This window comes from Anopheles marshallii, chromosome 2, assembly GCF_943734725.1.
Source record: "Anopheles marshallii chromosome 2, idAnoMarsDA_429_01, whole genome shotgun sequence".
Taxonomy (NCBI): domain Eukaryota; kingdom Metazoa; phylum Arthropoda; class Insecta; order Diptera; family Culicidae; genus Anopheles; species Anopheles marshallii.
In genome coordinates this window covers 76,715,976-76,782,615 of record NC_071326.1, presented here as the reverse complement: position 1 = coordinate 76,782,615, position 66,640 = coordinate 76,715,976, and the positions used below count along the sequence as shown (strand labels likewise).

The following is a 66,640-nucleotide window of genomic DNA, read 5'->3' as shown; positions in this document are numbered from 1 at the left end:
ATTTTGATTATACTAAACTATAGATCAATTTCAACATTCCATTCAAGGTGTTTTTCCTCGAGTAAAAGGGCTCAATTATCTACACAAACCCAAGTATTCGAAATATTTCGCTCGAACAGCTGAGGTCCCACATTTGTCGTACGATTTTGATCGATTTTTCTAAAAGTTTATGTTAAAAATAGTCATACCAGCGGAAGAACATGTAAAGGAACTGATTAAAAATGAACACGCAACTTACCCCATAAACCAGTCCACCGTGTCGCGCAGATATTCTGGAAGTCGCTCCAGTTTGACGGCTTTTCCGGGTTGACCGGGGCAGCAACGACGACGAACACGACGATGGGGCGATGACGCACGTTCACAGCGTTTTCAGGCTTACCGGATGTTGTCCGGATATGTGGGCAACCCGACGTCCGGGGGAGGGAATTGCTTTTCTCTGTCCCGCACAACGATACGCCGGCACCGCTAGGCGTAGTAATTTTATGCCTTTGGGAACTTTTAATTCTTCTTCGGGTGTGAAAACTTCGCAAGATTACGTTCAAGGTGCTTCCTTGGTAGAACTATTATTTCTTTAAGATAAGCAAGTAAAAGAGTTAAATTTTCTTTCTTCTTTCCTACAGCAAACACCACTTTACGCTGAAACGCTTACAGCACGGATTTCTTATCGACCCCACACATATCACACGCATCACACGTAGCAGCACAACACAGCGGGTACGCAACAACACCTTTCAACACAAGAACCGAAGTACCCACCGCTCACTTCTCACGCACCGTTCTCACTTATGAGCCAAGATAACCCACGGAAAGGGGTCCGTGTGCAGATTTTCCCGTCTCACACCAGTAGCAGAATGCGTGAGGCAGCTGCTGAGTGCTTTTATGTAACGCGATCGAGCAATCCAAGAACGTTGTCGCTCATCTCACCCAGGTTTGCTCACGGTTTTCTACGGATTGCTCGTGAAATTCTGGTTTAATCACAACGGGACAGAGACGAACTTTTCACACCGGAACACAGAATCTCGCGCACTTTTTTGCATTCGGAAAACGAACCGCTTTTGAATGCAGAAACAGCGATGGTCAGCCTTGATGCTGCTGCTGTTGACCGTCACACCTTGTCACCTGCCAGTGGTACACTCATCTCACTGGTCTCTTGCTGGCGCTAGCAAACGAACACAGAGTACACGGTTTTTTGAGTAGTGGTCTAAAAGTATAAAAATAAAAAAGTTATGAAATACTACAGATGTAGACAGTTTTGTTTCTTTTTTCTACACCGCGAAAAATCATTTCGTTACCGGAGTCGTACACGGTACGGTAATGCTAGAAATGAAGGAAAAACGGACCAAGCAATCAGTTGTCCGGTCAGCTGTACAGCAAGTGTATGCAGTAGACGGGGTTTTACAAAAGGGTCACCCTCAACTGTCGGTGAATTTAACGCAATATTCGAATGGGTATTTCAGACATGCCATCGGGGAAGCATATTTAACTGGATGGGACTACTGGGTGGAAGTAGAAAGTATCTAGCGCGTGAGAATGAGAGAGCAGGGATTGCGGTTCGAAAATAGAGCTACCGTGAGATTGTTACGGTCTAAGCAGGAGAACTCTTGTAGCAAAACCCGACCTACTTCGATCTAGGTTTGTTTGTTGTGTGAAAATATAATGAAAGGATTTTCGATGAGGCAATACAAAAAAAAAAACTGGACCTGATGCTTTTGTCGCTATTTGTATGCTCCACACTAAAAGCTTGAGGTTACATTTACGCACTGTGATGTGATACATTTACTGTATCACATCTTACGACGTAGACAACAAAGAATAACGACGGTGGTTTTGTTTGAACTGAAGAGGAGATTAAAGGTATAAAAAACCTCACTGAAGAGTGTGATGGGATATGTAAGTGATATCAATTTCGCTCTCCCATGCCATGATACATCTACTACGCATTTGAGTTTGGTTGTGCTTACTGTTAACTTATCGTAAGGTGTATGCGATGAGCCTGACACTGTACAGCACCTTACACTCAATCTGTCTTGTTTACGTCTATTCCACGCAAAAGATTCGTACTGTTCTTTGCACTTCTACACATAATCACTAGGTAACTTTTCCTCTTCGTAGCATGTACGAAACGAAACTATAAACTTGAATTTTGAGCATCTCATCCAAGTACGGGCTTAATGGTTCAAAAACGGCACCACAAGGGGCAACAGTGAACTTACACAACACAACAAATTTTTCACTCTCGCTTCGGGACAGACTGTCACATTCAGGACGGTTACCTATGCACACTATTGTCAAACAAAAAAAAATAAGAAAACCCCTCAATATACTATCTCCTGATCTGCTGTTTTCTGCTCTGAGCTTCCTACGATTGAGGAAAATCGTTCTCTTGTGCTCTCTATCTCTCTCTCTCTCTGTGATCTGGTAAAACATTAATGTTTTGCTCGGAATTCTATGCTGCTCGACGAGTGAAGGTTTTCGCTCTCGCAAAATTAGGATATGTTGTCCTTGTTCGAGTGTTGGTGTGTTTGTGTATCCTTCTTGTTTGGAAAATTGACGATGACTTTTCCAACTCGCTTTGACAGTTCTTCCCCTATACTGCGGCGGGTGGAAAAAACTGACCTTTTCCAAAACCGGAAGAACTAAGCGCACTAAAACATTAAAAACAATTCGTTAGTTTGAGGTTTCAGTTGAATGCATTTGGGACATTTAAACAGCATCTCTATTATCTTACCTATTTTGGAGATAACATCATTTAAAAAATAAAAAACAGTTCATCGTTTGTTCCACTAACAGGATATCTTTTGGTGTTGTTCGAGGGTACATTTTGTTGTTCATAAATCATAAATTTTCCTTTTCTTCATGGTGGAAGACAAGGAAACTTTCTCCTTTTCTACGACGGCGCGCAAACAAATCTTCTCGTTTGTTTCCAACAGGAGATTCTGACACTTTTCCGAACCATCGTACATCTCGTTCGCTCCAAGCGGAAGAACTGTCAAACGATCTAACCTCACTTTTACTCCTATTGCTCCTATACCTCCTCTGGCTTTTATCAACACCAAATGCATAACAACAAGAACAATCTGTCACAATATTGCTTCATCCTGCTTGCTCTGGAGCAGCATATACCTACTTCTCTTTCACGCAAGTACGCACGCACACACATACAATTTGTCCGCAAAACCCGGAACACAAGCGCACTTTGATCTTGGGCAAAGAAAGTGGAATGATTATGGCGGATGGTGAAATAACGAGCCTCCAGTTTTTTTTTACAAAACCTCCCCATTGCGGAAAACTCACCTACCTGCACGTGAACGTCGTACGTTGTATCGCCAAAAGGACAGTTTTCCACAGTAACAACAGTGTTATGCTGATGGAAGACAATCGACACAACGCACACACGAGTACATCAAACACGGAAGCGAAATAGCGTACTCTGCTCGCATATGAACAACACACAATTAATGTACGATTATTCTAAGCACCTTTTCTTCCTTTTTCCTGCAGTAGTCTAACCGATTTCTTCTGATTCGCAATCACCTTGGGCTATGTCTGGAAGAAGCAACAACATACGATCCCCAACAATCAATCAGCGAAAAAAGCAGGAAGGCCAGTAAATTCACTAGATTGTATAAACTGCACACACACACTCACGCACACAATAAGTGCGAAGGGGGTGGGGTAGGAGGGCACTACGGGGAAGATTGCATTAGCGCTTTTTCCATTCCGAGAACGAGAACCGCTGCTCTGCCCTTAACCTGATGCAAGGGATGAGCCCGAGTTTGTTTTAAAATGATCTTTTAAGTCTTTGATTTTCCAACTTACTTTGCCACAAACGAACTTCACTCAATGCGGTTACACTCGATCGTTTTTCGCATTTTTCCAGCGTTACGAGGATTGGAGGGTGGACCATACATTGGTGGCCAAAACCGAACCAATCATGCAAGCTTAACTTCCGTCCTTTCAGAACCGGTGATAGGAGTTGCACTTTCTTCGACAATGTTATTAACGCTCGCACACGTTTTTGTCAGGGTGGAACTTTTGCATACACGAGCACCGAGTTTTCGCTGTGAAAGGAAGAATTATTTTCCGTGCCGCCGATTCGGAATCATCTTTTCACCAGCGATAAACTTGATTATGGATGGATTGTTTGAGTGTTGGGAAGGGAGCGGAAGATGAGTGAAGCGAACAACAACATCAAGGCCACTGTGGTCGCAGTAGCGGCCATCAAGGTGGACAGCTAAATGTCATTGTTTTGAAAGAAGTCGTTCAAAATTTAGCTTCCTACAAGAAAAATACATTATTTTTCATCAGAAAACGATAGGTTGTTAATCATTAACATTAAGCACAGGAATTTACTTGATTTACATACATTTACAAGAAACATGATCGATATTGGGCTAGGTTCGTGTGCCTTCTTTGGACAATATTTGAAAATGACGTTAAATGTCACTGATCAACAAGATTTGTGAAACCGTTCAGAAATAAAACAAATTTGTTCGTGTGAAAGCATGTGTTTCAGTTATTATTTGAAGCGTTTATGTTTATAGATTGCAATATTTACTACCAGCGAGGATTCCATAAGGGTGAACACTTCTGATCGGATTGTACACCGTACGGCAAATCCTGCAAAAGTGGGTAGCGTATCGTCATCAATTTCCAAGTCATTTGAAACGCCAGGACGAACCGCGTGAGGGAGGGTTGAGAATCAATGTGACGAAAATCTGAAGATCTGACCGTTATAGAGCCCGCCTGGAGAGCAGAGTGTCAGGAGGAGTGCTGCCAACTAACTACGATTCTATCTTCTCTATAACTGCGGACTATCTTTGGCGGCATTTGTGACCACGACTTTTGGAGAAGGATCAAATGAAGCAAATCCTCTATGTGATTGAATTGGACCAAGTTTCTTGAAACGGAGGCATGGCCTGGCAATGATGCCAGGGCATCGAAAAGGCAGGGCTAAACCTCAAATAATCTTGATTACAGATTTGGGAATGATAGGCACATGTGATTTTAGTATGGCAGCTCAATTCTTCAAAATGAACATTATTTTTTTTTGGATGAATAAAGCAAGAAACCGTTCTAACTTTTGATCCTTCTCATGTGTTTGTGGAAAAAAGATTTCCACTCCCCTCATCTGAAAAGTACCCGTTTTTATCTACTCCATTGCACATACTCTCCAGCCTAGTAAGTGCCTAAACTTACTTCTAACCTAGAAAAGATACGTATCAATCGTGAAATTGTTAAAAGGGAACTAGGTGTAATTTCGGTTAGTTGATTACAATTCTTTTATTCGTTAACAGTGGATCAAATTGATTTTGTACCGATGATTAAGTAAAATTTCGTATAGCTTAAAATTATTCTCTTATCGAAAGCGTTCAGGTGCGTTTATGGGGGAAAATTAGAAAAAAGAGAGCAAAACCCGCGACCGCGATTTGATTCCAAGGTAAGAGGAGTGTATTAAAAACACATTCGATTCTAAATGTTCTATGCTTGGAACGCAAACTAATATTAAGAATATACCTTTGTACAGAATGATGTTAACCGCTGTCCGTTCGGAAGAGATCACATTTATGTGTAGGGTCCCGTGGTTGAGCCCAATTCATTCACATAACCGAATGAATTATGTGATCCATTTTGGTACCGTATCGAATCAGTTCCAGTGGAACACACATACCCACCAACGCAATTTAACCATTCTATAATTCGTTCGCTAAAATACTAGCTTCCCTCACATGTACTTGTTCCTTTCGATCGTTTAATACATCATTTAGCAAAGGCTTCGAGTTAAGCCAATGTTTAAGCGTACACATCAAGCGTGATGTCGCTCTAGCCGTAACGTTTTACGTAGCTTCCGCTCTTTTATACTTTTAAATTACACAAATATGCAACAAGGTATGTGCGCCAGGACGGACTATAGAGTTAGAATATGATGGGACAATTTTTAGCGGCTGCCTTTAGCCGTCTTGAACCACCACGCGTGTTGTTGACGATCGACATCGAATGGTTAGTTCCGATTCCCGGCGATCGCAGGGGCATTGTGGAGCAGGCGACGGGAGAATGCGAAAAGCTTACGGGAGCACCCACAGCAAAGGGCGGCGCCGAAGTTGTTGGTTCAACATTTTCTTCCGTTTCGGTGTAACTGGTGTCGGAAGGTGGCAGCAGTTTCAACGGTTCCACCATTCGATGTTGCTGCAGCCGGGTGATGCGCCGTGACTGGTGCTTCTCGGGAACCACCGACGATCGATTGGGAACGTTGTTGTCAAAGAAGTTCTAAAATAAGAAGGGAAAAGGAAACAAAATGAATCCATAACTAACATTAGACTCATCGATGTGTGTGTAATTTTATATGAACTACGAGTGCTGTTACTTCCTGTTATCTGCATGCTCAGCCAATGATCGGATTTTTAAGGATAAATTGCTTAGTGCGACGAATGGTTTAGCAGTGCCATTAAGCGGTTTTGATGGTCTAATTTATTTCTATATATTTTAATGTCTATATACTTGATTTCTTTCACCACAAATTATTTACATACAAACACATACCAACACACACAGATCGACCGAATTCCCCTTTTCATTGTAAACATACCTCAATCTTTTCGTAACACACCGATTCCTGTAGAATAGTACCATCGGCCGAGGTTACTGTCAACGATGGGGCTTTAGCCATGGATACGCTGCGCCGTTTACCCTGCGATTTTCGACGTGATCGCTGAAAAGGATTCGAAAATAAGCGTTAGCATGTTAGCTAAGATGTGGTAAACATAAACCTTCAAGTAAAAACACCTACTCGCTTCTGTGCAGCTGATCTTCCTGCCTTGGTATCGTACACCTTGATGGCTGGTATTTTCCCCGGTGCAGTTTTCGCGATTGCAAGTTTTGTTCCCGTTCGATTGATTGCCGACGTACCATTGGGAGCCGGACTGTTCAATTCCCGCAGAAGCGATCGTTTGACGTGCATGGTATTGTTCGTCGGTGTGGCCAATTTACGTTTAAGATAGTTACCAGACTTTGTTGCCGATCTCGCTAACAAAGGTGTTACCGGTGCTTTCATGGCGGAACCTCCAGCCACTAGACGCGATCGATTGCTGCCCATGATGGAGGATGATTTAATCATTATCGAATCACCGCCACGTCCTGGTGTGCGCCCGACAGATGATATTCCCAGCATTCCGTTCGCTTTTTTTCGGGCGCTCGAGATTTGATACTTGCTTTCTTCTCGCTGCTTCCACTGCTGTTCGATCATCTCCTGGACATCCGTCCCGTACACTGTAAACTTGCGCCCATGCTCTTCCTCGTATTGCTTGCAAGCCTCCAGTAGCTTTGCTTCGATCTTCGGCAGTTGGCAACTGATCCGTCGCCGTTCCTTTTCCTCCTCTAACAACTTTCCACCGCGGTTGTTGTACCGTGTCGGATCGCTCGATTTGTTCTCGAGCGCCAGCATCCGATCCCACATCTCCTGTCGCTGGTGCACCATCTGGAAGATCGGTTCGTTCTCGTTGTAGAACACCTTCAAGCTTTCCAACTCGAGCTCGTGAAGCTTCAGCGTGTCTTCGTTGTACTCCTGCGAGTGGAACGTACTGAAACGGGCCCGCTCATCGGCGGACTTCATGCAGCGTTCCCACCATTCGGTGATTTCGTGCCGGGTATTCTCAACGAATGCTTTCATATTTTCGCGCCTCAAAGTTTCACACCGATCGTGCTCGGCGAACAGCTTGTCGAAGGTGGTCTGTGTGTAGGAGGTTAGCTTTTCGAACTTTTTCACGACGGCCGGATCAGTTTCGAGACAATGCCATAATCGCTCCAGCTTACGCCGTACGTCGTCGATGTGCTGCTTGAGACTTTCGTACTGCGCTACCGTTTCCTCATGCAGCATACGCAGCCTGTGCATGTTTTCGCGCGTCGGTGGGAACTTCCGTGCATTCAGCAGCCGTTGCTGCTCATCGGACAGCGGAATCGTTTCCAGGTAGCCCATGAGTTTCTTCGTTTCACGACGCAGGACTGTAATGTCTTCCAAACGCTGCATCTTATCTGCCATTAGATGGTCCAGATACGAGCGAAATTCGGACATCTCTTGTTCCGTTGGCAGCGGATCCTTCGACAGCATTTGTGGTTCTTCACTAAGTTCTGCAAGGACAAATAAAAGAGCATTATTAACCGATTCATGGTTTAAAAGGAAAACTCCTCATACCTTCACACAACGTTTCCATCTCGAGCATATACTCATCGATAGTTTCGTGCCGTTCGTTTAGCTTCCGTCTCATCTGCTCGAGACTCGCATCGAGTGCCGTGCGTTGGTCTAGCAGAGGCCTAGTTTCAGTGCCGGGAGGCAAACAAGGGTGTTTTTCACCAAGAAGGCGCTGCAAATTTTGCGCTTCCTGCTCCAGCTGTGCTATTTCCAACACGAAGCGCTGCTTGCGCTGAAAGCTTTCTTCATACACTTCATCGAAAAATGACGTCATATGATCCGGCAACCGTTCCGTGTAATCCAAGCACAGGTTCTTGTCGAACATTTCGCTCCATAGCTGGTACATACGATTGAACCCGGCTGTACAGATTGACTGCATATGCAAATGTATCTTTTGGCTGGAAATAAAAACCGATGCAAAATGGGGTGAATGTGAACCGTTCGCGACAAATAATAGGGCACATGCATTGACTTACAATGGATCATCGTCCATGGTTGTTGATGATTCCATTACGATTTGTACGACGTTTTATTGACGGATTGTTCTATGTAAACTGTGTAAAATTTCTTTCTAGATAGCAATCCCAACCGCACTGGTTACTATGTATCGGAGATGCTTAAAACCAACTTGTTTGTTCACGAAAACCGGCACCAAGCGAAACGATAGCGAGCGACGCACACAGCTAGAAACAGACATTGGAAAAAGTACGTTACAGGAAACGTCTAATTGGCCATTTAAATTTGCTACCCCGCTCGTTTTCAGTTCAGTGGCTGTCAATAGTGACATAAGGCATTTTCGTTCAAATTGTTCAAAATTAACGGGGAAATCAAATCTGGGAAAGGATTTTAAACACATTTAAGCTGTTTTATCTTCCATGGTCAGTGACAAAAAAACACGATTTTTAGCACGAGCAGATTTCCAGTTTAATGTACTGTTCCATATGTAATGAACTTTAAACAAAATGTTTGAATTCATGGCATCTTCGAAAATGTTGTCTTTTCGTTCGACATCTGTGTAATATTTGTTTGTGAGCAATTATACTTTAATAAATACGTAACAGACACAATTTACGATTATTACAATTTTATATAAAATAAAATAAAAACAAAACCATTCAAGGACAAAATGCAATTCCAACTGACAAATGGTGAGATGTTCGACAGTGCATCGCATTTTGTTACGAAGGTGGGGAATTTGTCGGAAACCGTGCCACGACCAAGATGTATTAATTTAGAATGCGATTTTTATCGCTTTGGCTGGGAACCATTTCGGTGGACATTTGACCGACTTCGTTTACGAAATCATATGAATTGTAACTTCCAAAACAAATGAGCAGGCTCTAGGTGTTCAGTTCACCAAAAAGTTTATCCATGCTTGCTTTTCTTCTTCTTTCATCACGCAACCTGATCGCACACATCATGAACGATATTTCCTATCGAAATATTCGAACACCGCGTGAGCATTGTCAGCATGACCGTTGAGAGCCGGCAGAGCGCTAGGTCTGCAGCGTTTCTCAAGCGGGTTAAAAGTTTGAAACTAATGTTTCCAATTTGTCAAATACATTTTTCGAAAATAGAAGCAGGTTTTCTAGATTTGAAATTAAAGTTTCTTGTTTTGATTTATCATTCCATGCACGAAAAGATGCATATAACTCCAAGAAACCATTTAAAGTTTCGAGACAATGCTTTAGCACATAAAATGAGTATGAGAAACACTGGACTACCATCAAACCTACCTCCCTTCAACACCACCTGCATTGCCAAAAGAGCTATTCTGTCATATTGAGAAATGTCAATTTGCTCCGGATAACTTTACCCCCTATATTCATATACCTTGGCCACGACTGTTTATGATCTGCGCTGAACCCTATAATTTTTACGACTTTCTGCCGCGATCCCCTACTGCGCGATCATGGAGAGTAAATTAGCCAAACTGGAGTAAGTATTGCCGCTGGGTATCCGATTCCAGAACTGGCCGCGATAGATATTAACACCTGAACCTCTTACTTTCTCCGTATTATGCGGTACACCGAACAAAAACACGGTTACACCGCCTGTCTCGACGCCGCACCCCGTCACAGGCGAGACACGATAACAAACTCCCTGGAGATCGTGCACCACAAGATCCGGCTGCTGATGGAGGTGTGGAAGATGTTTTTCGACGAGATCTGCTACCTCGACTATCTGACCTCACTCCCTTCGAGCATCGAACAGTTCCTGGGGGAAATTTACTGCCTAACGATGAACTTTTGCGTCCGAAAGACGCAACAGATACGGGAACTGCAGACCAAAATGTTCGAAATGCGTCGCATACTTGGCGTAACGAACGGCACACTGGAAGATGATTGGGACCAGGGCCATATGTCACTCGACCGGAAGCTTACTCAGTTGCAGCAGCGAATAAATTCGCTGCAGCAGCAGATAGACGAACGTAAACGATTGATGAAACAATACACGCTGGAAGAGGTGCAGCTGCTTAAGGGTGTGTATCCGTTCCGGGCAGTTCTTGCGTCCCTTCTCGGATTTATCTTATATGCATTGTATTGTTTGTTGCAGATCTGGGCGAAGTCGCTCCACCACACGATCCGCTGTGTGAAAATTCGGAAACGGGTGCACTTCCGGACGCGCAAAAGATGGCCCAGTTCGCCGATTACCTCAACCGGTTGCGTACGGAAAAGGTGAAGCGTATCGCAACGCGCGACGAACTGCAAACAGACATTCGCAAGAAGGCGCAGCTGCTAGATTGGGTACCGCGGAAGGAACACCATCGGGAGCTTGTGAACGAACAGTCTTTAATTCCTTCGCTGACCCATTTGCAAGAGTTGCAACATCTGGACTATGTGTTGTCAGGGCTGCTGAAGCGTAAGCAGCAGCAAGAACAACACACTGCAAACCAACAATCAAAGAAGGCGAAAAAGCTAGAAAAGCGCAACAAGCACATCAAGCCGGAAAGTTCTACGCACTGCGCGGAAAATAGCAGTGGGACGGAACAGGAACAACAACAACAGCAGGACGAGGATGACCTATGGTCACAGGGTAATGCGATATTGGAGCGCCGAAAGGCTAGTTCGCCTCCACCAGCGCCACCTTCGTCGCCCGTCGCGGAGGTAAACGTTTCCGTAAACAGCCCATCCGGCGGTCTGTTCGAGCGGACCATCGCAGCGTACATGCGCGTGGAATCGAAAGCGGGCCGGCTGGCGACGCGGGAAAGAATCATCGAGGAAATATTCCGACGCTGTCGGGCGTATATTAACGAGTGGTGGGGCCGGTGTCTCATTCTGCCGCACGAGCGCCAACAGTGCAAGGTGCTGTACACGAACCAGCTCGACGAGAACGCGTTCGTGGCGCACATCGAACAGCAGAAGCTTCTGCAGAGCTACTACCACGAAAACGAGGCCATATTTCGGCTTATCTACCAGTGGGCGGAACAGTGGAACCGGGCAGTTCAGCTACAGCGTGAGACTGAAGAGGCGGTAGACAATCAACAAGCAGCCCAGTGTTCGGGTGCGGCCAACGCACAACCGCAGGCGCAGGAGCTGACGGACGTCAACGGGCAGCTGGCATCAATCGGGAAGCAGCTGGAGAGCAAATGTCGCGAATTCGAACAACGGTGTCAGGTGAAGTTCACCATGTATGGGATGCCGGTAATGCAGGTGCTGAAGCGATGCCAAGAGAAGCGCGAAAAGCTGATACTGCCGGATAGTTGTACGCCGCAACCAGCGCCAGTCCTGCGTACGAAGACTGCATATACCCGGCAGCAACTTTCACCCGAGATGACCCTAGAGCTCAGCTTGATGTTGCGGGATCTGTTGCGCGAGAAGCATATGGATATGATTATGAAAAGACCCAATACGGATTCGGACGATTCCAATGACGATGGCTGCAACAGCAGCGCCGATGAGTGTGAGGTGGACCAGAAACGCGACGATGAACTGTTGGAGGAAGCCTTCGCTTCCGCAACTGCGGCAGTCACTACTGTAAATTGAAGTTTCTTTTTTGCTGAAGCCGAACAATAACATCAATTTGTCTCACCTGATTCCAGAAAAACCGCATGCAGCATTCCGTCAACGGGCATCCGACATCCTGAAGGTGTGGTTAAATGAGCAACATGCCAGCTTGTCGACGTAGAATCACACATATATTAGTGCGAAGCAATGTAGTTCCACACATTACAAACTCGCAATAACCAGTGGTCGAACGCATCGGTGATCGATCGAGTGGTTTTTAGAATTAGGAAGATACGCGCGCGCGCCATCCTTGCGAAACCGAGTGCCTTTTTTGAATCATCTTCAAGCTGCCCGTTGTTTTATCGTTTCCTTTCTTTATAGTCCTCGCGCCTTTCGCTGTATTGCCACCAGACAGGGCTAGCTTGCAGCGCCGGTTTTAATATTCCCGTAATACCGACGGGATCATCTACAGGACGTTACGAAGTTAGAAGATGATGGTGATGACCCATCACCATCCAAAACGCATTTTCATTTCATTTATCCCTAGATATAAGCACGGTTACCACGACGGATTTAAAGAGAGCCTTGGCAGGAGGACAATTTTCTCGCTAGGAAATCGAATTCCCCCTACTTAGCTGCTTTATGTTTATAGGAAGCTTCCTCTCGCCAGCGGCACAGTTACAGTTATGCTAATTATAATTCCAGCCAACCATACACCACACACCCAGAACACAGCAAATCGTTAACACATTAAACCAAATAAAACAAAAAATGCCTTTTGAATGTTGTGCATACGAGCAGACACGTTTGGTAAATTTCGGTAAGAAATCGGCTTTAATCGCTTCACTTTTTCAAACTCTCCTTTATTCAACGGTTTTCAACGAGGTTTCTTGAAAACGGGAGTGGATTGTTTTGTTGTGGTCGCATTGAGTAAACAAAGTTGGAATTGCGGAGCAGTAAGAACGGGCACGGGGGGTACAGCAAAGTTATCTTACAATGTGAACAAATTCAGCTATTTTAAATCTACGCGAAAACAAATGAAGTTTGCGAGCACATGTGTGTAGTGTGTTGTGATGCGCCCAAAAACCTGCACTCGGATGGCTCCAGCCTTCAGTAGCTCTGGGAGCTTCTCAAACAATTACTTGGTAAGGCGTTTATGTTTGCCAGAAATCTAGTGCTGTGTTTAATGAACCTTGCAAAAACGAATCATTCATGTGCATCTTTCTCGAAGAGTCATTCAGATCAGGAATCGAGTCTCTAAAGATTCATGAGTCGTTCGAAAATTTGTGAATTTTCTACGATTCATGATCTACGAATCATATATAGAATAGTTACAAAAGGATGAATGAATCATGAATGAATCTTTCACGATCCTTAGATCTTTGAAGGATGCCAGAAAACACGTAGCTTTACGACGTTATGGAGTTTCGAGATTCTTGGAGAATTAATTAATATTCAGAATAGTGATTCAGAGTCATTCATTAACATTCAAGAATCTGAATCAGATTCAACCAGTACTATAGAAATCTCTCATTGATTCTTTTTCTACTATTGAATACACCTTTCATAACTATTGCCGTAGTCGCCGTACTTCTTACGATTCTGTCTCTTTGTCCTATTGTTTTAACCTAAATCTGAACAACCTGCTGGACACTTCATCAAATGATTCAGTTAGTGGAAGTCCTCAGCCCTTGAAATGGAGCTACTTCATCACCCACACATGTACCACACCACACATGTACCATGTATATGGTAAACAATTAATCACCTTCAAAGCAATACTTGCCAGCCTGAAACCAACGTGCTAATAATGTGCCTGAAACTATCCTATCGCCGTAGTTACTGTTTTGTTTTTGTTCCCAAGAAAGTTGCTGCCGTTTTGTGCAGAAGATCTGTTCTATTATGGCCACCGTTGTTTAACCTTTCTGTCGTGTACGTTTGATTTTCTCCTCCGCGTACGATCTATCCTTTGCTCGCTATGAATACGTACACTTGATTTATTTCCCGTTTTTTATCCTCTTCTTTTGGTTTTTACGCTTATGTGAGTTTGTGTTGTTGTTTTTTTTATACATATTCAATCCAACTTGTTTATAGTTTACTATTTTTTACAATCTATACTGTTGTACGCACAGTTTCAATTTCTGCGGTTGCAGTTTGATCGCTTCATTCCCCATTAGTGATCGGTTACGGCGATACATAGCTACTTTCCAAACCCATCAAAACGCACACTCTTCTTTCGCTTTTATGCACTAATGAACTTAAACATCTAAAAACTGACTTGCGTGTGGTTGACTTGCTTTTTCTTCATGCCGGGAAACAGTTTGTTTTCATATTATCGGGAGCACACACACATAACCTAACGTATCAATCTCAAGAAAGTGTAGAATAGTATTAGGTAATAGTTAACTTAACGGTGTACAATATTATTTGTTTAAAAAAAAAACAACGATACATAACGAACAAAACTACAAAATCTACGCGTGTAAACGCAACACACCTATAGCGACAAAATGCAACTTGTGCATGCAAGAATGCACATTTCGGGAAAGGTTTTTCTTTTGTTCGTTCAACACTGTTTTGAATGTTTGGTCGTGGAATAGATCAGAGCACAACAAGCTCTTTGAAATGTGTGGGATAAGATGGGTGGTCCATTTGTTGGAATTATTTGTTCATTGTTAGAGCCCTATAAATGGCGCTGGAACTACTACGAAAGAGCAATACAATATTTAATTATAATTTCCAATAAAGGAAACAAAAAGTGGAACATTGAATTGTAAACAGATTAAGAATTTTAACGAACGTCATTATCTTCTCTTACTTAACACCGGGTTCAACTTTACGCAGAACGATCTTCAACAGGCACATAATGATGATGGTTTCCGAACAAGACGATGTTAGTACTTGATGCTGACACAATCATTTCTGTCCCAATAATCCTGCACTTATTATGCACGTTCTCTCACGGTAAGAAACCGTATCATAAACGTGAAGCAATTAAACATACTTTCCGCTCTGAAAACGTTTCCATTACTGTCAGTGTAATTGTGATCTTGTGATCGTTCGTGCGGATTTGTTCTCACTGGCATCAGTGTGCTAATATCGACAGTGGATGTCCTTTGTTACTTTGTTATGGATAGCTTTACATACTAGCTCTCTTGTTCATGTCTTGTCCTTAACTGTGTTTGTATTATGTTTATTTTTTGTCTGTTTGCTGTAGTAGTTCGTTTCTTTGACTGTTCCCATTACTGTTTACTATTTCCAATTGTTCGAATTTATTGCTACATGTGTTATATTTTATCATTATCACTTGCTTTGTTCTTGTTTTCGGTGTCCGTTTTCTGTTTGCTTTTGTTCTTTGCCCGTACACTTACGGCCTTCATAGGGTGGAGAAGAAAAAAAAACGAGACACGCGCAAAAATGTGACTTGTGGAATTGTGTGTTTTTTTCTGGGTTTGTTTTGCAAATGCATAAGTTTTACAACGCTTTATCATATTGAGTCTCTCTAATAGTAACAAACACTCATACGCACGCGTGCTATGCGCAATTGCAACTGGTTGTTTAGCAATTGTACAATCAGATCAGAGAAGCGTTTTGTTTTTGTTATGTAACTTGTTAAATGGTGCTATTATTCGGCGCAAACATTGCCCCAAAATGCTAGAGCTTTAGTAGGAGGATTTGTGTAAATAGTTTTCCTTCAGTATTGCGCTTTTGCTCTCGTTTTATTGCAATCCGGGAAGTAAGTGTTCGTACTGATCTCTATCCTGTCTAGTTGTGTGCAGCACCCCTAGGGTCCGATACATTTTCACACGATTCGAAACATTCCAGAACAGAAGCTTTGAAGAGAGATACGAAACAATTGTTTTGTTTTGTGTTTTGCTTTATATAAAAATATACTCTTTCCTATATACTGATCTCTGTCTGACTGGTCTGATAGGGATTGCTTGTTGAGGTTTTTGCACTTTTCATACTGTGACGCGTGTAAACAAACCATTTAGCAAACTGGTTATTGGTTCCGTATCTTCAGGTATTGCGCACTAATATCATTATATATTGCAGTCCACTTAATCCATTCCGTGAAAATGGATTCTGACCCGATGCCACACATTGCCAAGAAACAAATTATAGTTTGTATGTGTGTGTGTGAATTAAATTCAACGCTGCCTGCCTAAAGCAACTCATAATAGGTTAGAAATACTTATTAACAAAAGAGGAAAATTTTATGTCTGTCCTTTAAAACCTCGTTGTTCGAGCGAATGTGGTTTGGAGAAAAAAGGGAATATTAATGATATTTATGTTTTGTGAGCGTCTTTTTAAACACTGTACTGATATACAGGACGATATTATTGAGTAGTTAGCTGTTTTTGCTTGTTGTTTGTCAAATATATGGATCAAATGCGTACTTAACATAAGATTAATACTTTTCGTGATACGTCACGTTTTCCCTATTCCGTGTTGTTCCGTACATTGTCCCTCCCGCCAAAAATTGTGATCTAACGTTCTAGCACGAACAACTCGATATCAAATTAACCTTTCTTATAAAAGAAAACTACACCCATCGCATGGCTTCAAACCCGTTGAGCGTTGCGCTAATGAAACGAATTTTAAAACGGAACTTTACGCCACTTTGCTCGCCACTTGTTTGCCTACTTAGTAACTTGCTTCGTGGCCCGCCAATATGTACAGATCGTGCCCAACATCACTCGTTCCTTCGCCACTGTCCGCACGGATGGTGCGGCTTTGCAACATTACCACTTTGCTGAAAATATTCAAAAGACAGAGAGTTATTAATTCTGTTATTCAGTGTGATTGATATTGAACCACGTACTTGTCACTGCCGATAAGCTCATAGATCCGGCTCGTATCGGTAATTTCCTGCGTAATCTCACCATTCCTTAGCGAGCGGCCCTGCATACCGTATTTGTGAAACGCTAATACACTATCAGTTAAACAGACTGTAAAAATGCAAAAGAGAAAGAAAAAAAAAAAAGGTTACAAAATAAATCAAGCACGTTTCGAGAAATTTCGATTAACCATTCTTACCTATGCTTTCGATTACAAAACTAAATTCCACGCGCGATATGAGCTTGCGGCTCTGCTTTGGGAAACCCTGAATGTCAACGATTTGTACGAACCGATCGTAACACACTAATATCGCATCTTTTTCAATCTACAAAAAGAAAAACGCATTAGTGGTTATAAATGTATGTACCTAGTACATAATGAACATGGCTCTACCTGATGCACTTTAATTGGTCGAAGCGTATCTCGCCGATTTATGACCGTTGCCATACCGTCCATCTCTTCGACGGTGGTATTAAACCAACTGGGAGCTGTTGGTAAAGAGAAGATAAACGTTCACATTTAAAAAAAAAAACATCAGCAGATATTGACTATTTTTGTGTTGTGCTACGTACTGCTGTTGGTATTGATCAAATCCAGCTTTAACGACTCGTTCGGTCCTTTTCTCACATTCACACACACGATCGGATATTCGAGTTCGGGTGTGATGATCATTTCGAACACGTTCGAGTTTGCACCGTAGTACTGTATATTACCGGATGGCCATTCGCATTGCTTCAGCAGCATAAACTTGTTCAACGGATCGTACCTATAACGAGTGCGAAAAGAAAGGGGGGATGTTAATGCAGGACCTATAAAGCTTTACTCCCAAACAACCAAACTTACCATTGCATCAGAAAGATCCCGGTTGCCATCGAACCGCACAGATATTTGTACCCATTGTAAGGATTGCGCGTCACGCAACACTGCATACAACCCTTCGTATCGGGGACCTTCGTCGTCAGTGCGAACTTGCGCGGTACCAACTTCTCCGGGATCTTCTTCATGTGCATTGAGAAGCGGTGCGTTTGCTTGGAATGTAGCGCCAGCAGGTCGTGCCGGTACAGCTGGGTCGTTTTGCCCGACAGGGACATCAGAATGTCCTTGATCACGTACAGCCAAACGGTACGACGCGGGTACAGCTGCTCGATCGCCGCGTCATGCAGCTCGTTGAGATTTAAATTAAAGATGCCCTCCTCGGCCCCGATCAGCAGGTGCTGATCGCGCGTTTCCGGATGTATCCATGAGGCTGTGCAGTTGATGTGCAGCGGACAGTCATTAAACACCTTCGAGAAGCAAGCGCCCATGTGTACTTTCGGCGTTGGCGGTAACCCGTTCGAAACGGGCCGGGGTGGCGTATGCCGTCGGGTGCGATGATGCCGCTTCGGGGGAATGGGCGGTGTATTGTTAAGCAGGTCCGGTTGCGATTCGGAAGCTGTGCGGTGCGGTTAAAAATCCAATTTTAGATCTACTTTGATGTGTTTTAGGCACGACATACAGCCGAAATACCTACCTGCCTCACTGGTTCCATCGCCGTCACTTAAACTACGCTGCCTGGAAGACTTGTCGATTCCCTTAAACAGTTCATTCAGCTGATCCATTGAATGTCTCTTGCTATCGCTATTACTACTACCATGTTCTTGTGGTTCACACATAGCCGTAGCTCCATTTTGCTAAAGAAGGGAATCAAAACATACAAAAAAGCAGTTGATTAAACACGGTTTTGCTCGTGAAAACATATCGGCAAAACGTACCGCATTTAGCTGCTCTAGTTTTGCGGTCAGCTGGTCCATTGCATCGTAGCTGAGCGTCGAATCGTCGCGGCCATTATTGTCATAATCCGATGCCGTCGACAGGCCCGCCGACAGATAGCTGCTGTCCGACGCAATCAGACTGTCCTCGTCGTCCAGCAGATGGTGGTGATGATTGCTGCCACCGATCGCACCACCCGGACCGTTCCCGGCACGATGCTGCTGCCCATTGCTGCCGGATAGTATGTCATCGTTTGCACACACCAGCAAAGAATTATCGTGCAGTGGTAGCGTACGCCTTGAGTTCGTAGTTGCGTTAATTTATCGAAAGGCGCAATGAAACGGAATAAAGAAAAATAAAAAAGTAAAACTTATCATTAAAACTCTTGCTAATAAACTCTTCTTTAGGGCGCACAAACATGTCAACAACTAAAAATAATGTTGAAGGGTAGAAGAATACGTATACTAAATATAGGATGACCACACCATTCGAATCGCGAGGGAAACCGCATGTTCCAGCGTCCAAACATACAACATACAACAGATGAAAGAGCAAATTTTAAAGCCACATTTTATTTAACACAAAGGAACACACTAAATTAATATACCGATTAGAAAAAGCAGCGCTTTTTAAAGCATTCCAGTTCTGCAAAAGCAATGCGCAATTTCATACGATTTTAGGAAGTAGCGGTTAATTACGAGCTAAACGGCAAAATAAGCCAAACAATTAATCTTTTGATTAGTTTTCTCTTTTATGTTGGTTCGTTATTCGTGTTGTTTTAGTTTAAGTGACGTAGGAGCTACCTTGGAAGGTGTTAAACAGGGCACCACATTGCGTCCCATAATGAGTTAGTTTCTGTTATCATACTAGTTTACCAATTACAGCGCTACGGCCAATTTTTGAAGGAATTTCAGTACGTGAACATGCCTGACGTGTGGCGGTAGGTGATAGGAAATCTGGGGAACGATCGTGAGTGTGAAAACAAAAACATTTGTCCAACAAGATGCAATCGGATAAACTGACGGTGCCTTATCCCTTTTAGAATACGTGAAATGTGTGATCGGGGAGCATGAAGGTAGTGAATGATTGAATGGTTCAGACTGTGTTGGGGTTGAGTTTCTGTGAGCGAGTGTATACGTGTGCACGGGTAAGTTACTTTACTGTAAGACAGCGTGTCTTCAAGAACGCAAGCGACTGTTTAGAGAGGGCACGCGGTTGTGCTTCATAGTGCAGAAGGCAATACATGATTTTAAACATCAGAAATGAATGATTACATAGCATTTGTACAACCTCAAAGTTCACTCGTACACCCAATGATCGCCCAAAGATTGTTTCATGGATACGATATTAACAGTTATTCAGTTTGATTCTACTTTAGTGAATTAGTTTCTAAAGCAATTACATTTGTCTCTACATCGCCATGAGTAGGATAGAACTTTAAGGCTGTAAAAGTGCTACGGTCTCATTTTAAGTTGATCTGTAAATGCTCTGTAAGATTCAAAACAAACGTATAAATTATGATAATGTTTGCCCGCCAAAAGGAAGTAAAAATGTATACACACAACAGCAGCAAGAAACGGCATTAGAATGACACAGCATAAACCATTTTCCCCGTTTCGTATTTGCTAAAGCATGATCCGAAGGGCGTTTGAGAAACCAAAGTTTGGGGAACTTTGGGAACGGGCATATTTTTGAATGAACTATACATGAGCGCTTATGCAAAGAGCTGATATTACATGATGGTGGAATGGAATAACACTCTCGGTGGGATAGAAACATTGCCTTTGCTATAGGAGCACGAGAAGGTTGTGAATGGAACAATGGTACAATATGGCGTTGCGGATGTCTGTTACCTTATCTTCAACTCCTCGTCTATATAATGCAATAGACTCCTAGAAAAAAGAAAAAAAAACATAGAAGAAAAAAAAACGCAAGACAGATATGGCACCAGTTATTGTTTTAGAATGGAATGTTCAAGAAAAAAACAGAGAGAGAGAGAGAGGGAGAGAAAGAGAAACAGACAGTATAAGATGTTTTCATAGATAGAACACGTTCGGGACATCTTACTTAAAATCGTGGCGTAGCGTGTGAAAGGACGTTCACCAGAGATACAATGAAAGGAGCGTGATTTATACGACCGTAAGCTATGTAACGCGAAGCAAATTGTTCACCGTTTGAGTACTAGTATTGGCATAAGGAGCAATTGACTGTCCTCTCCCTGACAAAAATAGTACAACGCATTAACATATTTAATCCTAGCTTAACGGCAAGGACATACATTTTACAGCTATGCATGAGGCCGTAGTGATTTGTGAAATGGCGAATTTGTTAAATTCATTCGTTGGTTTACACCCTTAACATAACATACAATGTGACGTATTTTAGCCGAAAATGTTCGAATTTTTAGAACAAAATGTGTTACACTGCATGTTTGTATGCATTTTTGTGATTGTGTGTATGTGAGTTTGTTGTTTTCCATGGTGGTAACAGTTAAAGTGCATTATCAACCGACATTAATTAATGGCGCATTCGGGCAACAGTAGTTAGAGTTTCCTTCGCTTTCCGGTTCACTGTAGGTTGTGAAGTAACGTTCCCCGGCTTTGCAATGGGATACAGCCAAACAGAATAGCATAATGCTAAGCGTAGATCGTTTTAATCAATGTGTTACTAAAGTTAAGTAGCTTTGCGGAGAACATCTAGGACTTTCTAACAGCACTCTACGAAAACTGTATGCAACATTTTAAACCCTCTTCATCGCATCACATCGATTGCTCAGGAAAGTGATAAATAAATTCCCACAATACTTACATATCACTCGGTAGTGTTTCGGGACTAGATGAACGCTCATTTTCCAACATTTCTAAAATCGTAACAAAGCGGTTATTAGTTACAATATATGAAAATATTGATTTACAGCCTATTCAAACTCACTGCAATGGTAAATAGAATTGGAGGAATGCATTCGACTCGTTATTCTCTGCGGTCCATTCGCGATGGCCTGGAAAAGCGTTAAAAGCAGAAACATAATTAATTTAACTCCCTCTATATCCATGTCCTTAAAAGCAAAACGATTCTTTACTCCTTCCTCCTCCGTATCCTGGTAGTAGTAGCTCGCGTGCGGGCTGTGATATTTTTGCAGCAGCTCCTGCGGCAACCGGATGGACATGTCCGACTGGAAGAAGGCATGCTGCAGCAACCGTTCCGCTGTCGGTCGCTTTTTGGGATTCTTCGTGAGTGCCACCTTGAGAAAGGAGTGAAAATTGGTACTCCAACGATCTTTCTCCTTCAGTGTCGGTGGTTTGAAACCGCTCTTGGACATCAGGAAGAGTGCCCGCATCGGGTGCAGATCAAACATCGGCGGCTGCAGTTCGGCTAATTCTGTGCAAAATCGATCGTGAAAACGTGATCGTGTGATTAGTGCGGTTGTCGCGCTTGGTGACTTTGTTATGCTTCCTACCGATCGCAGTAATACCACAGGCCCATATATCGCACAGATGATTGTAACCGCCTTTCCGTTCTACGGCCGCCACCTCCGGTGCCATCCAGTATGGTGTACCTAAAAAAAGAATTGAATAATCGAATCAACAATACTATTGATACTATTAACTTTTTTAGAAGCGTTATTATAACCAGACAAAATAATTTAAAATAAAACAAAATATTATACTACATCATATGATCATAAAAAAAAAATTCTTCCATACATTCCCTTTCTGCGCAATAAAAGGCCGCGAGACAAACCACCGCCACAACCAAATGTCCCTTTTATACGACTAAAGCGTTATCTTATCGTGTGCTGCCTGTAAAAAGCAAAACAAAAGATGCATCTGCTATATTTGCCTAGACTATGCTAATTCAGTATCAGTAGCCGCGATTTCGAAGCGGTTCTGCCAGGCACCTTGCTGTGCTTTATCTAACACTAGAAACAAATATACATACAGTAAAGTAAATTAAATAATGATTGAATAATTTAACGCAATGCTTCCACAAACCCATATCGCTATCGGTGCTCTCATCCGCACACATACTAATGTAGCCACCCACACGTCCGCTTTTCCAAACGCCGGGGGCAAATGGTGGTAAATGTAGTGTGTCCATTCGATTAAAAATCGTTTCAACACCCTCGCGCTCGCATACCCGAAAGCCAAGTGACTCAAACCGATCCGACCCGCGCCGAACGAAGATCGCATCACATCCGTCACGCGTCGCGAATCATTTTTGTTGCCTTGAGGGGCACACCACCAATTGCAAAACAACACGGCGCATAACGTGACGAATGCACTTGAACGTCCATAAAAAGTCGGGCCACTTTCGCAGAAACAAATAGTAAATTCGAAGCATCTTTACTAACGCTACTGGATCAGCTGTTTGAGAATCTATTGCTGAAACAAATGCTGTCCCTTATGTCTTACATAAAGCCTTCGCTTGTTTTCCGCATACAGCATTATCGCGTGGTATGTTAATTGATAAACGAGCCTTTTGCTATCTAATGGCCATTATAGCGTAGCAGTAATTGGCTACGGAAGAGTCGTACCACTAGATAGTGCATATCACGGGTTCAGGAAATGGAATGCACACAAATGAAGCTTCGTGCAACGTGCAAAACACCTGAACGGGGCAGGATATGTTTTCAACTCCTTTAGCTTCCTTCTACTCGACACCTGCAGCAGGGAAACGAAATTACTCCATTTCGTGCAGCCCTAATGCGAACGCTGGGGGGTAAGCAACATCCCGAAAGCGTTATACGTTTGATATTGCGTGCTGGAAACGGTTGAAATCAACCGTGGCAAAGGAGGAAAACACAACAAATAAAAAAAAAGAACCTCTGGCTGCATCAGGTGCAAAAACCACGCAAAGACCTACAATTGCGGAAAGTGAAAAGTTTACGCGGGTGTACGATCACAGCCACACGCACACAGCTCGCGCGATCGATTACACTTTCGATCTCTCGATCGGCGAAACGTAACGGCAAGATTGTAAGCCGATGCCGGAAGCATCGGTATCACCTTCCAACTCTCCCCCGACCTCGGCTCTTACCGATGAAACTCCGACGCTTGTTGATGGTGGCCGTGATCTGGGCGCTCACACCAAAATCGGCCAACTTGACATCGCCCCGCTCGGTAAGCAGAATGTTCGCGCCCTTAATGTCCCGGTGAATTTTCCCCATCGAATGGAGATAGGAAAGACCGCGGAGCGTTTCCCGGCACATGTACGCGATCTGCAGCTCGGTCAGCGGACCGGTCACCTGGTAGATGTCCTGTAGGCTACCCCCGCCGCAGTACTCCATGCAGATCCAGAGCTTGTCGTGGCGCATGTACGAGCCATAGTACGAGATGATGTTCGAGTGCCGGCAGTCGCGCATCATCAGTATCTCCTGCTGGATGATCTGGATGTCATCGCCCGGCTCGAGCTTGATGACTTTGATCGCAGCGAGATCGTTCGACTGCAGCTTCTTGGCCTGAAAATAGCGAAAGTGGTGCGGCAAAAGACAAAAGAAGATTTCTGATGAGTGGATGAATCTTGGCAGCTTCGCATAAAGGAAGGCATGTAGTTATAATAGACTGGAGGGCACCGGGAACGAGGAATGTTCGAGCAAGACAGAAAGGGAGCGGGAGTGTGCTCGGGAGCTGGGAATAATTGAACACTTTCGCTCTTGGGTCCCGGTACACGGTACAGAGTGTGATCTAAAATTATCATCAACAACGGAATTGAGAACAACTCTAATGCCCAGAGTCCCAGCAATGCGCGCACACACACGCACACCCATTATGGTCGGGCCGATGGAATGTTGGCTGTAAGTTATTGCGCTTCCCCGCCTGTACGCACCTTGTACACATCGCCGTACGTCCCAGAACCGATCTTGTGGATCAGCTCGTACTCGTCCTCCGGATTGCGGCGGGAGATAGCCGAACTCAGTATGGGGGTTGGATGCGACATTCTGCCAGCATTTTCCACCTGGCCTGCTCCGTAGCGGATACCGGATGCGTACGCGTAACCGAACACTTTTGCGCTTTCTTCACCCAAACACGCGACACCACACTCCCTTGCGGCCTTTGTTCCCTTTCGAGAACCAACCTCCTGCTGGAGAAGAATCTGGCTAGCGTATCACACTACGCACACACACACACACACACACACACACACACAGCGACACAAAAACGAAACCACAAACAACGCAGTACAATTCCCGAAGGATGATTACGATGGGCAGCTAGAATGCCGTCGCCAACACTTCTTGGCCGATTCTTAATTGCTGACCAGCAACAATGGGCAATCCCAGCAACTGCTGCTAAAGATTCCACACCAAAATTTTCGTTGTTTTTCTCCTACGAGCTATATCTGACACAATTCTTTATCTGGGCCCACCCCGCAAGTGTAGCAAAACACTGACTGCTCCAGCTGCGTTCGGTATGCAACCGATACGGTGGACGGGTTTGTCTGGCCGTGTGGTACACCGAACAGGAAACAATAGGTATCAACGACAACCCTCCCCCACACGCACACACGCACACGTACACGTATCGAAGGACTTAGGACAACAATCTTGCTTTTTTGCTCTCGCTCGTCGTCCCGTTGAGTTTCGTTGCTGGGCCCAACAATAAAACGTCTGTGTTTTGACAGGCTAACTATCAGGTGCGTAGTACACCCCAGCAGTGGTGATAGGTATCGTTCGATCGAATGTGGTTGCTGGCTTTGTTACTCCAGTGCGGATTGGTGCTATGACGTAAAAAAGTCAGATACAATACTCGATATAGTGTGGAATGGACTGCGCAAAGTGTTGACATATTGGCTAAACACAAAGGGTGCTGTATAGGCCAAAATTAAATTGTGCTGCAACGTAGAGCGTATTGCGATTTCATAATCTTAATTTGTATGTAAAATGGAGTTGTTTTAAATTTTTTTTAAAGAAATGTGAAGTAGTTGATTCAGACAAGAGTGACTGAAATGACGATCTAATATTGTTGCCTGCAACATTGTTTCTGAGGCAGTGTTCTATGAATGTTGCTGGAAACAAGTGGAATTTGATTTCTAATTCGGCCAAAATCACCCAAATTTTGGTCGTTTTTGCTGGCGTTGGTCACAAAAACAAATTGAACCGAATTTGGTAGGCAACAAATGTTTTGGCAGCAAACGTTAGCCAGTAAAACGTTGCGAGCAGCAACCTTATAGAGCTCTACCTGATGAAGCTTCGGATGTTGCTTTTGTTTGTTGAGTACTGCAGTAATGCAGGGGTGGTAATACATTCATTCTCTTTGTTCAAATTTGATACATTCACAAGCTTTTATTCCAAGATGTTCATAAAATTAACAAGAAATAGCTGAAAAACAAACCGGTTCTGTTCAATAGCTTTAAGAGAACTAGTGTGCATGCATTTTCTGTTACATTTGCGTGGACAATATTATTGTTTACTTGTTTTATGTTTTACAGCTTCTTTGCAACTCAGAGCACCCTCTCAGCAACACGTAGCCGATTTCGGTTGAATCAAAAAGGAACTCCCGGCCATCTCGGTCGATTGTCTATTTTCACACGAATTGATTCCAATTGAGTGCGAAACACGTTCTTCATTACCATGATTCTTTCAAGGTACTGCGGATTATTGAAATGATATTGGAATTGGAGCGATTGGTTTAGTGAAACAATAAATTATTTATTCGTTTTCACAAAATATACGTAACTCGCGCTACTGCACGCCTGATTACTCCTAATATGTATCGCACGAAAAACAGGATTATTACACTATCATATTACGGGATCCGAAGCGCCATCAAGCCATTTCGCACAGCACAGGTGCAGTTAGAACCGTCAGCTTCCAGTGTGCCAAGATGGAGTTCCCGCACATATCGCCAAACGTTTTCGTGCCAGATTACTGTTGGAATCGTGGGTAAGCGAGGGACGGGCCGGAGAAAGTGGTCGCGACGTATCGGATACGGAATAGGGAAACGTTGATTTTCAGTCGATGAAGATTTAGGGAGGATGATTATTCCTTCTATTCGCAGGATAATTGATGTGTGAACGGGAAAAGGGAACGCAAACACACACACACATACACGTAACACCACCAGCTTATGATCCGACGATGATGTTGTTGATCGGGATATGTATCAGTTTCACGAAGAAACCAATGAATCCCATAATGCAGAATCCGATGGCTGTGGCGATGGCAATCTTCTGGAACTCCCGGCGGTCGGGCTTGGTGCAGCGTTTAATCAATCGAATCGAGTCTTTGGCGAACGAGCGGCCGGGTTCGTAGAATTTTGTCAATTGATCCATTTCGTCACTGTAGAAGAAGCCAATTAGTTTAGGTTTTTTACTCTTTGCAACACTTTCACCGTGCGATTGACCTACCTTTAGCGGAACTGTAGATGTTTTCTTTAATAACACACGATCTAGCGTAAGCAGAATTCAAAGACGCAATGAAATACGAGCGTACGCGTTGTGGCTTTCTTGCCTGAAGTTTGTGTTCTTTTTTCTCTATGTGTCCGCTTTTGATTCCACGTCGGATGCCAAGTGCGAAAAGCACAGACAACGTCACCATCGGTTGCACGCTGGTAGGACCATATGGACATATGCAATGACAGTCTTAACAATCGATTTTTGAAGTTCGTTGTTCAGTTATGTGAAAGCAAGTCGGTTTATGTGTCCAAATTATGCTGCTATCATTTGTAAATTGCACTTGAAAGGTTTTTAATTGTCGATAGAGATTTTGCAAGTATTATTTCAAACGAAACACAACGAATGAACAACAGAAATGAGCCACACATGAAGAAATCGACCACTGTCATTTAAGCTGCTGGATCCGTAACGCATGAGACATCAGGCCATGTCAAAAAATAACGCCACGGCAATTGCAAAAAGGAAAACAAATCTGATTTTTTAATTATTACAAGTTTGTTTTTTTTTTATGATCTAACAATATTTTATGTTCTTTTCGCTTATCGAAGGAATTTTAAATGTATGCTAATTGCGCATTGCGTAACAATTTTTCGAGCTGATAGTAAAAAAGGTTCTTATGAAAGCTGTGGATCAAAACACAAGTAAACGCAGCACTGATGGGAACCGCAAACCAAAGCACTGCAAAGATGAAAACAAACTTTGTGCCCAGGGTGAATCAGGTTAGTATTCTTTTAAACCATTAAAACCATTATTCTGCTCATGGTGTTACTTTTTCAGCTCGACTCCATACAGCTCGACAATGAGATAACAAACCTTCTGCGGCAGCAGATACAAAACGTTCTGCAGGTCCTACCGGTAGGAAAACAGCTCGTGGGTTTACCCATGATTGGGCAATTGTTAAATTATGTTCCTTGCATTTACAGCCCGGTTTATTAAGCCACCTGCAGCCGGAGATCAATTTTGTGTTAAATTCGGCACTGTGGAACTATTCGATTCGCACTTCATACGCTACCTTTGGACAGCAGATGCTCTCAATTACCTACGAGAAGGATCAACTACCGGTGGAAAAGTTAGCATTCCATTACTTTCTAACTACAGCCTTACCATACGCCAAAGAAATCTGCCAGTATCGTTTAACCAGCTGGTCACGGCTGCAAAAGCTGGTACAACTGGCAGAGAATGCTCTGGTTCTGTTTAATCTGGTGAACTTTTTTAAATTTCTACGATCGGGTACAAGACCCTCGCTGGTGGACTGTCTGTTGCGTATCAACCATCGGTCGTTGGATGGAGCAAAGCGTAGGAATATCGGTTACTCGTATATGACGCGCGAGTTGGTTTGGGCTGGCTTTATGGAGCTGCTCGGATTCACCATTCCCTTCGTAAACTATCATGCATTGAAGCGAAAAATTAGAAATTTGTTACGGCTCGAAACGGCACATCGGCAAGACGAACGGGTTGAACTGAACACGGAGACAAAATGTGCGTACTGCAATGAACGAGTAATTCTTCCACATCACATGGGCTGCAGGCATGTGTTTTGTTACCTGTGCTTAAAGGGTAACCAGCTAGCTGATGCTGGATTCCAGTGCAATGTGTGTGATTATCGAAGTGACACATTTAGGAAGGTTGTAGTTTTGTAAGGAGAATGTTACATTTATTCACACGGTTATGGGTTATTATCGGATGATTATGAGAAGGTTGCGATGCAAATGAGTGATGAGCAACAGATTGCTCAATGGAACATACCTACGTAATGTGCTGTAGAATGCCTTGCCGAATTAACTGTTCACACTGTAGCTTCGGTAGATAGTGCTGACTGTTTTTCTTGAGCAGTACAATCTCTCCATTTTCCAGCTCAAACTTCCCGTAATCGGTCAAACAACGAACCTCGATATAGAGCGATTTCGGTGGTTTAATGTCGTTCGTCAGATTCAGCCCGTACCCATCGTGGATGGAGGCCATATATTCGGCGAGTATTTTCGAGTATTTGTTGAACCACACCGATTCCGGTTCGTTGATGCAGGCCTTAATTTCCGGCGGCAAAATCGGGCCCACGTGCCATCGGAGACGCTTCAAACGGAACAAACGGTTCGCAAGGTACGCCAGCGCACATCGTTTCTGCCGTTTTATCAGATTGTGCCGGTACATAACGAGGGGCAGAAATTTCCGATCACCTGTTTGATTGAACGTTGTACTGTGTGGTGCAGGAAGAATTGAATGTAAGGATGAGACAGCGAATTAGTTTATGCTATCGGTAGAACAATTAAACAAACATCTTACGCATGCAAATAGTTCTCTTGGTATATCTTTGTTATGTCCTCCAGTACTGACCGCACGCCATCGTCCTGGAAAATGGCAAAGAAAAGGGCAATTTGAATCCGATCGTAACTCACTTTGCACAGGTGTTTACACACGTTAAATGGTGGTATGGGATCGGTCGAACGTTCGTACTCTTTTAATAATTCAAACCCTTTATCGGTCGACATTACTTCGGTGCTGGTTATTATAACTGAAAGTGAGAAAATAAAAAAAAACACACAAATTGGCGGCAAAATGTCTGTTGTGACAGCAAAATACGACCGGCACCGATGAAATACACTGCAACATCTAAACCACTAAAAAGGTCATAAATTGAGCCATAATTTGCCGTAAATACCAAATGTTGCTAAAGAAACACACAAAATATAGCAATGTTAAAGGAATATATTTAAATTAGAATATTACTCAAAAAGCGAATTTTCTTTTGCAGTTGCACAATTGAAGAGCAGAAAGTGGCGTAATGTAGGGATGCACATCCGAACACGATTTTGACAGTTTGCATAATGTAAACAATAACAAATCAGCAGCTGAGTCACGTTTTCACGGTCCTGCTGAACGTTTATCCATTAATGCTGTGTTCGTTACATTTAATCCCGGGAAATTTCCGTGCCTCGGTTCCATATCGTTTGGTGACTCATGCCAAAACAGTTATTATATATTAAAGACATTCCGTCGTAGTAGGATCGTGCATTGATGACTAGCGAAGGGGAAATTCGGTCCATTCTTAGCCGTGCATTGGATGCCGATGAGGCGGGCAAGAAAGATGAAGCCATTGATCTTTATGGACAGGCGGTTGAGAAGATACTCCGGCTGGAGGATCGCGAAAAGCGTGATAAGTTGAATAAATACGCAAAACAGGCACTGGAGCGAGCGGAGGAATTGAAAGGAATCAAGTACACCGGACAGGTGGTACCACAGCCTTCCGTGGGTCATACACCGACAGTACTGCAGCCAGTGCGAAGTAGCGCAGGTTTAGGTATGATCAAATGAACACAAATTATTTGTTCTAAATAAAGCAAAATATCATTTTTCAATTACACAGCTAGTCCTTCGCGTGCCGGCCCCGTGTTGGAGATCAGTGGAAACCGGCATGCCTACACGAGCGAGGAGAAAAAGGTGCTCGAGCATACCTCGCACATTAACGCGAAAGTTTACGTACCCTTCATGGATATCGATCTGCTGGAGAAGTTTCACTTTCCGATGCCATTCACCGATAAGGACGGTTTGCTGGAGCTGGCCCCGAAGCAGAAGCGTGACCTTGTGAACTGGGTGCGCGTCAGTGAGCTGTGCGAAAACCCACAGCTGATTGTTGGCGATCATGCGGACTTCTACAGCATCCGCCAGACGATCGTTTCGGACTGCAGCTTTGTTGCTTCGCTGGCCGTTGCTTCTCAGTTTGAGAAGAACTTCAAACGTCGAATTCTTACCTCCATTATCTATCCGCGCAACAGCAAGGATGAGCCGATATATAACCCGAGCGGCAAGTACTCCATTCGGATGCATGTGAATGGAATACCGCGAAAGGTGGTGATCGATGACTACCTACCGCTCGGCCGATACAATCAGCTGCTGTGTTCGTACTCGAGCAATAAGAATGAGTTTTGGGTGTCGTTGCTGGAGAAAGCGTACATGAAGTTGATGGGAGGTTATGATTTTCCCGGATCGAACAGTGTATGTATGGGTGGATAGGGTGGCGGGTTTGTTAGACCTTGTGAATTGATAATTGAACTTCGCTTTCTTTGCAGAACATCGATCTTCACGCATTGACCGGTTGGATACCGGAACGAGCGTTGGTAAAATCGAACGAACCCGACTTTAACGCGGACGCTGTGTTCGATCGGTTACAGGAAGGACTTAGTATGGGCCGTTGCCTGGTAACGGTAGCCACGGGAGAGCTGACGGATGCGGAAGCGGAACGTACGGGGCTCGTATCCACCCACGCCTATGCGGTGCTGAATATGCGCGAGGTAGATGGCGTGAAGCTGTTGCAGCTTAAGAACCCCTGGTCCCATTTACGGTGGCGCGGTAACTATTCCGAACTGGATGTGGTCCACTGGACGCCGGAGTTACAGCGAACACTCGGGTACGATCCCAAAATGGCAGCCACGTACGACAATGGAGTGTTCTGGATAGACTACCGTTCGATAATGAACTTTTTCGACGTGTTCTACCTGAACTGGGATCCGGCACTGTTCCAGTACACGTACTGCATTCACCAGTCGTGGAGTGCGGGCGTGGGACCAACCAAGGACGCGTACAACGTGGGTGACAATCCACAGTTTAGCCTGACGGTGCCGGCCGGTCGCGGTTCGGTTTGGATACTGCTGACACGCCACATCACAAGCATTGAGGATTTTCGCGAAAACCACGAATACATCACGGTGCTGGTGTACAACAGCAATGGGAAACGCGTGTATTATCCAACCGATCCGCCACCGTACATCGATGGGGTGCGCATCAACAGCCCGCACTACCTGTGCAAGATCCGGCTCGATCCTGGTGCGGAACGTCGTTACACGCTGGTGGTGTCACAGTATGAAAAAACTGCCACCATCTACTACTCGCTGCGGGCGTACAGTAGAACGAAGTTTGAACTGAAACAACTTGGCCCGCGCTATTCGACGGTGGAAAATGTAAGTTATGAATTGTAACGTATTAGAAGGAAAATGGACTGATTTTAGCTTTTTTTTATAAGAGTTCCTTATCACCAAGTTTAGGTATTGATTCAGCTTTTGTATCAACCTAATTGTATCCGTATAAAACTATTTTGATAATGTTATCAGTTTTTTTGTAACAGCTACTACGAAAACGAACTCGATGTCCTAATTTTTTAAAAATATGGCATCCTCTCCTCTCTCTTCTTTAATATGGCATCATATGGCTTGTCCCTTGGAAAAGATGCAAACTGTTAGGTGAAAGTGTTTCTCGAGGTAATTCGCAAATCTTAGCAGCAGGCAAACAATCGGAAATTGTGGTTGCATTTGTTAAGAGAAATTTCTTTCCAATAAAGTGCGACATTGGCGTTTTGTTGGATGACGAGATCTTTGCAGTACAGGGGGGTCTCCAACAACACGTACGCGATGAAAGGTCCTGCTGTGGTTGACGATCGGGAATGCCTGCGAAGATTTGGGAGATGATCACAAAGTGGTTTTCAAAAATTGTTACTTTATCTGGAAGTATTGTGCGAAGAAGGATTTGAGCTTTTAGACTGACTGAACTAGAATGGCTAAGGTTCCGAAGATTCGAACTCATTTTATTTTTGAACTATGGGATTTTTTATGGCTATTAGATGTGGTGGAGATCTGTTTTGGTCTGCAGGAGGAGCTTCACAAGGAAGATAAGTTACTTTATTTTTGAGGTCTAAACGAAGGCCCAGTCGATCATCAAGGACATGACAGAGTTAAGGCACCGGTCAGCTGTGAGACAAGCGTAAGGTTGTCCCGGTAAGATGTTGATGCAATTGTCTAGGAAACTGATTGAACATGAAATTGAAGCAAAATTTATTTCATTCAGTTCTCTTCATCACTTTCATTGCCATGCGCAATCAGTCCATGAGTCCAAGGCAAGGAGCGGTTTTGTTTCTATTGGCTAATCATATTTAACATTTCATATTTGCAGTTAAACGGCGAATGGAAGGGAAAAACGGCCGGCGGTTGCTTGAATCATCCGTTAACGTACAAGAATAATCCACTGTACCGGCTGCACATCGGACCGGCCGAAACGAGCGATCTGGTCATCGAGTTGCGCGGTCCCAAGGTGTACCAGGTGGGGTTGGATTTGACGGTGGTATCGTTGGCGGACGATACCGTCACCGCACCGTTCGTATCGCAAAAAACCGGCGTCTATCGGTCTGGGTTCTGTGTGCTCGATCTCGAAAGTATACCGGCCGGTGTGTACCAGGTACGGCCGTCCACCTTTTTGCCCGAGCAGGAATCGCCGTTCTTTCTGAAGGTGAAATCGACGACGAACGTGGTGGTAGAGAAGCTGCATTAAAACGATGCTACATCGTGCGTTGATCATGTGGTACGTGTTATTTCAATGTGTTACTAGCTTACCCATGCCTAGCTGCTGCCTATTTTAAGAATCGAACGTCCAGTAAGGTATACCATCAAAAGTGTATCGGATTAGAAATGTGTAAATAGTGAAAATAGTTTGTTTGTAAATTGTAACTTTTAATAACGAACGTTAAAAATAAATCAACAAACATAGCTTTAACTCACATTTTGTTTCTTAGTACAGTAACTGATTTGCACTAGAGCATTGGACGTCAAATTTCAACCCAATTAGCACTTCTTATACAACGGGCATTCGATGGTGAATAATGGCATAAGCATCCTTCCAATCAGCATATGTGTTTTCATATGAGAATGTTAGAAAATTTAGTATATTCAGAATGTTATTTTTTTGTGTGTCTTCTAACAATTGCTTGAAGCTATCAAGCACTACAGATACTCGGATTTGCGTGCAGCACCCGTTAGCTTTTGCATGGATCAACACTCTCGCCAATCTGTACTTTCGCTTCATTATAGCAATATCGCACACGTTGTAACCCTCGATATTCGGTACGTTAAGCTGGTCGATCTTGTGGTATGCTAGCAGCTGATGATATATTTCTACCGCGCACCTATCTTCCACCGAGCTTGCTATATAGTGAAAAACGTTCTGTTTCAGCTTCGCGCAGGTGTGTAGTGGATCGAATCCTCTGTCGATCAAACAATGCATCATGACGGCACATCCGTTCGCACCGACGGTGTGCAGTAACGTTTGTCCGTCATCGTTTCTACCATACAGATCGTATGTTCTGTCAAGCAGGTAGTTGAACAGGGACGAAGACGTTACGGGTCGTACATATCCAGTTTGAATGGGTAATTTTTCAATAATACTCCTCAAAAGTTGGTTAGATATGGATAGTTTGATTTTTTGCACGATATAGCTGATGGTGTGAAAATTTGTTCGGTACAACGATTCTTTGAGAATAAATTCAATTGTTCGCACGAAATAGCAATGAACCTCGTCTGGAATTTCACGCAAATTTGTACATGTGTTGTTAGTAGCACTGAACGATTCTTCAACAATATTTTCATCGTTAATGCAGGCGTATTGGTACTGTTCGCAAAGCTTATTGAAAAACAGTCGAAACAGTTTCACGTTCTTCAGTTCCATCGCAAAGGACAGGAAGTCGGATGCATTGTAAGAGTATATACATTCGTTTTCGCAAAATTTGAAAATATCGAAATCAAATTCGTCAAAATCGAATTTCGTTATGAGATTCGAGTGGAAGTCACACTGGTCCATTAGATATATCGCTACATTGTACGCTTTGCGTTCAACTGATAGTTCGAACAGACGTGAACCCACATCGCCAAGAAGTTGGTTCGATGAGTTGGCGAAGGAAATAAAATGTTCCAGTAAACCGAACAGATTTTGCTTTGCACAGTACTCTAACACGGTCAATCTGCTCAGTTCCGCTAGTGGCCTGCGAATGTCAACGTTCTTCTCGTAAAGCAAGTGTTGTACTATACCACTGCTTACTGCACTTAGTACATGCCGGGCGAGTACGCTATCGTTAATGATTATGTCTCGTGATAAACAAAGGCCACAGTGGGCGATTAGACGGTGTTCCAGCATTGTTATTCGATCAAACAGCTCCGCCAAATCGTATGATCGTAACTGGTCCAACCAAACGTCGATGTTGACTTTAGCACCGATTTGTATCAAGTCGCCCATGACGGACCATTGCTTGGAAACAAACGCATAATCCAGGGCACTCCAATGGAAGAGTTCGTCTTTTGCATCGATTTGTTCAGCTGGTATAATATCTAACACATTGTAGAATAAGTAACTGCTAGCCGACGACAACCAATGCAGTATCGTTCGTCCAGTAGCGTCTTTGCCTGGGACAGGATCTAATCTTTGCTCTGAGACGTAGTGAAAAAATAAATAATCTGAATTAGTAGTAAACCTGCATAACAAACTATGTGCGTAGGTTCCTGTGCAGCCTTCAATTGCTATTCGATTGAACATGCAGCGCAATGGGATATGGCTGCCCGATGCCAACATTTTGTACGCCAACATAACATGACGTTTACTACCGAGGCGGGTTCGGTTTTCAAACAACCAACAGGTGGCAAAATATTCCGCGAATAGACGATTGGTAAACCTTGCAGTGCCATCATGATTCGTTGTTAAGAATTCAACCTTCAGCTTACCTACATTGCAATCGCTCGTGAGCTTCAATGCCTCTGTTCGTTCGTCTTGGGTTAGGAAACGATCGGTGTACTGTTTGTCAAGCATAGTGTGCACGGCTAACAAAGCAAGCTGACGTTTCGGCGTGTTTAGTACATCCAGCTTCTTAGTAGTTGCACCAGGTGGCAGTAGTGACTTTCTACTGACACCAAGCTGTCCATCGACAAATCGCTTGAGCACTTGGAAGGTGTCAATGTTTCGTAAGTGCGTTCTTATGCTTCCATGTACCCGCCGATTCTTAAAGCTTACACATCGTTTTATCGCTGGTAGATAGAGACTATACGCCATGTACAGCAGTAGTGGAATGTTCTGATAATACCGCAATGAATTGATAACGACGCTGTTCAGAAAAGGTAACAACAGGTTTTCTGCCTCCTTCTGGACATAATAACGATATCCATTCAAGTGCTGGAGAAGCAAATTATGTAGCAGTAGGTTCGCTTCACAAAACAATGGTTTAAGTCCATACGTTATAGCTTTTGGGAATCGGGTACATCTGTTCCCACGTGACTGAATAGTCGAAAGGAATATTTTGTAAACTCCATCGAATTGTGACAAAACTTCAACAAAACGTAACATTGGAGCCCTGAAGGTAGGTTCCACTTCATCCACTCCATCTAGCATGAAGACTACCTGCGTACGGTTAACCTTTTCCCGGAATAGTCGTAGTTCTATCAGTTGGTTTGATGGTAAGGCGAACTCGTTCGCCTTGCCCTCATCCAGCAGCACCAATCCGTCAGCAAAGGTAAACAGTTTCGCTAAACGATCGGTTTGCCTTCTATCCTCTTGGATATTTTCTAGCGTCAACCTGACATCCACGTGTCGGTCGGTACGTGCCAGACGGTACAGCCGAAATAGCGTTCTTATAACTTCCGTATCGATCGTACTTGGAAGATCGTTGAACGCCAACCAGTCAAACGAGGAACTGTGCTCTGCTGCATTGATGTGCAACACGTACAGCAATGGATCGTGCGCTTGTATATCCCGGGCGAGCCAGGTAAAGTAGGCCGTTTTTCCTGCTCCGGATACATCATCCAAATTTATTATTTTTTCAGCCGTTTTCCGTAGTTCAAAATGGTGTTCCTTTGGCCTTGAAAAGTAGGAATCCCGGTAATGCAAATCACGTAATTGGTGAAAGGGAAAAGAATCCAACTGGTAATATGTTTCGCGCATGTACTCGGTACTTATATCGTAGCAGTCATAGCCGTACCTAGTGGGGTCAATATCACGATAAATGTACCAGGAATGAATTTTGTCATATCTTTGTTGGTGTATGTTGACATTTTCCTTCCCTTGGGTGTCGTTGCTGGTGTCCAGTACATACTTTAAGTGTGCCAAACTGTCGGTCGGCAAAACCATTGCACCGAGCGAAGTGCGTGTGCCAAACAGATGAAGTGTCGCGTACCGTTCGTAAAGTTCCTGCCGACAATTGCTTGTGAGATTCGATACGAGGATCTCGTCGCTATGGTCTATCGTTGACTGCTGCAGTACAATTATCTTTACGTTGGTTCGATGTTTCCATGTAGCTCCGTAGGTTGCAATCCGTCTCTCCAGGCGCTGTAGTGTGGCATAGTCTAGCGTTTCCGCTAGAGCTATTACAATGAGCGAAGCTTGAAATACATCAGTGGGTTGCGCCAGTAGCTGGTCAAGGTGCTGAGTGATCTCTGGTTTGATGCTATCGATAAACACACCCTCACATGATGGTACGAGCGCTAGTGTTTGCGCTATGGTCCACATTTTTAGCACAACATCACCACAGCCACGGTAGTGCAATATGTCACGCGAATAGCTGCTTAAGAGATTCGTGTATAGTCCCGTCATTTTAAGACGATCGCGATAAATTATGAACGTAGAGCATTGCTCCTTCAGTGATTGCAAGTATTTGCATGTTACGGTCCTCAGTATGTTACCGGCATGCATCGTAATATTTAACGCATTTCCAACACATTTTGGGTCGATTGGTAATTTGTTCTGCAGTGCATCCATTAGCTTATCCTGAAGCACGTTAAGAATGGTTTCCTGATCCGTTTTGGATGATGTCTTGCTGAGATGTTTTATTTCCCACAGCGTCTTATTGTGCAATGATTTCTCACCGTGCGGGCAGCACACCAGGATGAACATCTTGTAAAAGTCGGCCAAACGAGTCGTTATTAGCGAATCACGATAGTGGCGATCAAATGGTAGGTGTAATAAGTCTTGATTAATCATGAATTCCTCATTTAAGTAAGAATCACATTTTCCGTTCAGCTTTTGGTATGCCAATTGCAAGAAGCCGTGAAATTTCAATTGCAAAAAGCTGTGTAATTGATTCTTCTTGTAGTATGAGGAAAATTGGTAGCAGGTGTCGGGATTGTCTTTAGCCGGCACTACACGTTCTTTGATAAAATCTGCGAACGCTGTAAACAGTGGATTTTCGTGCGAGATCACTTTACGATGGACAATATGTGAAGCCATTAGCTCTGCTAGGGCTTCCAGGCAAGCTTCTCTCAGTTTTAGGTCGTAATCGTTCAATTTGTAAGGATTAAACCGGTAGCATGTGGAGGACAGTGCGCTAGTAAACGACAAAATGTCATTATTTTCTGGTACCAGCTCGCTGAAACAGTTTACCGCTGCATGATCGAGCCGCGCGTTGGTGCACACAACGTATTTATCATTCTTCAGCCTTCTTTCCAAGGGTTTACGGATATTAAGAAAGGTGATGAAATATTTGGCTATCGAATGTGCATTGCTGTAAGACATTAAGGCTTCCTTCGTAATAATACGCTCCTTTCCTTGTTCAGGCTCGTTAGCGGGTATGTACCAATCCTTCGCTTCTATAAACAATGCATCTGGGGACAAGGACTTCATGGGTTTGTGCCACACAACGACGTCATCGAATTTTCCATCCTCCGAATCGTTTATTGTGATCGTAAAGTCGTCTAGGTCAGCGTCTCGATACAGTTGATAAGCTCGCAACATAATCATCGTTGCTGGCATTAAATGGTTGGGTTCGTTTGGAAAGATTTCCGTGACGCAACTCACGCTTGACGAAGAAACGACACCAGTGGATGTGGTGTTTTTCACTTGATTGGTCCGCGTTGCCATGTTGTTACTGCAACCTGCAAAAGGGATATAGTAAAGCATTAAGCAAAGCAGTTTAAAAATTGTGATTAAAAGTATTCAACCAATCAATTCAATTCAAGTATTAAAAGTATTTAATAATAGTCTCAGTTGAGCGCTTATTATTATTTATTATAATTAATTGTTTAGGTGCGCACATACACATATTGACTAAACGATATGTTCCCTACTGCTGTAAGATCGTTGTTCCCTTTTTGTCGTTATCCCAAGCGAGTGTTTGTCGCATACGCAGAAGAAATAGTTGAGAAAAAATAAATATTGTTCCGAAACGGGAATTCAATCAAGTTGATTTGATCTTTACTTCGAAGCCGATCTAGAAAAAGTAGACGGTACATCATTTCTGCAATGTCTTCATTGATTTCAAAGCCACCATTTTTGATACGGTCTCGATAAAACTATACAACGCAATGAACTTTTTTAAGTGCTCCGTACAAAACATATCCGGCTTGTAAAAATGAATGAATAACTGAATGAATAATTAATAACTCTGAGGGTAAGTAGCAATCATTTAGAATCTGCACAAGGAAGGTGGGCCAGAAGGATTGATATTGCTATTTAACATATGTAGAAGACAACTTAACGAGGATTTACAAGTATTAGAATGTATGACTCAGATGTAATATAACGATGTTTTGCATGGGGACATTGAAGCAGATGATCTAGGTATTCAAAAGTCAGTCAGAGAATGTGCAATAGTCTCGGTCTTGGAAAACAAAACTCACTTGCCAAGATAAGGATGGTTGATAGTTCCTAGAAGTAATGCAGCTGTTTATGAAGCCTCCCTTGTACATGCTCGTAAGCGGGTATGTACCAATTCTTCGCTTCTATAAACAATGCATCTGGGAACCAGGACCATATGAGTGAGTAAATAGCAATCAATTGCGTAGCGATAACTATATATAAGATATTCAAGGGTCCGAGACCATCGTCTAAAAGACAATTCCGTTCGTGATAAGTGGCAGATGCTTTATCAGAGGATTGAGTCATTAAAAAGACATCGGACAACTAACAAGCCAATAAGAGCCTTTTACGCCGTGTACACTGACATAGTAGGCCATGGATTGAATGAATGATGAATTACACTTGTAGCAGTGTAGCAATAGAGGGTTATAGCACTTGAAAAGTAAGTAAATAAGTGTTGGCCACCCTGAATATTTGAACTATAAATGGAGTGGTAAAATGTTTCTATGTGATCTTCTTTATAAATTGTCTATTAGTGCCATATTCTTTTATTCGCATTATTCATTCCACAGCTCTAACAATACACATTGCATACCTTTAGGCGCCACAGGTCAATCGACACAACGAAACTATAACCTTTGATTTAATCGTTCACTTGTTAATGTTCACTTTCTATAACTTTAGAATTTGTACTATGCTCTAAATAGATCCAAGTTGTACCATGAGCACGGATAGAATGGTTCAACTAACTTCAAACACGACTGTTTTAGTAGTGAACAACTAGTTTCCTAATCAGAAGTGAACTAGCAATTTAGAAAACTCTTCAAGCACAAGTATGTACTCGAAAGAAACCTAAAGTCTTCAAGGGTTTTGGCCGAATAGGGAACGAATAGGCAACTTAGTACGTTCGCTTAGATAAGAGATTAGATTAGAGGACTGTTTATCGTGAGTTCTGAAGCTTTGTGATCTTTTTTTTTATTCAAGAAGAACGGCCCGGCTATATTGCAGAGCTTTTTAATATTATCAGTGTTGTTTTAGATTTAACAAATAAATAAGCACAACTGAATAATCATTGAACGGTTTCTCTTTTCCTTCGATGGAGCCATTTTTAGACTGATACTATTTAATGGGACCAGCCCCGTTTGATTGTATTAGTGTCAGTGGAAAATCGACCATTGCCCATTCTGCGTTACGCTTTGGATGGACAAATGAAATTTAGGATAGGAATGAAATTTACGGCGTGTCCGAAAATGCACCTCGCCGGTCGCGCTGCGACACCCAACCGATCATCGTCATCATAATCATCGTGATGGATTAATTTGCCCGCTTGGTGCAGTTTCGAGTTGGACGAAACCAAAAACCAACCTCAAACATGCGCCACACGGTGTGTCCGGAACCGGGAGCTGTAATCTTGTTACGGGCCGCAATCAACGGAAGCCCATCCGGTGAATCGTATTAACTGGTAGAAAATATTGATTGCCACAAACAGCTGGCCGGATTCGTGTGTTTTTTTCTTTTACTTCTTTATAATGGAACCCGGCCCCATCACGCTTTTCAACCGTAATGCGATTGACCCATATCACAGTGCGGGACGGGCTTTTCGACGGGATGAAAGTGGCAACCCCGGAGAAAATGATATTGACTGACTGCTTTTTGATATTTTCGCGAAGCCACAAATGTACAAATGGCGCTGACGGGGTTTGCACAGGATGTGTAAGGGAAGCCGGAGCCACGTAGCGCCCATGCCGGGCTGAAGCTTTGCAATTTATGATGGAAGTCGTTGTCGTCGGGAACGATGTTCGACCCAGCAGAGTACATACATCACGGTATGGGAAGTAAGGGAGATGAACCAAACCGGTTGGATGACGGGTTTTCATCATCGAAAGTATGATTGAAGTACGGTACGGTTCATGCGCTACCGTACGCTGAATTTTCCCATTGATCTCTTGCGCACTTTCTCACTGTCACAGCCATGCGCCCCGGGTACACAATGTGACCGTCTGTTTAACTTTGATGTCTTACACTTTTCATCCGAGCTTTCCGTGGAAACACAATCAACTTACCGGTAGCCGATTGACCCGTGTGCATATGCGCTTACTCGTTTTGCTTCTACGGACGCTAAACGCGGGACACGATGCAAAACGGTTACACTTATTTGTCGCACTGGTCGGAATGACCTGAATCTGTGATGCGATCGGTCATTTCATTTACGTGACATTTCAAACACTTGGTTCAATTTGGTTTTGGGAAAATGATTTTTGGTTGTTTTTTGTTTAATTTAAATTTATGAATTGCAACTATCAATTGTGGTATGACAAAAAAACGGATCATAAGTTTAACACAAAGATTCGTGTTTGGTATTAACCGGTCCAACTGGAATATGAACAAAACAACCATTTTGAACTGGTTATTAAACACAGCTAGAACAATATTTTCATATTTAAGGCTAAAACAACACGCTTATATCAACGCGGAGTTATTATAGTTATCACGAGACGCCTAAAATCATGCAATTTGCACCACTTTATTACGTGCCTAGTGTTCGATGATTAGCAACTTATTAGTGGGTTTAACCAATTTTTTTTTTAAATATGCAGTTTTGTTTGTTAATTTTCACATCAATCACTAAGTAGCACAAACTACTACACATTACAAACCTTTGGGAGCCACTGGTCGTGCGAAACGAATAATTTGACCCAGGGTTCGGTGGTCTTCCGGCTGTGAGGCACTTCGCTGGTAGGCTTCCCTTATTAATTCAATGTAATGGGCTCAAACGCCAAGAACTCAAAAGGGTTGGTCACTTAAGCCGTATGTCCCCAGGTGTATGTTGTACCCTGTAAAAGTGGATGGAATGATTCAAAAAAGTACAAACTCGCGCTTTTTATAGAGCTCGATAAGGTTGTAGTGGTAAACAATCATTTATCTTATCAGCAAAGAATAAAAATTAATGCAAACTCTTCAGTTGAAGTATGTGCTTGATTTTTTATTACTATTCGGTTTGTGTAAAGCCCAAATATTCTTCTCTCTTTCTCTAGCCCAATGCTCGTAAATGACGAACAGTCACATAATCTCCGCAGTAGATGCATTGTGGTGGATCCGTTTTTGCCAATATGTGAGTATGCGGCAAAAAAACCTTGGGGTGGAGATTAACGAGGCGAGAGGCCAACCGGTCACCCTATAGTCTGAGGAAACTTCTCCACTCAAAACACCTGTCGCGACGAACGAAGCTGGTACAATAGAGAACCTATACAGTTCCAGTGCTCACATACGCCTCTGAGACATGGACTTTGTTCAAAACTGATAATCCCCTTTTAGCCGCGTTCGAGAGGAAGATGCTCAGAAAGATCTTTGGCCCCGAGCGTGTGGAAGGACAATGGAGGAGCCGCGACAATGACGAGCTCTATGAGCTGTACGTTGAACTTACTGTCGTACAGCGGATAAGACTCGCAAGGTTCCGGTGGGCTGGTCACGTCATGAGAATGACACCGGACGACCCAGCCCGTAGAGTCCTTTTAGGTCGTCCACATGGACAGAGGAGGCGTGGTATGGCCAAATTGAGATGTAGTGATGGTGTTGATGCGTCTGCCAGCAATTCCGGGATAATGGATTGGCAGACGAAAGTGCTCGACCGTGAGCGGTTTAGAGGACTCCTGCAGCAGGCCAAGACCGCGAAGCGATTGTAGCGCCGGATAAGTAAGGGATTATCCAAAGTAAGTTATATAAGTAAGGGAGCAAGCAAATCTTCTAGAGGATATTTTTCCAACACCGGATAGCCAATATCGTCCGGACCCGCTGAATTTCCTTCACACTTTCTATAAGCCCAGGAAAGCTCTTGAAGCGTAATGTGCTCGAAATGAACACAAAGCGTTAAAGAGTTGTGGTGTTGAGGGAAATATGCTATCAACATAACCTCTGCAGGTAAAAAAAACTGTATGTAAAAATGGAAATTTAAGCTATTCCATTCCGATGCTAAATGCATCATGTAAAGATTAACCTTTAAAAAAACAGGCTCCCGTATACCGTCAGCATAGACCGTACGAGCACGCTCCAGTCCAACGATGATCCATTCGCGCGGTCGTTTGCTGTAATCTATCTTAATTCCTCAACACGTCCCACAACGGTCATTAGGGGGTTGCCTTTTCGCCTCGCGCCATCGTCAATGCTGTCAACGCCGGGTTTGTTACGCTTCCCCTTCCAGGGGAAGGACGTTTTCCGAAAGCTGGTCGAAGAAGCAAGCCGGTGTCTGTTGAAAGAAAGTCAAACCCCCCAACCAGCAACGACGCAGCCGGACCATTGCACCGAGAACCAATGCCGCCGCAACAATGGCCAAGGGTAATTTGTTTTGTCCCTGCCCGCCGGCCCCATGGTGCGGTCGACTGGAATCCACGTTCCAAACCATTCCCATTTCACACCGGATGCGGAACCATTTTGAATCTCAATTTCCGTTTGAAGATCCTCGCGGGTGCGGGTTTTTGGTGGGTGAGTGTGTGAGTGCATTTTTTTTGTATGCTCAATGCACCCACTTGCAACCGAACTGGGGAGGAAATAGTGCGGTATATTCGAGGTGGGTGCAATAATTTATAGCACTTACTGAGCACGGAATTATCGTTATTTGTTGTTTTCGGGGCCTGATGCCATTTGCCAAATTATGGTGCTTCCTTCTCATAGAATGGACGCTTTCAGCGGCTTTAAATCACCTGATCGGTGCAAGTTTCATCCGACACGGTTCGGTGTTGTTGTAGCATTAGGACAACGTGAATGTGTGTGTGTGCGTATTAAAAAAAAGATATCGAAAAAACAAAATGGAGATGATGAAAATTTATTGTTACTTCAATGAGCGTGTATATCCGATTTGCGATAAATACTGATTCACCCGGGCACGTCTGTATTGTGGTGTGTGTTTCTTTTGTCTATTTCAGTTGCATAAAAAAATGCCATTTCACGCATAGTATAAAATTTATACAGCTAAGAAAGCGCATAAAAATGTAAGCGAAACTCGTAAAAAAAAACACGACAACAAATCAGTTCCACCTATCTTCCATCATCACGTGGCGCATATGCTTTGGCACTCGGCACCATTTTGCTGATGGTTTGGCAAAAATTTCGTATGCTATCGTGTGTGTGTTTTTTTGTGTTTGTACCGAGCGCCGAATATGTGGCAAAATTCAAAAAAAAATCGTTCAGCAGCGTGTGTGCCTCCACATCCCATCAATCGATGCGGTGGCGGCACGCGGTGGGATGAAAGTAATAGATCCAACTACGACTAGCATCATGCCCAGCATCATGTCCGGGCATCACATCCGTCCAGATGTACGCAAAACACATAACGATCAGCCGCACCAAACCGAGCAAACACAAGAGCACTTCACTTTCAAACAATGATTTATTACACGCTCATCCGCTCGACCGATGCTGCTGCCGCTGCTGGCTGTCTGTTTCGTGAGCCATTTGCTTTTTTTCTTCTTCCTGTAAACTTTTTCCTTTTTTATGATTCGTGAAAATGTATGCGATCATCATGCGAATAGAGATGGTTGTTTACGCGATATGCTCTACGGTCGCTGAGGCTAGGTTGTGTGTGTGTGTGTGTGTGTTTTTTTTTGACTTTATGGTTGCTAAAACTACATTTTTGTCACGCGGTGTAAATTTATGCTTAAACATTCTTGGGGCATTTGGAAAACGATCCAGCAAGCAGAATGGTTTTTTGGTAGCCGGTTTTCAGGTGGTGGGAGCGCTTGCGGGGATTATATTATGAGCTAGAACCTGTTTAATTTACCATTTCATTAGAACCATTTCTAACCACTCTAAAACTCTAGAAAGGATTATTGAAGGTTTATTTCAAAATAATAGATTAACGACACAGCACTTTACTATGACTGTTTTCTTGCTGCAATTGTCCATAATCGTAGATGTCTATAAACTTTACACGGTGCGAGAATAAAAAAATGTTCGTACTAAAAATATTCCTCCATCCTTTTGCTTAATAATCGTCCTTATTGCTGGAAGTCGATGAAAGCATCTTCTAGGAAAGATTTTGCCTGTTTCCGTTCTGCACCATTCGCATGCTGAAGCGCCGGTAGTTGGTGTGGAAGCGACAGCGTCAGAAGATGTTTCCGTTTTCGATGGTCACTCCTCACCAGCAGACGGATCCCAAAAGACGCCCCGTGGGGACGATAAATTGTAGTAAATAATTGTACCAGTCCACACACATCGAAACATACTCTCTCCGTTGTATCGCTTTTTCGTCGATATCACCCTTTTATGCCACGGCCTCTGCCTCGCTCTATGTACTGCTTGACTCGTGGGAAAAGCGTTTCGAGCGATTATTGCAAAACAAAGAGGGTCAGTTTTATTTGCCTCATGTTTATTTTGGGATGAAGTGTTGTTGAGTGTAATGTTGGCAAGTCTGCATGTAACGATGTGTTTTTTGGAGTTTTTTTTTTGGGAGTCTCGTCCAGAGGGCTAGACGCCTTTCAACAGATGCTCGTAGGCGTTGAGACGAACAATACAGTCACTAGATCCAGCCCTTTTTTATTGGTTAGATATCGGAAAGGCGTTGGGCGTTGTTTGGGAGGATGGTGTATTCCCACCTTTCCTGCGAAGATCGACATTTTAGCATATTCAATAAATCACTAGCTCAGCACGATAGTAGTTCTGTTTTGAAATTATCCATGACTAATATTACGATCAGTTCTCGAAGATTCCGAATAAACGGGCTACAATTGTGTTTCACAGGTAGTTAAAAAAAAATTGTGACCTCAGTTAGTAACATCAGAACTTGAAGATTTCATATGGTGGGATAGGTTTAGTGATCCTGGAACTCTTCTCAAAAGTAGGATTTCGACTTCGTAGGACATACGTCGGGATCCGGGTCGTCACTACCTTCACTTGTCGTGAGTTGGTCTTCTAAACCACTCGATCGACATCCAACATCCTGGTAGACACTTACGGAGTTAAAAATACTTCTTACGAATTCAGGCCATTACGATTGATGTGACTAGAAACTGGAGTTTAAGCAATGGCGTTAATACGAATTCTTCAGAAAGCCCGTGAATAGCTACTGTTCTATACCATACGAAATGATTATAAAAAGCTGATTAATAATACAGTAACAACGTCCAATAAGTATGTGTATACGTACGTGTGCTAGAGTTACATTAGTTGGGTATCCTGACTTTCGCCAATTCGTTGTTCTATGCACAACAACACCTACGTTTTCTGAACCACCAACTTGCACATGCTCGTGTGAGCACAGCAAAGAGCCTCCATTCATCAGCCACCATCGGAGCGTAAAATTAGACTAAAAGAAATCATAACTCAATGCACGAATAATATATTTCACAGATGATTGGTATCGATTGCACTTAGCCGGAATGCAATTTATGCGGTCAGCTTCAATACCTGGCTAAAACCCTTTCCCATATTACCCAGCGCCCAGACTAATGGATGTCCCTACTCATAGCAAGGTAAAAAAAGCCCTTTTTAATTGCTGGGAAACGGTAAAATCCATGGAAACCCTTTATTGGTCTGCGCTATGTACGAGCGTGAGAGGGAATGTTGGAATCAGATTTTTAATCCTTTTTCGTGTTTGTAAGCATATTGGAAAGCTGATAATATAATAGCGCACAAAAATGTGAGAAAAAAGGGGGGAATACCTCCCCGATCATACACTCAAAAATTGGAGGCCAAAAAAAAGTTGGTCGAACAAACAGGAAAACAGAGTGTGAAAAGGCACCGAATTGTAAAGACGAAGAACAAAAATTCGCAGTTCACAGTCCAAGCTGGCCGTGGTTGGTATCGGTGCATCAATTACACTGCGAACCGCGAACGAGAATCACTGCAGTGTGCCGTTTATTATGTTGCTTCCCACTTTTGGGGTCGTTTTCCATTTTTACTCCCCCTCCCCCCACTCATCCCCGGGTGCCATCGTTTGTCATCGTGTCGAGTGCACTTTGGATGTGTGCGTGTTTTTTTTATGTATTATGTTGCGTCTCCTGCAATCCGTTGCGAGGTGGTTGGCAACTTTGTACGTATATGAATTTCATAAACCATTGACGCTGTCCGATGAAAGTGAGTTCTCGCGCAAAAGATACTGAGTAAAAATGTGACGCGGAGAACGAAACCAAAAAAAAAGGGATGCAAATAAACGGAAAGCAGAACGAACCGATACGCCGCAGTATCGATTTGAGGAGAGAAAGTAAAATAAAATTGAAAAAGCTACGAAAACCGACCGGTTTCACCATCGAAGGTATCTGGTAATATGCGATCGTGCGCATCCAATATCCTCCCGCCGAAGGTGGGATGAAGGACGGCCCCCGGAGGGGTCAAACATATAGCACGGAAGTTGGAATGTGGCAATTTTGATAATTAAAAAAAAATCGATAGTTACCAAATAATTTTCATTGAGCTGCAGTTTCGTTTTGTGCGCTGCGATTTTTTTGGCCGTTGCTGTTGTTGTTCCGCCCTTTTAACAGGAGCTGCAATCGATCGGGTCATATTTTTGCAATATTCTTCTGCTTACTGCATGCGCAAGTGAAGAATGCATGGGGCCCGGGTATGTTTGCATATTTCCCCCGTTTTTTGTTGCTTGCTGTTATTATTGAAAAGCAATTGCGAAGGGATGGGGAAAAAAGGAAAACTATCCGCACTGCAATGACATTTTAAGGGAAATTATCCAATTTTTTTGTTGCTATTGCTATTGGTCCGGTGGCGTCAGATGATAAATTGCGTTCGTATTTATTGAATCGATGGAATCACTTTGTCTTGTTTGAATGGAGGCACGTGTGCGGTGTACAGTGTTGGGGTTGGTTGCGATGATAGGGCTTTTGAAATTAATCTATTTGAAGCGGGCGGTGGCCTAGTTCTATCGGTGGGAAGCAATAAAAGTACCGTTCGATAGTGCATTCGCGGGACCCGTTTGTTCCATTTGATGAGGGTTTTTAATGATTGTTTGAACAGCTCCAGTAATAGTAATAGTAGTAAAAGTAATTAAGAGTTCGACATGATGAAAAGGTGGTTTTTTGTTTTTTGAAATTTTGAATTATGTTTACTGTTTTAAACCCTCATTCTGTCTAGGGAAATAAATTTGGAAATAAAATAGGAGGCATTTACTTTGTCCATTACTGACAAAACTCCTCTTAGCCGCGAGAAAGACCGCCATCGGATCGAACGAGTAGACCGCCATTGGACCACGTGAATAGATTACCATCGGATAGCGCAATTAGACCGCCATCGGACCGCGCGAACGGACAGCGCGATTAGATCGCCATCGGACTGCGCGATTAGGCCACCATCGGACAGCGCGATTCGACCGCCATCGGACCGCGCGATTAGACCGCCCGATTAGGCAGCCTGTTGAGGATGTTATATACATCGTTAAAGATACATTGTCAGGTGACGAGAAATTGATAACAGGCCCAGGCTGGCTAATTATTCAAAGAAATTGGAAAAGATTGAGTGTTTAGGTATAGGAAGATTTCTGCAAAAAGCATCAACCATCCAAATAGCGAAACTAGAAATGGAGGGTTTCAACCCAAAATTACGATGCTAAGCAAAAGGACAGTTGATGGCCCAGTTAAAGGAAAAGGTATACTGAAAGCTCACATTTGTGCTTAACGAATAAAATAGTAAGCGAAATGTATATTACTTAATAAGTTGCTAAATGAACTGCTACGTCAGTGCGTGTTACAATTTAATTAATTTAAAAATAAAAAAGTCGTATACTTGCAGGTAAAGCATTCTAGTAATATCTCCACACAATTGGTTTGAGTAGCTGATGAAAAGTGGCCTTTTCACTGAAACAGGGCGTCATTATGATAGCAAAAAAAAAAACGCCTGAAACGTACACTACTGAAAACTAATCCAACGGTGAGCGGGCACGACCAAATCCTGAGGTTCCGGCATCCATTTGGAAAGTTTTTTAATCTAAAGCCAACCGTACCGTGGTCCCAAGCCCAACCTGGGTAAAGGGAATTAGCCATCTTATCGAATAGAGCGGTAGAACGTTCGCTGCGGACCGGAGCAAAATCGGTGATATGCTGACGGTTAACGTCTCTCTACATTAGCCACGATCGAAGTTTGTGGATCTCATCGAGACTAAAAGCATTCAAGTGCAGACACACGTTATGTGTGTGTTTAAAAGTGTACCATATTCGTGCAAAACTCAGTAGATGATCGAAATGGATGTAATAGGACGACGTGGGCCGTACGATGCAGAATAGGCAACCCCCCCTTCCCCGCCCCCATTTGCACTAATGTACGTTGGCTAGGTAGAAGTAACTAACAAACATGACTTAAAGCATTAAAACCCTTTTCACTTTGCTCTGCCAACCAGTCGGTAGCGTACGGAATGTTATCAGCGCCATTATCGAGGGTGGAAGTTGATGATTAACCTCGAGCGAAGTAAGGGAATATAATGATAGAGAGCGCAAAAGAAGAAGTAAAAAGTAGAAGGCAAAACTTTTTCTCGCTCCATTATTTGGCTACCTGTACTCACAGCCTCACTGAAAGGGTTTGCACTAAATTAGAATTCTATAATCACAACCTGCTCACCGTAATTTCGTGGCCAAAGCGCTGTTCGTAATATGTTCAACCCTTCGTTCTCCGGTACTTTTTTTCTTTCTCTGATCGCATGAGGCAGTGGTCTTTGGATGTTGTGAAGAGGCACTGCCCGAAAGTATGCAATTTAAAACATATGTAACAATCAATTCAATCAATCAATTCGTTCATCAGCATTCTCTCTCGATCTCACTCACTCTCTGTTCGCCCGCAGTATACAGTGGTCTGTGCAAAATGTGAATTAGAACCGCCTAAAAGTATGCAAGCTGGAACACATTTTATGAACAATTAAAAAATAAACGCTGTATTGCATACCTGTGAGCGTTTATCACTTATTCTGATAGAAAACATTATCGAATGCGAAAATCTATCTATTCTATTCTAACACATCACCAAATTTTATTACAAACTTAACTTTAGTGTCACATTTTGCTCGAATGAACCACCGCCTTCTTCAACGCGGTAGAGCGTCTATCCGATTGTGTCTGTAGAGAATTCTGACAGGTTGTCCATTCCGCTGGCACGTTTACTCGCCCTCGCCCCGATCACACACGTTCGGCTGGGTTGCGTCTGATCAGGTACGCATTATTTTCCGCACCATCATACCATCATGGTCGTGTACGGTGAAGGACCGCATTGTGTTACAAAGTTCGGGCACGTAGCGGTACGCCTTTCCCGAAACTAATGAACTAATCCCTTTGGGTTATGCGGAACGAGAAAGGTCGAGAAAAGATTGCCACATGAGGTTTAAACCATGTTGCATGCAAGTAAAATGGGCGACTGGTGGTGAATGAGGTTAAAGTGATGGATGTTAGAAAAGAAATGAAGTAATAGAATAGATTAACCGACAGTTGTTCTGATTTTGGGTTGTAACGTTTACCAGCAGAAGGTTAAACACGACGACAGCATCACGACATTGCCTTTAAAGCTATCTCAGCTCTAGCTCTTGTCAACCCATTAAGGTGGACACAAACAGGCCTCTCATGTTGTTCATCGAAACCCGAAATGCATAAACTATGAACTGCCATTCGCGGGAACTCACCGGTACGGGTGCCATCCATATTGTATGGGCAGGACCGGTGAAACCTTGCCATCTCCTCACCGTATCTTGGCACCGTTGACACTCTTTGAGGTTAGCTTCCTTCCAACTGCAACACACCAACATCGCCTCGTGGCAGCGAATGCGTCGCTACGACGATGTATTTAGACACGCTGCTGCGCGGCACACGTGAGACACGATAATCGTAAATTGACTTTGGTAAACTTAATTAATTAAACTTTAATGCGGCTGTGGATGAGCCCGGCGGGTTTAACTCGGCCTGGGAGTGTTAGGAAGATTCTCACTTGTTTGTCTCACCTCCTTACAGTGAGGTATTGATCGGGTTTCCTGCTCGCACGTTCGGTTCAACTGCGACGCTGCACGTCACCAGGCGGCAACTGTCGAAACTTTTCTGGCGGCGTTGTCTTATTTACGAATCTCGCATACAAAACAACCGCTTCGATCGATGCACAAGTGGGACGACATGGTAGGTGATGTGCCCTATGCATCCTGCGACTGCTTCTCCCGGTCGGCTAAATAGTCGCATTGATACATGCTGAAATGTGACACAGCGGTCGCACAAAGTTCAGTGCGTTTTACGTGCGATCTTACTAAACGTGCTCGGTGGTAAGTGCAGTCGAGACATTCGTGTGGTGCAGGAATCTTTTGCGGAATGGCTTAAATTATGCAATCAGCTTGTGCTTGAAGCTATCGGTTTGAGCTTCTGATTCTGGTACGACTTGCACCGTACGGTAAAGGCTGCTTGAATGTAAGGAAGTCAGAAGTCATAAGCTAGACATAATCAAATTGTTCACCAACTAATTAGCTGAAGTGTGTAGCTTTGTTCCGATTAAGTATAATGTTGTGATACATTCAAGATATGTGTAAAATATGATACGAATGGATATGTGTAAATGTTGCATCTAGAATATTAGTTCTGTCAACTTTTTTTTTTTTACTTTCAACCAAATGCAAAATGTTCGTATGCCATTTCGATGCCCTAAAAAGTAGTAACGGTCTGTTTGATTTAGCACAAAAATGTACCAAAGGAACAATAAACTCCTTATTTATTTGAATCCCTTGACAGACAATGAGCCATTTGAGTGAGGAACATTACTCACTATACTCTCGAGTTTCTAATTTTCCTAGTTATTTCGAATACTCCATGTTATCGTCAAATATCTTATGAAATTGTATAAAAAAATTTTGACCCTAAAACTGTCAAATGGCCCAATAGAAATATGGGACACTATTTTGGTACTTTATTGGCCCCTGAGCGATGCATGAACTTGTGCGACGAGGTTCGACGAGGAGGCTACTAAGTGTCTAGTATATCCTAACAGGCTTAAAAATATAGAGTTATGTTTTTTTGTGAATGTTAAGGGCTGTCTTAAGCGGAGACTATTATGGTGTATCTGATAAAATACGTTTCTTCTCTTTCTTCTTCGTCTCCTCCTTTCTTTTTTCCATTTTCTTCTACTCTTTCTTCTGCTTTCTTCATCTACTTCTGAAGTGGTACAGCAACCTCGATGAGTCTACGACCTTCCCTTTCAGGCTATTTTTGTCTTTTTTTTGGCCATAGTTGGTTGGTCACTCCTGCCAGTCCGGATTTTGTTTTAGTGAGTTTGGTAAACAATTTTTCATTTTTATTCACACATAAAAAAATGTACAATCACAAGAAAGTTATTTGTAATCGACTGAAATCATTGAAATCTAAATGGATAGTGTGTAATGGCCCAACGGTCATCAGGATGAATGCTAGCTTTCATACTAAGTATGAATAGCGCTCTATTCTTCCTTTTGGCCGAAACAAATATGTGGTTTCAACGATAAATTGTGATTGCAGTTTGTACAATTGTGGTTTTATGTCGAAATCAATAAAAGTGCATGAAAAGATTTTTGACAAACTCCAATGCTTAGCTTTTTTTTGTAAATTTTGTGCATGAATATATTTTCCTACAGTTCTGACCGCATTTTTTATGTATATACTTTGAATAACAGCTTTTCGTCGTGCGTACGTGCATGTTTGACAGTTCAACAAGCATTTTTCCGCTCGTTTACAATAGTGGATTCGTGAGATAAAATTGAACAAATTAATCTAATGAACACATATGCTGTGAATGTTTTAAAATTCCAAGTATGTAAAGTAATATAATTTGATGCAGTTCATTATACCGATGCAAAATAATGTCATTTGCTAAAGTATCGAGAAATAATTTTACAAAGGGCTAGGAAACATGCAAAAGGAATCAAAGCGTCAAGTTCATACACAAAGTACTGCAAATGCACCCAAAAAAGCATCATTATTGTGATGGAAAATTACACGCCAGTAACTGATACGCAGCAAAAGGGTAGAACAGAATTTACTTTGAACGTTTTTTACGATGTGATTCAAATCACATAAAGCATGAGTGCACACAAGGGCAAACAAAGCACACTCGTACGTGGATCGGGATGCTAAACAGGAGAACAAACAACAGTGAGCCTTTTAGTGTATTATGAATCATGAACCGGTTATGAAGCTGTACTACGACACGAGCCTTGACAGTACAATGCTAGTGAATCAAGGTTAAATTTGCTTTAGATTTCAGTTGAGAGGTGAAGTCTTTTTATCAAAATAAATTGAACTCTCGACAGATAATACTTGTAACGATTTTTATAGGGATTAAATTGTAAAAATAAATACTAGCTCAGAATGAAGATAAAATGGTAGAAAGTAGTTTCCATTCGATTTTTTAAAGTATAACCAACAACGCTACTTTATCGCAGCTTTAATGCATATTTGATGCAGCCTGATGGGTGATTCTTCTTCCAGTACTCATTGCTTGCAAAAAGCATCATAAAACGGCACAAAGATGAGACAATGCGCTTGCTTTAGCATTCCGTTCCAGGAGCTAAAGGACACAAGATGCACGATGCATACGATACGGATTTAATGGCAAACGTGAAAAATGAAATATCAATTTCAAACGGAATGATACGGTACGAGACACTGCTGCCATGTGGCACAAGGACACGGTCCCATTTACGGGTGGTGTCTTTGTTCTGTGTGAGAAGTTGGGAGGGAGTAAAAGAAAACAGCAACCCACCCAACAATACTCGCGAATAAATCGTTGAGACACACTCGAACAAATCAGGCACACTCGAACGATTGAGGCAAAGCGATGAAAGTCAACAGAGAGGGAGAGAGTGAGAAAAAGAAATAGACGAATGAAGCTGCAAAGCAAAAAAAAAAAACAAGTGTGAGATAGAGAGGGAAAGAATGAATTGAGGCGAAATTCATGGCTGCTCATAAATATGTTTTTATTTTACACAAATTTGCACACGACAGACGTACGGTGACCCTCGCATACGGACGATGTTGGATTGCCGGTTTTACAACGCCAAACGAGTCCAATCAACGTGTTACACCAGGGTTTGGACGGCATGCAATCGATCCAGCACCACATTTGTACCGCGGCGCAAAGATTACCCGAATGTAACAGAAACGATGTTATAAATTTTTACATCAACCCACAATATGTTGGCTGAAGGAAACTCCATGCTGGGCATGGAGATTTTTCTTCTTCATCTGTTTGGCGTTTGAAATCGAGCGACGCTATGCACATGTGTTTGATGATCGTGGACAAATCCGGCGGAAGGCAAAACTGTAGCATGGCGCGTTTTACCTTGAAGATTAATAAAAGCAAGTGACGCAGCGTAATGGATCGTTGCAGTCCGTCACAATAAGCTAGGAAAATGTGAGCAGCAAAGGAAAATGAACACACCCCACAACCCTAGAGCGGTGAAATGAAGTCCCGGCGTTTGAATGGGGAAACAATTTACTGCGAACTTCTCGCACTGTGCTCACATTCATGCTCCAATGCTTGACTTCTATTTTACTCGGTACGCGCATTGCAGCGCCCTTGGTTCATCCCGCTTCGTTTTTCTAGCTGGCAGTGGAAGTCGCATTTGGAAGATTTTCGTTTTCATTTGTCTTTCGCGTTGACCGTTGTTTCGGGGTTTGGGGCGTAGAACCTGGGAGCGTGAGCAAGTGTGACCGAAACGGTGGTGTAGTTAAGTGAGAATAAAAATAGTAGCGTAAATCATGGCGCAAAAAAAGGGGACGAGCCCCAACGGTCGGGCCGGCATTATGAATGTCATGCCGGGATGCGAAGCGAGGTGCCGGGGAGTCCAGTGGGTAACGGCCAGAGAGGAGAAAAGTGGAACCAGGTGGAAAACTATTAAAATGATACATTATATTTAATATCAGGGGGAAAATTTACGACAGAAAAATGAGGCTTTCATATATTTTCTCACTTAATAGTGGTGTACTCGGTCGATGTGTCCGTGGCTGTCTTGGGAGATGGATTTTTTTTCTTTCCCTTTGCGTTCGTGGCGTTGCTGTCTGGTGCGCTTTCGTTCGGCACGGCACGGACCGTTTCATCGCCCGTGTGTGGCCAGATGCAAATGAAAAATAGTTGCGGGAACGGTGACCGGTGCCGGTGGGACGTGTATGCTCGCACCTTGTCATATGGTTCGGGAGGGTTTTAATATGTACAGTTTTTAGGATGAATGATGATGGTGGGATTTCTTCTATTTTTTTGCCATCCTTCTAACGCGCTTTGGTGTGCAGAAAAGGTTAGAAAAGCAAAAGGTTGGCAAAACCTAACGGAGAGCGATCTATTGGGCTGTTTTATGTTTGACTGTGATGTGAAGGGCGCTTATGCTTGGGAGTTGATGATGTGCTTAAGGTGCTAGCGTACGGTGGTACCTTGGGAGGAAATGTGTGTTTTTGTTGCACCTTGTTGTTGTTCGTGACAGATACACGAATGGCCAGAAGGATTTTATTAAAGCGATTACTTTAATACAACATTGTGACAGTCAATACCAATTTTTAAATAAATTATTCACGGAAATAAAATTACCATAGTATGCTTACAATAAAAAAAATAATTACAAGTTCGTTCAAAATTTACAAGCAATGGACCGCATTCCTAACTTACAAACGTTCCATAAATAATTTTAATCAAAAATAAAAATACGTGATGGAGACGCCAGGTTCTTTATACACGCTGTATTTTTTTTAACATTATAAGTTGTAATTTTATCAGGAATGGTGTCTCCGGTATGATTAATTAGCGCGAGGGAAACAATTTAAGAGTGACAACTAATATATTATATATAAAGAACCATGGAAAAAAGATCTCCGATGTGTGCTAATGTCCCTGTCCCTAGTGAAAAATTGCATTCCTTTGTTATGGTTTGAACGATCTTACGATACGCTGCAAATGAGATTTATCAAATTTTAATTTATCAATTATCCATTTTGTGCACCGGTTCAACGATTGCACTAGTTTCCCAGTCAGGCACAAAGATAACGGCACCAAAGCACTATATAAACCATTCATGCGTAGCGTTGAATGTAGCCAATGCTTATCTGCAGGGCGGTCTCAGATGGATGGCATTTATCGATTAAGCGTTATTTATCTGATCGTGTTGATCTTTGCACGACCAGTTAGCTGCACCAACCGTACATTATCGGTGACGGGTTAATTGTGTACAACATATCGTATGCGCTACCCCTGACAGATCCGAGTTCCATTGTGTAATCGCATGCAAGCGTGTCCCAAGCATACTGCTTCAAGGACACTCGGGGAAGCTGTATGGACGGTAGGAAAAATGCAGGTGCGTAACACAATTTACACCAAACACACACGCGTAATGAGTCTAATTTAAATTCAAAGCTAAATAAAATAAATTACTGGCTCACCAGAGACAACATCAAATGATCGAATAAAGCGAATGGACGTTGAACGTTGGGTTGCGGTCGGTGTATGGAGGCGCCCGGTGAATTGTGAGAACCGACCACGGTTGAGTAGGTTTTAGTGGGCTAGGCAGTTCAAAAATCACGAACCACCCAACGGCCCGTGACCGGTGTCATCGGGTGACCCCATCGTAACCCCCTTCTGGTGGCTAGATAACCATTTAAAATCTGTTAAATTTGCACATAATTGTAAAGCGGCTGCATTTGGTGACTCAATCGGATTTCGAAGCCCCGGCGCTTGGTGCGATCACTTTATTATTATTACCCTCACTGCTCGGTACCGATAATTACTGGAACTCACGCTTTGTACCGGGATACTGCTTGGGCGGGTGGTGTAATGGGCGATCGAGTGGTTTACGGTGGTTTGGGCCGGGAATTCACAATCCGTGGTAGCTAGCGTTGTACATGGTGGTGATTTGCGTAGTGTTTTTGGGGTGGGTTTGATGACATTTGCAGCACCGGGTGCTCGAAACGTGGCCACTGTCACAATCTGTGTTCGACAGCGTGATTATCAAACCATCGATAAAATCTGTGCCCTGTCCGGGGTGTGCGTATGTTGGACGGGGTTGGGAAATTTTGCGCGCCTCATTTTAATACGCTTAGAATATGGTTTCAAGCGCAGTGAAGCTCTTAATTAAGCATGAAAACGTTTGAATAAAGTTACTGTTTAAAAGCTAATTTAGAGTTCTGTTGCATAATTACGAGGAAAGCTGAACCATGAATGGGAGATCTGATCTTATTTGGATCAATCTTATTTCAAGAAACATTAAATTCAATTTGTACAAGCAGGAAAACCACAATATTGTTTAGCAGATAATCTGTTTCGCGTGTCAATGATATATGAAGTAATTATGGCGTTATTAATAAAGGGATATAATATACGAAAAAAAAAAACAATCCGTAATGGAGACGCCCAGTCTTTTTCATTCCATTATTCACCGTGCATTCGTCACAACGCCGGTCCAGATGTGTGGCACCTGGCTGTGTGGCATAATTTGTGTTGATGACCGGAGAGTGTAGCGCAAAACGTAGCAAACAACATCCACCTTGCCGGTAATGTGTACCACGGGCGTGTGTATGCACATCGTGGTTAGTGCTTTTGCCATCACGATTTATGAACCCTTCCGGTCGGTTAGGCGTCAGTGAATAATGCGGCTACCCGGTACCCGATCGATGAGGTGCATTTTAGTGTGACTTTTAGCAAATTTTGCAACATCATTAGGCTTCCGCACCGGAACACTCGCGCTTTCCGACGGGTGCGTTCCCATAAGGGCGGGTCAACGGCAACGTAGTATCGATAAATATTTCATAGCCGTTAGTCTACTCGATAATTGGATTGGATCAATATATGCAAAGTAGGGGCCGAATGCCAAACAGTTTGGGGACCGGACCTTTGGCTTCCCGCTTTTGCACACGGCAAACGGCCAGACAGATTGGCTCTTTACTGTAGTGCGTACCGCGCGTATAGGAATGCACTCACTCAACGCTCACAACGGGTCCCATTAAAGCGAACGCGTTGCGAACGCAGCCACAAGGGACGGTTGGCTTGTTTGTTTATTTATTTAACGAGAAATGGTTTCGGAAAACCTCCGCACGGACACATTAGCACGAAACGGAAAAGGGGCATCATTTCGGCGAGTATCGTCGGGGAAGCTTTTAAGAATTTATTATTGAAAGTAGTGAAAAACAAGAAAAAATTGTACAAGTATTGTCGAGCACAATGATGTTTCGCAGTTTCCTTAATTTGTAGGGATTTCGCACAGTTTAAACGCCACGAATAAAAGCTGCTAAAACTATGTTTTCTGTTGGTTATACTCGGACAAAGGGAAAAACTATGACGATAATTGAACCATTCCTTTTGTCACTGGGTGTTAGATGCGGCTGAAAGCATAAATTGGTCGAACAGTTTCACTCGATTGCACTCCCACCAGTCCGTGCACGGTGCAGCAACGCAATACGGTTGTTTCATTGAATGGCGTGCAGTTTGGTGCATGTGCACCATGCATGCAAAATCTGCTGCATCGACGCACGTAGCGCACGACAAGGTGGAAAATTCATTGCATTAATATCGTATTAAAAGTAATGATACAATAAATCAATTTTATAATTATTTTAACGACGCTGACGTTAATGACTCTATCACAGGAAGCAAAGGTCCTGATGTGCTGGACCCTCGTCTCGTCGTTCCCGATTGTTTATGAATTAATACACACATACACACAAACACACACGCACACACATCGGCAATGGTAGAGATGATGAGGGAAAATTAAATTCATGTCGTACGTCGGGTATGGGAATGCATTGTACCGCGCATGCAGCGGGCAAAGAGAGAACAATTTCAGTGACGAATTGTGTCCGATGTATTTTCGGGGTATGTTTTGGTGGAATGGTAGAATTTCTGCCACGGGTAAACAAATATTATTTTGCTCTTCACAGTTCTGGAATTGTGTTTTTTTTTGTTCTCTCGAGACAATGAGATTGTGGGAATTTCCTTGCCATGATCGCGCACAGCGGGATAGCGCGGATCAAATAAACGGACATTTTATTGCATGGGAAGCGTTTTCCAATTTGTTAGCTACCTTCATTTTTATCGACTCAAAGCATCATTAAAGGTTATGCAAATTTTGTTTTTTTTTTATGGCGCCACTGTGCCATACCTAAATATTTTTATCAATTTTAGGGTAGCGTTTAAACCAAAAAAAATCCTTCCATTGATAACAAATAGGAAAGCTTATAAAAAATAATTAGAATTCTTTTCTTGAAAACATTGCAATAACTTTAGAAACTTTTAGCTAATTTATTATTTCCAATAATTAATAATTGAGGAACAACGTTGGGTTCGTCTTAGTTAACTAATGATTTCTCATATTTTGTAACTTACTATACTATTAGTGTTGTATTAGTAAAATCTTTAGAAAAGAGTCATTCATATGAATCTTTGCAACGAGTCAGAAGTCATGAAAATATGAGGACTCATGAATAATTGAGATTTTATGTAGCTTGTAAATTTGTGATGCTTGAGATTTCTTGAATCTTAATCTTTAATTTTTTTCAGATACAGATTCATTCATTCACTTAAAGGATCGTTCATCCAGTCTCATGGATTAGAATCAGATTTGAGTATTCCTCCAACACTATTTACAATATAAAAACTTTTTTCCAAAATGTCCATAAATTTATCTCAATGTGTTCAGGCGCATCATTATTGAGTTTAAATCTGAAATTGTAAAATTGGACCCATTGGTTTGTGACAATACCCCGGGGGAATGTACAAGAAATGTATCAATTCTCATTACCAAGCGTCTGTGTGAGTGTGTGTATGTGTGGAGTATTAAAATGAAATGAATTGCTTTATTTTCCTGGTTTTCATGTCTTTGAAATAATTAATTCATGAGTGAAAGAATTGCAAATTTTTGAACCAGGACCGACATCTGTACGTTGAAGCTCATCACGGCGAGCCTTTACCAACTCACTGACATGGTTGGAGAAATATTTTATGAATACAAATGCATTGGCGGAGGAAAGATATAAAAGTAATAATAAATGTGAATATTTCATATCATTATCCCGCAATGTGCTTACCTTGCGTGGCGTAATGTCTAAAGGATCAAGTGTGAGAAGCGTTGCTGGAGGTGGTATGACACCACTCCCGATGCCTTTATCTAGTCGATTGAAGATCTGTTACGCTTAAAAAATAAAAATTACCTCATAAACATCACACCCGCCCGTTCGTTGCGGAAGGTTAGGTTAGCTGCCGTGCGATGGGAAATTTCACGCTAAATCGCTTGCCAACGCACTTTACCATAAATTTTCATTCCCGTAAATCCCGCTATGCAAATATTGTCCTCCCACCCGTTTTTTTTTTGCTCCAGATAACGCACAAAGAAAAGACCGTCTCGCAGTGATGATCCTGATAATATACCATTTTGGCACACGAAAAAAGAAGGAAATTTAACTGCTCGCGGAAGCGCAATGGGAAAAGTTAGTACAGATGGTGTTCTGTACTAAGAAAAAACCAAACGCATCATTTAGCTCTATCGCCGCAGTCAGCTTGCTATCAAGTTAATCTTTCCGCCTGCCACCGATCGCTGCAAATAGGGGGTTGAAATCAAATGAAATAAAGAAAACAGAACGACGGGCCCCGTGTTCCACAAGCAGCCCCCAACCGGTGTACACAACGTGACCGGCTTTCAAGCCGCCATTAGCTTGGCGGTTTGCTTGATTTGCATCCGGAAGCTTTTAAGTGAGCTTTCGCTGTACCGCGGCCACGGCGTGTCCCGGCGATGGCACAGGCATCGAAATGCTAATGAATTTTGCGTTCGCTTCTTTCGCTGCAATGCGATGAGAGTCCCGCGAATGACACAAACTACTGATGGTGCTGGACCGAAAGTGTACCCTCCGTCCGAAAAACACTCGGTACGATCGTGAATGTACGAGCGGTACGCTCGAATTAGACAAGCATAAAACCGCATAAAGCTGCCAGCATGTTGCCCGGTGACGTTTTCACACGGTGGCTAGGCGGTGGCTAGCTTTTTCGTGTGTTTTTTTTTCTTAAAAGTTGTTGTTCTACGTATTTGCTTACGTTTTTTTTTTTTATATTTTGAACGGGGGTGTGTTTGTGGCTAGGGGTTGATTCCTCCGAACCATAAATCAAGCACTCGTGTGTCCTTCTGGTTCTTGCCGGGGCTACACGGGGAACGGTCCAATCAGCGTGGTTGATTACGCAGGACGGTAATGTCTTGATTCGTTTTCATGGTGGGCCATACAGATAACATCGATTGGACAGGAAGTAGTTAAATAGTGTTTTTCTTTAAGTTGATTTTTTTTTGTATGACAATATATGATGTATTTTTTTATTTCTGAATGCACAAAATAGAGCAAACATTCTTAGCAGCTTAGTGACTGAAAATGTACTGTGTGGTAGGAAGACGAATTTATTTAATCTATTACCAATACCATTAGATATCGTAATTGAGGCACAATTTACGTTAAAAATTGAAATCTGAATCGCAATGAATACGTACTGGTTCTTGCTATTGACATGATTTGAAGCCTTAACTTTTGAATTAAAATGATTTATGACGTTAGCAGGTCACTTTTGAAAATTTTCAAATGAAAATGATCTCAAATCTCTGATTGAAAATATATTTATCATGCATTATTTATTTCTTTGTTTATATACCATGAGGGGCACATGACCAAATTTTAAGTTCTGGAGTTATCACATGATTTTAATTTTTATTTTTCTTCTATTGTTGGCTGTTGTTTCAATAAGAAAAATCTTCTTTCTACTTCATATAATTAAAATATGAAAATCTATGTTCAACTTTAAGTCCATTCAAAGTATTGCAATTTACTACTTTTTTTTTTCTTACTTTTTTCTTTTTTTTCTTTTTTACGTTTTTTTTAATAAAATTATTTAATTATCAATAAATTCCGTGATTTTATTTAACAATGTATCGCCATTAAATTTTACTTCTCGCAATTGTTGCAAATGATTGTATTCTCCCTCTAATTAAGCTGCGATTAATGTGTTGTTTAATTACGAATGAAATGTCCACTTCCAATATCAAGGTGAGCTGCACCGTCTGCCTTTTAGATCTCGTTGTCTCATGTTTCATCCTGATGTGCGTTGAGCTCACCGGGACGGTGCTTCAAGGGTCATAAAAATTTTATGATATCCACCGGTAGAACCGATGAGTCTTCCCCGAATCCCGTAGACCTTAAATCGGCTAACACGGCCTGTGCGCTTCAGTTGTGATCATGGTTTCCCACAGTAGGCTAGCATGGAGTACAGCACAAGGCCTTAGCAATATAATAATGATACCGTCCAAAATATCCTACTTATACGCATTTCCCTGCCCACATTCGAAAGCACGCGCGAAATAAAAGCGAAACAAAAGAAAACTCACCACCACACGCTAAAAGCAAATCAAATAGCTCAGTTTCGGTCGGTTCATGATCCACCCTGCCGGCTACGTTTACCCGACGGATGATTATATTAGTGCTTAAATTAGCGTAAAAACGAACCGCTCATTGATAGTGTTTTGTGTGTATCGTCCAGCTCCCAGGCATCTCGGTACGGTGCTGCAGCGAGGAACTTTTCATTTGCCGCTTCATTTACGCCCTCCCATCCTCGGAAAGAAAAACGGTGCGATGCGTTAATCAACCCGGGATGTGCCAGGATCACAAGAAACCCCGGGCACATAATTAAAAGAAGCGGACGGTAATGGGAATGGCGCTTCAGCGTTTCATCGTGCAAAACGTTTTTGCACGGGCTAATTCCGGTGTAATGAGCGGCCGTGTTGGCCATTTGAACGTTTGATCTGCCGCTGTCCGGTTGGTTTCCGGATGCTTTTGTGGCACGTTAGTTGTAATTTATTCGCTACAAATGTGCAACGGGGTTTTCTATTCAATGTTTGCACAATGCAAGCTTAACTTGTGCGCCTGTATGAATGGTAATTCTTCCACTAATTACATGCACACGGTACGTATATACATCGGTAGCAGGGTCAGCACTTCATCGGATGTTGCTTTTATTGACAGGATTACAAATGGACGATCGGATGTTACAAATCGGTATAGATTGATAAAGCTAATTGGACGCGGTGATGCCCTCGCCACTCCATTGCTAAACGCTTGAGTCGTACTCGAGGAAAAGATTCATTTCATCTCACTCTGGCAAACACGGACCGTCGCATTAACCTCCGCCCCTCGGGGTTGACAAGGGCCACGTCCTGCTGACCTTTCATTTGCCGTCCTGTCAATGTCGTTGATTGACGGATAATTAGTGGTGGCAAAGGGACAAAGATTTTCCATCGTGCGGCACGGTTAGTTGCAGCTGTGGTAGTTTTCCAACCTGCCGCAGAGTTGGTAATTAAGAGTGTGTAAGTTTTTTCTTCTTTGCTTTATTGGAGCCTAGAGGTTAAGAGATGATGCTCGTCAGTGAAGTGGTCAATGTTGGGTTGTGTTACTACCAGCTGATCGTAGCTTTCTGGTTGTGTTTTGAGCATGTTTCACTCATAACTTGTAGTGGTTGGAGTGTTTTCACGGCCCTATCATTATATTATCTTTGTTGTTTGGTTAATTTGAAATGTGAAATGGTAGAATTATAAGCTTAAGCTCTTTCAGATTCTTTTACACTACAACGACTTAGGAGTTATTTTGATCGGTGCAGTATTTTTGATACATTTAGTTGTTTTGCTAAATTGTTCAAACAAGTCTTGCAAATCTTGTGTAAGAAAATAGGTTACTTTTGGGGAATAAAGTAAGAAAGTAGAAAAAAAATATAATAAATATTATATATAGTTTTATAAGACGCTTATAGTACTTTTTCTCTGTTGTTGCTAGATAACGAAATCCTTTTCATTTCATTTCACAATAGTAAAATTTTAAAATAACTGTTGTCAATTTTTTAAATTTTTTGGTTTAATGTTTTTTTTTTATTTATAGAAACTGTTTCTGAATAAGTAATTCTACTATGAGAAATGTATGTAAAAATAAGCCATTGCGTTGATATAATAGTGTTGATCGAAGTTTAATATTTTCTAGATGGCAAAGATAGAAAAGTACATAATAATAATGTTTATTGTCATCTTGATATAAAAATATTCAGTTGTTTTCAAAATAGTCTTAATTTTAAATGATAATGGTAGTTTTGAATCAGCTTCGAATATAAATATCGTAGCTGTAAGTTAGGAAATATTGTTCATCTCTTTTCTTCTTTATTGGCCTAACAACCTCAAGAGAACCTTAGATATACTACGGGCATTGGTATCGAAAACATGAGAAATCCCGGCATGTATACCTTATAAGAAGACAAAACGATGAATAACATAACACATGGTCGGAAGTATGACCACTTTTTATACAGTTCGCACATATTCTTTCAAAAATTCTTAAGCAATGACCTTTCGTTGAGAAATTCTTTGGGTTCCAACTTTGTCCGCAATGAGTCATTCTGCTGAAGTTTAAAAACTAAATTATAGTAATGCAGTTGATGACCTTCGATTTTTTTCTACCGAAAACCTATGAATATTTCACAACTACAAAACATATGTACACAAACATAACCACTTTTCATATGCTGGACCAACTGGGGTCACGCCGATGTAAGTTAGCTCCATCTAAATAGCTGTATTGAAGGATATATATTTTCTACACTCATTACATAGTGCTGTATGTACGGTAATAATATTATAGAATTCCCATGAATAGCTTCTTTGTCTTATTTGCCTCAATAAAAGCACCGTCAGCATCAAATACTTCTTTCAATTATCTATTCCCGGTACGTTAATGTTGTCCGTCTTTTGTATCTGGCGAAACAACGCCCCACTATGTAATGATCAGTATAGCTTCATTCGACCGTCAGACCTGACAGTTCTCGAATGCAGATGGACGCCCACACAGCATGCATGTAAGGGTAGACGTACACGGGAGCCCCATATATTCCGGTACGTGTCTACATAATTGATACATCCGGTTCGGTTCCTTTGATGCTATCGGAATCAACATTTCCACCCGGCTGGAAGAGCAGGCAGAAGAGAGATGCCTCACCGTTCCGGGATACCGTGCCATTCTTGATGGTCTTGATTACCGCAAGAGTACTACCGACCGAATGCATGCTGCTGGTTCCACCGTCAGTTCGGTACATCGTACAAGCCCTACCGGGAAGATGTAGCCGGCGGCGAAAACAATGGAATAACAATTAATGGAGTCGATGCACTGGGGGAGCGAACACTTTGGAGCTGGTAGTGGAGATGCACCTGCAGGAGCTTTACCGATGTAAAATAATTAAACAAGATTTGTATTGATTTAAAACGATGCACAATGTTGGTAATGGTATTTGCATTTCCTGCCTTTCATGGGCAGTCTGAATATTTCTGTGTACATTCCAAACGTGATCCAGTGAATAATGATAATATTTTTCTTCGGTGCACAAATAGTATCAGACGACATAAAAAAAAAAATTGCATGCATCCCCCAACTTCTGGCCCATTGCAAATAAGTTTGGAGCACAAAAATGCAGATTCAGCCCGAAATAGATAAGCTTCAAAAAGAAAGTACCCGAAAACAGGAAACCTCCACTCCCCTCCCCCCTTCCCCCTACTATCGCATCTGGACGCAGAGATTGAAAAATGGATAAAAGATGAATGCACGCAAAACTTTACCGCGGAAATATATTCAAATTCAATTCAAAACCACACGCCGAAACACTAACGTCAATGCGGGAGGGGGACCATGGGAGTGATTCGGAAGGCTCCCCGAAGCAATGCACACGCAAAAATTGAGATTCTCCTGAGTGCCAGTGCAAGTTGGAATGGAAAAATAGAGAGCGCACACGAAACACGTGATACGGAAACGGTGGCTTGGGCGTGCACGGTAGACACAGAGTGTGCATTAATTTTTGTTGAATGCAAAACGATCCGAGTAGGTTTTGCATTTTGCGAGGCATGCATCGAGCGTTTTTTTTTTTTTTTTTGATGGATTCTTTCCACCGTTCTACCACTTCAGACGCTTCAGCTAAACCGTAAAAGAATGCGGTTAGAAAGAATTGTGATGCTTAAGCGCTTGGGTAAATAAGCAAACGGTATAAGCGGTGGCATGGGAAAGTGTGGAGTGTCGTGTGGTAGTAGCAGCAGTAGAAAAAAACGACTTCTCCAAACACTGGCCCACACTGGCCAACGTGGAACATTAAAAACACTTAATTGATGTACCATTTTTTTTCTGCGTCCAGCTAGCCTAACTAGCACCCA

The 66,640-nt window shown here is 42.6% G+C and overlaps 8 protein-coding genes across 8 annotated transcripts; 3 read left to right on the top strand and 5 right to left on the bottom strand.

Annotated features, from left to right (window-relative positions):
• Window positions 1–5,916: 5,916 nt before the first annotated feature.
• Window positions 5,917–8,696, bottom strand: LOC128707154 (protein regulator of cytokinesis 1-like). Its single transcript, XM_053802101.1, has 5 exons — window positions 8,662–8,696; window positions 8,189–8,583; window positions 6,788–8,124; window positions 6,587–6,709; window positions 5,917–6,267 (listed from the first exon to the last, which is right to left on the bottom strand). Exons 1-5 carry the CDS (start codon window positions 8,694–8,696, stop codon window positions 5,917–5,919), a joined length of 2,241 nt encoding a protein of 746 aa, XP_053658076.1.
• Window positions 8,697–10,097: 1,401 nt separating this feature from the next.
• On the top strand, window positions 10,098–12,272 carry LOC128709159 (uncharacterized). Its single transcript, XM_053804145.1, has 4 exons — window positions 10,098–10,123; window positions 10,267–10,667; window positions 10,742–12,162; window positions 12,228–12,272. The coding sequence occupies exons 1-4, from the start codon at window positions 10,098–10,100 to the stop codon at window positions 12,270–12,272; spliced, it is 1,893 nt and encodes a 630-aa protein (XP_053660120.1).
• Window positions 12,273–16,779: 4,507 nt separating this feature from the next.
• Window positions 16,780–24,660, bottom strand: LOC128709964 (mitogen-activated protein kinase kinase kinase kinase 5). The gene is made up of 15 exons (XM_053805002.1): window positions 24,550–24,660; window positions 23,761–24,181; window positions 22,181–22,279; window positions 21,803–22,101; window positions 21,655–21,721; window positions 21,532–21,583; window positions 20,577–20,615; window positions 18,726–19,020; window positions 18,485–18,644; window positions 17,818–18,406; window positions 17,547–17,740; window positions 17,368–17,462; window positions 17,173–17,299; window positions 16,958–17,084; window positions 16,780–16,888 (listed from the first exon to the last, which is right to left on the bottom strand). Exons 1-15 carry the CDS (start codon window positions 24,658–24,660, stop codon window positions 16,780–16,782), a joined length of 2,784 nt encoding a protein of 927 aa, XP_053660977.1.
• Window positions 24,661–26,787: 2,127 nt separating this feature from the next.
• Window positions 26,788–26,994, bottom strand: LOC128719912 (protein transport protein Sec61 subunit gamma). The gene has a single exon (XM_053813554.1). It carries the CDS (start codon window positions 26,992–26,994, stop codon window positions 26,788–26,790), a length of 207 nt encoding a protein of 68 aa, XP_053669529.1.
• Window positions 26,995–27,767: 773 nt separating this feature from the next.
• On the top strand, window positions 27,768–28,757 carry LOC128707937 (peroxisome biogenesis factor 2). Its single transcript, XM_053802895.1, has 3 exons — window positions 27,768–27,836; window positions 27,895–27,972; window positions 28,041–28,757. Exons 1-3 carry the CDS (start codon window positions 27,774–27,776, stop codon window positions 28,755–28,757), a joined length of 858 nt encoding a protein of 285 aa, XP_053658870.1. The 5' UTR covers window positions 27,768–27,773.
• Window positions 28,758–28,863: 106 nt separating this feature from the next.
• On the bottom strand, window positions 28,864–29,603 carry LOC128708086 (DNA replication complex GINS protein PSF1-like). The gene is made up of 2 exons (XM_053803043.1): window positions 29,398–29,603; window positions 28,864–29,311 (listed from the first exon to the last, which is right to left on the bottom strand). Exons 1-2 carry the CDS (start codon window positions 29,601–29,603, stop codon window positions 28,864–28,866), a joined length of 654 nt encoding a protein of 217 aa, XP_053659018.1.
• Window positions 29,604–30,129: 526 nt separating this feature from the next.
• On the top strand, window positions 30,130–33,429 carry LOC128708887 (calpain-7-like). Its single transcript, XM_053803865.1, has 4 exons — window positions 30,130–30,412; window positions 30,479–31,107; window positions 31,182–32,069; window positions 33,055–33,429. Exons 1-4 carry the CDS (start codon window positions 30,130–30,132, stop codon window positions 33,427–33,429), a joined length of 2,175 nt encoding a protein of 724 aa, XP_053659840.1.
• Window positions 33,430–33,729: 300 nt separating this feature from the next.
• LOC128718611 (uncharacterized) lies at window positions 33,730–41,571 on the bottom strand. The gene is made up of 2 exons (XM_053812233.1): window positions 41,547–41,571; window positions 33,730–38,780 (listed from the first exon to the last, which is right to left on the bottom strand). Exons 1-2 carry the CDS (start codon window positions 41,569–41,571, stop codon window positions 33,730–33,732), a joined length of 5,076 nt encoding a protein of 1,691 aa, XP_053668208.1.
• Window positions 41,572–66,640: the final 25,069 nt, after the last annotated feature.

Coding starts and splice junctions, on each gene's coding strand:
- LOC128707154 (XM_053802101.1), bottom strand. CDS start 8,696: ATGGAATCATCAACAACCATGGACGATGATCCATT. Junction 8,584..8,661: donor ACCATGGACGATGATCCATT/GTAAGTCAATGC, acceptor TTTTATTTCCAG/CCAAAAGATACATTTGCATA. Junction 6,268..6,586: donor TGTGTTACGAAAAGATTGAG/GTATGTTTACAA, acceptor TTCTTATTTTAG/AACTTCTTTGACAACAACGT.
- LOC128709159 (XM_053804145.1), top strand. CDS start 10,098: ATGGAGAGTAAATTAGCCAAACTGGA. Junction 10,124..10,266: donor AGTAAATTAGCCAAACTGGA/GTAAGTATTGCC, acceptor ACCCCGTCACAG/GCGAGACACGATAACAAACT. Junction 12,163..12,227: donor CAACTGCGGCAGTCACTACT/GTAAATTGAAGT, acceptor ACCTGATTCCAG/AAAAACCGCATGCAGCATTC.
- LOC128709964 (XM_053805002.1), bottom strand. CDS start 24,660: ATGTCGCATCCAACCCCCATACTGAGTTCGGCTATCTCCCGCCGCAAT. Junction 21,722..21,802: donor AGGATACGGAGGAGGAAGGA/GTAAAGAATCGT, acceptor ACGCTTTTCCAG/GCCATCGCGAATGGACCGCA. Junction 16,889..16,957: donor GAGCTTATCGGCAGTGACAA/GTACGTGGTTCA, acceptor GAATATTTTCAG/CAAAGTGGTAATGTTGCAAA.
- LOC128719912 (XM_053813554.1), bottom strand. CDS start 26,994: ATGGATCAATTGACAAAATTCTACGAACCCGGCCGCTCGTTCGCCAAA.
- LOC128707937 (XM_053802895.1), top strand. CDS start 27,774: ATGGGAACCGCAAACCAAAGCACTGCAAAGATGAAAACAAACTTTGTG. Junction 27,837..27,894: donor TTGTGCCCAGGGTGAATCAG/GTTAGTATTCTT, acceptor TTACTTTTTCAG/CTCGACTCCATACAGCTCGA. Junction 27,973..28,040: donor ACGTTCTGCAGGTCCTACCG/GTAGGAAAACAG, acceptor TTGCATTTACAG/CCCGGTTTATTAAGCCACCT.
- LOC128708086 (XM_053803043.1), bottom strand. CDS start 29,603: ATGTCGACCGATAAAGGGTTTGAATTATTAAAAGAGTACGAACGTTCG. Junction 29,312..29,397: donor CAAGAGAACTATTTGCATGC/GTAAGATGTTTG, acceptor TGCACCACACAG/TACAACGTTCAATCAAACAG.
- LOC128708887 (XM_053803865.1), top strand. CDS start 30,130: ATGACTAGCGAAGGGGAAATTCGGTCCATTCTTAGCCGTGCATTGGAT. Junction 31,108..31,181: donor ATTTTCCCGGATCGAACAGT/GTATGTATGGGT, acceptor CTTTCTTTGCAG/AACATCGATCTTCACGCATT. Junction 32,070..33,054: donor GCTATTCGACGGTGGAAAAT/GTAAGTTATGAA, acceptor TCATATTTGCAG/TTAAACGGCGAATGGAAGGG.
- LOC128718611 (XM_053812233.1), bottom strand. CDS start 41,571: ATGCACACGGGTCAATCGGCTACCG. Junction 38,781..41,546: donor CACGGGTCAATCGGCTACCG/GTAAGTTGATTG, acceptor TCCCTTTTGCAG/GTTGCAGTAACAACATGGCA.